The sequence below is a fragment of the Talpa occidentalis genome, unplaced genomic scaffold (assembly GCF_014898055.3).
Source record: "Talpa occidentalis isolate TD23 unplaced genomic scaffold, MPIMG_talOcc4v2.1 talOcc4.8, whole genome shotgun sequence".
Lineage (NCBI taxonomy): Eukaryota > Metazoa > Chordata > Mammalia > Eulipotyphla > Talpidae > Talpa > Talpa occidentalis.
Window position 1 is genome coordinate 4,575,280 of NW_023605194.1, and position 70,588 is coordinate 4,645,867.

At 54.1% G+C, this 70,588-nt stretch overlaps 1 protein-coding gene across 1 annotated transcript; it reads right to left on the bottom strand.

Moving 5' to 3' along the window:
• Window positions 1-20,719: 20,719 nt before the first annotated feature.
• GPR26 (G protein-coupled receptor 26) lies at window positions 20,720-39,763 on the bottom strand. The gene is made up of 3 exons (XM_037497324.1): window positions 39,066-39,763; window positions 29,784-29,897; window positions 20,720-20,990 (listed from the first exon to the last, which is right to left on the bottom strand). The coding sequence occupies exons 1-3, from the start codon at window positions 39,731-39,733 to the stop codon at window positions 20,762-20,764; spliced, it is 1,011 nt and encodes a 336-aa protein (XP_037353221.1). The 5' UTR covers window positions 39,734-39,763; the 3' UTR covers window positions 20,720-20,761.
• Between the last annotated feature and the right edge of the window lie 30,825 nt (window positions 39,764-70,588).

Genomic DNA, 70,588 nt, shown 5'->3' on the forward strand with positions numbered 1-70,588 from the left:
GAAATCAGTGAAAAGCTGCTATACCTGGAGGTGGTAGGAGAAGCCTCCAGGATGGCTGACCACATCCTCCCATTGAAAGGGCTTCATGGCTGGGTTATTTGGCAACTGACCTCTAGTCAGAGGTTAGACTGCTTCCCTGGGTATTTGAACTTGAATGGCTGGGGTGAAATGTACTTGGCTTGCTGTGTATGTGCAGGTTGGAACTATGACCTTGGAGCCTGGGATTTGTGCTGTCCCAGCTGAAGGGTAACACCCTTGGTCTGGAATCCCTCTTACATGTGGTTTGAGAGAAGAGATGCAAAGCCCCTTGGCTTCTACAAATATGAATGGGGGTTGGGGGGAGAAATCCTTCTTTGTTTCACTGTCTTTCAAATTGTCATCCCCTCAGTTACAGATGTAGTTGACACCTCACACCTGTGGCTTTGTCACCAGCATAGCCACAGATATTGCACAGCACATTACAGTTGTTACAGAAGTCTCAAAATAGCAGGTGTGCTCATCACCACTTCAAAATTACAGCCAAGATGAGTTGGCTGTCAGCTGTAGCATTTCATGTTCATAAGGAAACCCATATAACTATGTCACACATTGGGTTCTTTTATAAATCTAGTTCACATAAAATATTGTGTAACTTCAAAGTTAACAATGGGCTGCGTATTGTAATGCAATCGTCTTTGTAGCTCTAATTACAGGCCAACAGTCTGTGTCATTACAGTGTGCAGTAGATCTCTATGATTTATTTCCAACTGTTGGCAAGGTTGTATCCTCAAACCATCCAGAATATCCACCTTCCATCCCTGGTCATGGACATTTTACTATTTTTATGAATTTGACTTTTGGGGGGTTCCACATGTAAGTGATATTATATAGTTCTTGTCTTTATCTCACTTGGTATAATGTGATCAGGGTGTTGCACATGAAGGCTTTCTTCCTTTCTCATGGCTGAGTAATGGTCCTCAGTTTACATCAACCACAGATTTTTTGTAGCCATTTTTCTCCATTGATGGATGTTTTGTTTGTTTCCATATCTTGGCTATTGAGAATAAAACTGCAATAAACATGGGAGTGCATATATCTCTTCAAAATACAGTTTCCACTTCCTTTGGATATGCGCCCAGTAGTGGAATTGCTGGACTGTTTGGTGGATCTATTTTTGGTTTTCTGAGGATCAGACATTTTGATTTTTAAAATATGTTTCTAATTGCATTTCAACCTAATAAATGTTCATTGTAGCCATATTCATTGTTTTGTGCCTTAAAACACATGATTTTTAGGAAATCTGGGCATAGTAAAGATGTAGAAATCTGCAATAGATTAATGATTTTCAAAACACAGGCATGATCCAGACAGTTATGGGATATAAAATCCACTTAGTGGATTGCAACTGATATTTTTTTCTCTAAGACAAAAAAGAAGATAAAATAGAAAATATCATATGTTGTGAAGATACATCACACTTCTATTATTGTATGGGGACTAGTTCAACAGAGTAAAATATACTGCCAAGTAGGCTTGTGCTCAAGATGTTTGAAAGCCATGGCCTTAGAGAGCGAGGCTGGCCAGGACGGGCGTGTCTGCAGAGTGCTCAGCATTGCTAGCTCTCCAGCACTTAGGAAAATGTGTGCAGATAATAGATGCTCATCAAGTGTTTATAAAGTAGAGAAATGAAAATTCTAAAGAGTGAGAACCATGCAGTCTACAGCGCCATCAACAACGATCATAAAACCATTCAAGCTAAGTTTTTCCAGTACTTACTATATGTTGGGCTTTTCAAAGGGCTAGGACTCAGTGGTGAACAATCAGTTTACTCTTCAGTCTAGCAGGATGAACATCTCTACTAAGTGTTGGCCAAAAAAAAAATGAGCACATGTAAGATGTTTAACATGTATTTTCTGGTACATGCTATTCATGAAGACCCTAAGGAAGACTTGAAGATGAGGCTCATGTGGCTCTTCCATGGAGAACCTACTGCACTCTGGTGGGAGAGCCAGGAGGCTGGGACATAAGGCAGAGGGTGCCAAGAACCAGGGTTCTTGGTGACACATAGGTGCTCTGTGGTTATCAGAGAAATTCCAAGAAACACATGTGTTGGGTTATCATATCTCCTTGAGCAACACAAGCATCTCTGCTTTAACAGTAACCTCCTCCAGCCAAACCTCAGGTTCTGCTGTCATCTGATTGTCTAGCTCCATATTTTTTTATGCCCACATAGCACACAGAATCTAGATACTTTCAACTTCATTTACTTATCATTTTTTACACTCAGGTCTTCCGTACTGGCATTGTTTTCCTTCTTCTTGAAATACATCCATTATAAATTCCCCAGTGAGCATCTTTTGGAGGTAATAGGTCAGCACTAGACTGAGTCACCTAGGGCATAATTTTAAGGGAGCACTAACCCTCAGATGCTAAGAACACAGGACATGACCCAAAAGCAGACAGGGAGAAACTACAATAACAGGATTTTTTAATGCCCATTCAAGTTTGTAGAATCCAAGGAGCCTCTGGGACCCCTGGAGGTGAATCCCTGGCCTAGCAGATCAATACTTTATCTCAATAATCTCAAATGTTTGATGGCAGTAGAGTCAATGGCACTACTCACTTACCTTGACATTGAGACGAGAGTATCGAAAGGGAAGGAGAAGCAGGTAAATTATGTTTGCTTAGCAACTGTCAGAACCAGCCAAGGGGCTGCTGACTGGGGATCTTTTTCCCCCATGTTCTGTGGTGTCTTGTGGGTCAGAGAGAAGTGGTGATTCTGATAAAGCCACACCTTGGAGGATGCCTATCACCATGGCTGTGGATAGAAAAGTCGGGGGAAGAAGGGAGAGCAGAGAGTTGAAGACAGCAAGCACACTACTGGGCAGGCAGGACCCCGAAGGACCCCTCCACTGCCCACCCCCTTGTCCTGATCTGGAACATGCCCGTCCCCTGATCTAGTTCACTCCTGGCGAGTTCTACTGCGCGGGGATGAAGCATCGTTCAGAGGTGGCCATGTGGGTGACTCAGGAGCCTCTTGTTTCCATGTGATGACAGGAGTGACAGCCTCAAGGAAGCCTGCCTGCATGGCTAGCAGGTTGACATTTTAGAGAAAAGCCAAGCTCGCTGGACCAGTTTAGTCTCACTAGCTAGACCTCACCAACACAGTGTGATGGAGCAGCTCTCGGCTCCCTGATTCTTTGCCATGGGAAATGTGCCTGCTGGCTAGCGCATCCTGGAGAAAGTGACTGTGAGACCACACTGTTGGACAAATAATAAACTGCTTCCTGTACCTTATAGGCCATGTGGAGGAAATTCTGAAGGAGTGAAACTCTTTTGAGAAATTGCATCTTCTGCTTTCTCATAATATATTGAGAGGCCAGAGGTGGACCCATCTCACAAGTCTTTCTTCCAGTTTTCAGTTTTTATTAAATGAATATCACCCCATCGGCGGTCTATCTGGAGTGGGAGTCTGGCAGTTTGTGTGGTTGAGATGGTTTAGCTTTCTACTCTGGCTAGGCTAGATGATCACTGCTGCCTGTTCTGTCAAACACTCATCTAAGTGTTGCTAGGAAGGTATGCTGTAGATGTAGTTAACAACTACAACCAATGGACTGTAAAAAAAAAGAGAGAGAGATTAGGGTCCTCAATCATTATGTGTGTGTGTGAATGTGTGTTGGCAGGTGTGACAGGAACGCTCACCCAATTAATTGAAGGTCTTAAGAGCAAAAATGGAAGTTCCCCAAAGAAGAAATTGTCTCAAGGGTGAAACACATACTCTGGTGTGAGTTTCCAGCCCTACACACTTCAGACTTGCTAGCCCCGCTAATCACATGAGCTGAGTCCTTAAAATAAATTTCTTAATATATTTGGTTGTTTTCCTGGAAAACCCTGACTGATGCTGAAGGCATTACTTTTTTTTTTTTTGGTATTGTTTTAAATGCTTTTCAGTTTAAGAATCTGAAAGCAAAGTCACTTAAACCAAGAGTGCCTGTACACACACACGCACACACACACACACACACACACACACCCTGTAATTTATAAGGTTGGAAGAAGAGACCTGTGAGTCAGGGACTGGGAGTTATAGGGAGATTCATCTTCCTCCCTCCTTCCCCCATCCATCCATCCATCCTCCATCATCCATCCGCCATCATCCATCCATCCATCCATCCATCCATCCATCCATCCATCCATCCAATCTTCCTTCTCCCCCTCCCTCTTCCTTCCCATTTATTCAGTGCGCAGAGGGGGCAGCCACTTCTCTTCAGTCTGGAGCTTTCCCCACCACTTCTGACTCCGTGGATTTCTGCCTTCATCCCGCTGTCCAAACCCTCCATGACACGGGCTGCAGACTCTGCCTCCTTCCAGCCAAGGTTGTTTAGATGACCTCATCTCACCTTTCCTTTCTGTCACATTTTCTCTGGGATCTTTTCACTCCTGAGTTTCTGTGTCTGCACTTCTATCAGCCTCTTCTCTCAGCCCCCGTCTTTCTCTGCCCCCACCTGCCCCATATACGTTGGGGCCCTCGGGTCTCTCTCCCTACACTCACAGTTGCTGAACGATCTCTTCACCCCTATGGTTTCAACTCCTAAATCTTAATGATTCCCAAATCCCTGTCTCCATGGTAGAACTTTCTCTTCATCTTCAAAACCATCTAATCAGGGCCTCCCTGGTGGCACAGGCAGTTGAGCGCAGTGCTGTGTAGCTGTCTGCAGCCTCTGCAGTGCAGGTTCAATCCTGGCTGGCCGGTGAGATACCCACATGGCGCAGCAGACCTCCCCTGTCTCGCCTGCTGCTCCCCTCAGCAGTGTGTTTCAGTCAGTTTCCCTGTTTTGTTCCCCACTCTGGTAAATTGTCTCACCCCCTGCACATCTGGCCTGTACGCTGGTTCTTGTATAAATAAATAAATCTATAAAAAATTAAAAAAAAGAAAACAAAAACCATCTAATCATGCACCCTGGACTCCCCCACTGGAGACCCCACCAACGCCTCAGATTCAACAGATCCCCAAGAGGACCATCATCTCACCCCCTGGGAATCTTGATTTTGACCACTTTCGCAGAGTCCCTGCCCCTAGGGGTCTGAGCCAGTACCTCTCCTAATAACAAGGCAGCCATTTTTACTCACACCTGACTTCCTTAAGAGCACTATAAATGTTTTCACTTTGTTCAGATGGATGAAACTGCATTACCCTGTGGTATACTTGTTATTCCAGGTACGTGATTTCTATAATGGGATAATTGGCTGCCTCTGCCCCTAGATAACACCAGAAATATATAATATCTGTGTTTGAGCCAAGAAAAAAAACCAGCGCAGTTAGAGGCCAGCGGTGTGTTAGTGGTACTTCTGGTGAGTTCCCAGCCATGAGCAATGCAAAACAATTCACCCTTTGCTCGGTGTGCAGAGTAAGAGGGCTGCGACAGATTGGGGGAGATGGGGGCAGCAGAACTCAGGGCAACCGCAGACCCTGATGAGGACATGACTTTTGTCTTAAGTATAATGAGAAATTATTGGAAGGTTCTGAGGGGTGGCAAGATGGTGAGAGAGTGTTTTAGATGATCCCTCTGAGCTGCAGGTGGGGCGGGATTGCACGGGGCGGGATTGCATGGGGCGGGATTGCATGGGGTGGGATTGGGTGGTGTGGAATTGGATGGGGCGTGAACGGAGTTCAAATTCCTCTCTCTGACTCTGTTGGTCTGGGTTTGGCTCAGGCATCAAGGGTTTCAAAAGCGCCCTCACGTGATCTAATATGGAGCCAGAGCAAAACTTGCTGCGTCATCCTCGAGACTCCGCTGTGGTTCTCCAAGAAAGATTCGCCGCAGCTCAGCAGCCCAGCAGGCCTGGACACTCACAGCCTCTTGGCGGCCTGTCTCTCCCTCAGCTCAGGTGGTTGGAAACCCCTTCCTGATGTCAAGTTCAAATCTTCTCCGTTGATTTAGCTTCGCCCTCTGCACACAATAAACATTCCAGTCCTTCTAACAGCTCCCCCACCTGCCATTCCCGCCAAGCTGGTTCTAGGATGTTTCTTTCTTCTTTATCTCCTCGTCCTTTAATATGTGATGCAGGCAATGGAAGGAGAATCATAAAAGATCAGGTGGAGGGCAAATCAGACCTCGCATGCCAGCGCCCAGCCTTTGAATGCGCCTCTCAAAGTCAAACTAGGACACTCTCTCTGTCTTCTAGAAATTCTGTGCATTAAAGAAGTCTACACATTTTTCAGACAAAAGTACCATGTACACTTATCTGCACCTTGTTTTTTTTTAAATCTAAAATTAAAGTTTGTAGATTATTCCTCATCAGTACATAAAACTTTACCTGATTCTTTACAAATCTTCCCTTGTCGTTTCATAAACTGCAGTTTATCAACCCAGTCTGCAGTTTCTCAAAGCAAAGGAGGGAGCTGAGGTTGTTTCCAGTCTTTCACTGCTGCAAACAACTGTCATTCTCACGTGGCTCTCTTTGGACAGTTTGTCTGGTGATACACTTAGAGCAGTGCAGTTGCTTCATGGAAATAGGTGTGTATTTAAATTTTAATAAGGGTCGACAATTTACCATCCAGGCAGGTGTTACTGGTTTGCTTTCCACAAGCAGATGGGAGGCTCCCTCATGGCCTTGGGGGTGCTGTTTCAGAGGACAGGATGGCCTCAGGGGATGTGGCCACCGCTTCCTTACTCCAGTCCTGTGTGTCCCGTGAGAAACGCAGCCCTGGACTGGCCGCGGAACACGGCCCGGCACCCACAGCCATCGGTTTTGTTCCCAAGCGCGGCCGCTGCCCCGGGCTTCTCCGGCCTGGTCTGGGCGCTTGGATTTTGTACATGAGTCATAGAAGTTTCCATTTGCTGTTGCTTCCTTTTGCTGCTGTCACTAATTATACTCATTTGGCGCCTTGAGTAACAGCTCTATTATCTTACAGATCTGCCGTCCACAGTCCAAAATGAGTCTCACTGAGCAAAATCCCAGGAATCGCCAGGGTTGGGGCCCTCCCGAGGCCTTGGTGACTGGCCTTCCCTGGCTCTTCCCTGCCTGCAGAGGCACCCGTGCTCCCCCTCACAGTGGGCAGCACCACACCTTCAAACCCCTGTTTCCATCACCCATCTCCTCTGACTGTCCCTCCATTTTGTGTCTTTAAAGGGTCCTGCAGCTACATCAAGCCCACCTGCGCCCCCAGGGAGGCCCTGACTGCCATCTTGTCGAGGCTCCATCTTGTTGAGGCTCCATCAAGTGTGGCTGGGACATCAATGGACTTTCAGGGAGCCCAAGCAGCCTCCCTTCTGTGCCCACCCTTGCAGAAAGCCAATCTGCACCTCCTCAGCGCTAGCATGAAGAGCAGTGGACACGTGGGCCTGTGCTCTCGCTTATAAAGAACATTTCCATCCACGCTATATCACGCACAGTGCGGGGCCGTCTCACTGCTACCTGCACACATCTCAGCGCAGGTGCTGGAGAGCCTGGCTCCGGGGGCTAGCGGAACTGCCAACCGCAGATGCTGCCCCATCAGCTGCTGATTAGGGGTGAAGAAGAACCCCCGTAGGCTTGTCCTCATGCTCAGCCACACAGAGTTGATGGCCACCTCTTTAGCTGACCAGCTCAGGCCTGGGGCAGTGTCTCCATATCCTCGACAGCCCCTGAGGGACTGGAGTCAAGGCCAAGATCACAGGAAATTCAAACCCTAGGGCTCATCTTACAGGGCCACACTGTTGAGAAATGCTGCCCTGGAAGGTTCGGCATTAAGAACCCTGAAGAGTCAGCCCTTCACTCCAGAGACTGTTACAGGTTCTGGAAGTTGGAGGCTAAGTTGGGAGCTAGCAGGAATGGAGGACCTACTGTGTGCTGGCACTTCCCAAGGGAGCTCACGGAGCCGTTCTAACAGGCCACGCACACAATCACTGCCTTGCTGATGGCTCCTAGAGGTGACATCTCCCAGGTGGCAGTGAATGGACTCTGCTGGGTCACCCTGTTCTCAGAGCCTGCGGCTGACTCACCGGTGCTAGAGGGAGCTGAGCAGGGATCCAGGGCTCCCCAGTGAGGCCCTGCTGGTGAGGGTTCTGTGTCGGGGCCCTCATGTGCCCGGGTAGGTGAATGCAGCGGACGGGGGAGACTGAAGGGGAGAGCCGTGGGGGAGCAAGAGGCTTCTGGGGAAGGTTCTGGGCTTGCTTGGCTTCCCATTGTCTGCGTGGAGCTGCATTTCCATTTTCAATTTAGACCGCATCTGCTCCTCTGTGTGCCTGAGCCCACCACTAGAGACACAGGCGTGCAATTATCCCACGCCTCCGCCTTTCTCTTGTTCCCTTTCTCTTTGGGTTTAATTTCCATCAGAGGTTCTGCCTTGAGCTTGCTTCAAAACCTGCAATTATGAGGAGGCACCTAATGAGACCGGGAGCAAACGTCTGCGCTGTGCAACTCTTTTAATGAGCAAAATGGGGGGAAATGTTAAACTGAAGGGCCCCAGCATTGCAAATGCACACGCCACGTTGGCTGAGGGTTCCGAGGGGCCCCACCTGGGAGCCAGGGGTGTCTTCACCTTCCCCAAGACGGGTGACCGGAACTCCTCCGGCCGAAGACCCACTGGGCAGGGCTCACAGACCTGGGGTCCCGCTGGGTCGTGGTCGACAGAGGTGTGTCCCCCAAAAGGCTGCCGAGTGTGGAGGCAGAGCCCCGAGCTCAGGGGCTGCGTGGTTGTCTCTGCAGAGAGGTTTGTTTTCCTCCCCAAGCGGATTCCGGGGTGGTGACTGGGATTGTGGAAATTGCAAACAGCATGTGTCATAATGAATGTTTTGACTTGGAACGCCGCATTCCCAGCATCTCCTAATGTCTGTGGAAACGCAAGAGGCGGCAGGGCCATCGATCACGAAAGCCTCACTCATACAAAGGAGGGAATTAAGCCTCACTCATACGAAGGAGAATAAAAAGGGGGATTTGATTACAAAAGCCTTTATTTAGTGCCTGCTGTGTACCTGGCTGAGCATTCAGGATACAGGAGGGAGTGAGATGCAGCCTCTGGCCTCCTTCAGTGCCAGAGAGCAGATGGGGAACTTCAAATAGTCGTGCAGGTCGTGCTGCTCAGGTGTGGACCCTGCCACCAAAGGCAGAAGTACATGAGGGGCCTCCCTGGTGGGCTCCGGGCCTGCCCTGCCATTGCCATCCAGCCAGCCTGGGGGCCAGGGGCTGTTGCGGGACTAGAGGGGAGTCTTCCCTGTGTTCGCCTGACCCCAGGAACTGGACTGCTCAAAGGTGGGTGACAGCCTGCAATCCGGGCACCAGCTCCTACCTGCTAACTCCAAACAGTCCTTCCTCCAGCAACTCAGTCGGTGCCTGAGGGAGCTGACCAGTCCAGCTGGGGGGATCTATGACATGCCTCTCTTTGTGCCTATTTCTGAAAGGCTATTCAAAGGAGGAGAGAGGCCAAACCAGCCATCCTAGAAGCCTCCAGGGAGACCCTGCCTGTCCTGGGGTGTCCCTGTCTTTTCTGTGTCCATTTCCCAGCTCTGCAATCTCTTAGTCCCCTCCCGGCCTTGGATGCCCACTGCCAAGCTTCCTTCCCGACTTCCCACAGTCAGGGGACAATCTCAGGGTGAACTAGAAGAGATCTGATTAAAAATTTCACACGTTAAACTAAGGATTCTCAACTAGAATTCAGCCTCTGGAATTGGGTGGAGAGGCATCACCGTTTCCAGTAATCTCTAGCTGAAATTTAGCACCACCTTCAATTGTGAGAGACAGACTGTAGGGGATTAGGTTTTCACCCATAAAATACAGGTATCTCCCAGCTGTGCAACTGTTGCTGATACAGGAAGTATTGCTTAGGCCCCTCTTTTGAGATAATGCTAATTCTGAGAGTCACTGGATCTGGTGACCTCATGTGTTAATCACGAAGCCCATATATTACCATGTCGCGAACGTATTTGTACAAACATATGGCAAACGCATCTTCATCGAATGGGGCTAATTTGAAATTTTATGCGTTTTACTTCATCCATTGACAAACGTAATTTGGAGGGAGGTCTAGAGGATCTCAGTGAGTCCCTGCATCATGGGAGGTGGAAGATGCTTCCACTACAGGAAGACTGGCGAGTAGAGATGATTTGCATTGTAGGAGGGGCAGGGCAGGAAAGTGAAGAAGTTTTGATACTGATAAGAGAAGATAACTTTGTGTCCTTATCAGGATTCCTAGGAACTAGAAGGGACGTTAGAAATAGACAGCTTTATTTGCTGTTAGATGAACTTTTCTCCAGCTTTAATTCATATACAGTAAAATAGACCCAGTTTTTGTTTAAAAACTGTCAAAACACTTGACATAAACTTCACTGTCTTCACAGCAAAGTTGAGTGTGGCGTTCAGCCATGTTAGGGATATTCACATTGTTACATAAAAGGCGCCATCTTACGGGTCAGTGGGTTGAGTCCCGAGTAAGCACCAAGCCCATTACACACGCCATATTCCTGTTACTCCCCAAGTTTCCCTGGGCCTCCTGGTCATCTCTACCCCAAACCCAAGTAATCACTTGTCCACTTTTTACCAGTAAAAACTGTCTTCTTCCTTTCGTTCCCCTGCCATCTGATGTAAGTGGAACCCCACAGACTAGCTCACACTGGTTTATTCATGGACGGGGGTGGTGGGGGGGCGGCTAGATTTTAAGTCACTTCCATTACAGAGTTACTGCCAATTACTCAAACACTGGTCTTTCTGGAGACCCACGATTTTTCTCCTCGGGTAAGAACAGAATCGCTGGGTCACGTGGTGAGTGTATGTTTGAATTCCCGCCCACAAGCTGTGGGAGTTCCAGTGTCTACACCCTTGCCGGCCTTGGTGCGGTGGATGTGTCATGCCAACCATTTTCTGAACGTGGAGTTACCGCACGGTGACTTGGCTTTGCACTTCCCTGTGGCCAACAGCGAGGACTCCCTTTTCATGGGCCCGCAGGCCATTTGCTCGTCTGCCTTTGGAGGCAAATGTCTCAGTCTTTTGCCCCCTTTATTGGGTTATTTGTCCCTGTGCATTTGGGAAACAATCCTTCTGCCAGTCACATCTTGCAAATATTTTTCCCGTTCTGTGGCTCGTCTTTTCTTCCTCTTAATGGTGTTTTGAGAGCAGTAGTTTTAAATTTTGATGAGGTCCAATTCATCAATTTTTTATTTTATGGTCATGCTTTTTGCATTTATCAAAACCATCTTCGCCTGCCCCAAAGTTGCAAAGACTTCTATGCTTTCTTCTGGAAGTTTTATATTTCAAGTCTTTACAGTTGGGTCTACGATACATTTCAAGTAAAGTTTAGTGCAGGTGCCGAGGTAGGGGTCAAGGTTTATTATTTCTCTTTGCATGTGAATACCCAGATATCTCATCACTGTGTGATGAAAAGACTCTTTTCTGCCCCACTGAATTGCCTCAGCACCTCTGTTGCAATCGATGGGCCATACGTGTGTGCGTCTGTTTCCAGACTCTATGCTTTTCCATTAATTTATATATCAAAACTGACACAATAGTTTTAATTCTGAAGATGAGAGAGCCAGGACTGAGAGAGTGAAGGGCCTTGGTGTAGGGGCAGTGTAAAGGGCAGGAATAGACACAGTGCAAGTTTTCTAGGATCCAGCAGACCGGGTAAAGGAGGAGTCAGAGTCCTCAGTGGTTTTTTGCAGGTCTTTTATTGGGATTTACCCGGCAAGTCTTCACTCTTTCTGGTCTCTCCAGCATTCTCTCTGCTTCTCTGCTCTTGGCTTGTCTTACAGCTTCTGCTGGCGTCCCCGTGATGCCGCCCTTAAAAAGCTCAGTCTTAGCCCAGGTGAATCCCATCTACCTAGGCCCACACCCTACTCCAGATGTCTGCCATCAGGCATGCATTCAGGACAAGGATCCATCATCTATCCTGATGGCGGAAAAGCCTGACATTTTCTTTACCCACAGGCAGGAATGACACAGGGCAGGTTTTCTGACCCAGCAGACCAAGTAAAGGAGGAGTCAGAGCCCTCAGTGGCTTTTGCAGGTCTTTATTTAGATTTACCAGGCACGTGGCAGGCAGGGGTGCTGGGGGGTCGGGGGGCTGGCAGTCCTCCCAGCCCCCAGCACATCCTCACTCTATCTGGCATTCTCTTCTTCTTCTCTAGACTTCTCTTTCTCTCGGCTTCTGCTGGCGTCCCCGTGACGCCGCCTTAAAAACCCAGTCTCAGCCCAGGTGAATCCCATCTACCTATGCCCACACCCTACTCCAGGTGCCCACCATCAGGCATGCATTCAGGATTGCAGGGTTCCGTCATCTATCCTGATGGTGGGAGGGCAGAAAACCTGATGCATTTTCCTTGCCCTACACTTGGAGAAGGTCAAACAAACCAAGGTCAAACCACATAACTTAGACCAAGGACGGAAAGGGTAGGAGAAGTCCTGTTGGAAGTCAGTGAAGAGATAAATAGTAAGGAGTCGTGTGCATGTTGATTTGGGGCCATGCTTCTGGACCTCCTCCCTACTGGGGTCCTGCAGGAGGGAGAGGCAAGGGTGTTGAGGTGGCACTGCTGTGCCCTTGTCACAGCTGCTCCGTCCTGCCAGCTCCTGCGTTAGCCAGGGTTTTCTAGAGAAAGAATCACACACACGCATGCATCTTTACTGTAAGAAATTGTCTCAGGCAATTATAAAGGCTGAAAAGTCCAGAACCCGCTGCCTGCAAGCCAGAGGGCCGGGAGAACGGGTGTGATTCAGTCCAGATCTGAAGGTCTGAGAACCAGGGGGCCGAGGGCAGGAGCAAACACGGGGGTGGGCGAATGTTTGCTCTTCACTGAGCCCCCCACCACCACTGAAGTGCTAATTTCACCTGGAAACATGCTCACAGACACCCCCAGAAATCAAGCTGAGCCGCACACCGGGCACCTGCCATCCAGCTGGATTGGCCCAGGAGACTGCCCATCAGGTGCCCCAACGGTGGGGTGAGGGCCAGAGTAATACCCACCGCACAGGAGTGCTGGGGTTCACGGGGTTCCTCCAGGGGGGCATCTGAAGACGGGAAAATGAGAGGTTTGCTGAGTCATTCCAGGTTTGGGAGGCATCTTCATGGGTTAGTGAAAATAGGCCGTTCGTCTCAGACACGCTTGGTTTAAATCTCATGCCCCACTTACCAGCTGCGCGATTCTGGGCCATTTACCTCTGAGTTCAGCCTCTGCAGTGAGACCTCCACCTCCACACATCTCCAGTGAGAAGCTGTGGCTCTCTGCACACGGAATGATATGATAAAATACCACAGACTGGGTGGCTGATAAACAGAGAAATTTGTCTCTCACAGTTCTGGAGTCTGGGAAGTCCAAGATCAAGTTACTGGCAGAGTCAGTGTCTGGGGAGAGCCCACTTCCAAGTCAGTGGTCTGTCACCTTGCTGTGTCCTCACCTAGCAGAAGGGACGGGGCTTCCTGGGACGTCTTATATGAGGGCACTCATCCCATTCATCCCCTTTGACATAATGACCTTCCAAATGCCCCAGCTGTTAACACCAGCATGCGAATACCAGGTTTCAACATGGATTTTGGAGGGTCGGGGGACACGTGCATTCAATCAAGCAGGCCTCAGCACACAGCAGGGAATCAACAGATTCGGGACATCTCCCCTTCTGAGTAACCCTGCTCTCTTCTTTGAATCTGAGCAACCATTCGTCATCTAGCAAAACCTAAGGAATCTGGTCAAAACCGGCAAGTTGTGTGGCATGCGGCCTTGCCTCCCAGCACAGGCAGTACCTGGGCCGGTGTCTTTGGGAGGGTTAGGATAAATAGCTACCTCTAGAAGGCCAGGAGCATGTGGGGCAAAAGTGGGAGACAACATGGGGTAGAAGATGGGAAGATAGGAGAGAAAGAAATAGCAACTTACATCCCACCATGCAGTTACAGAAAACCAGCTTTTCTGCCAATAACTCGTGTGTAATAAAAATATGCTCACAGCAGGTCATCAGAGTGTGGGTGAGATTTTATAACAGGAGGTTTTATTGAACAGAATCACAATATATACTTTTTTCTCGTATTAACCATTGATTCTATCATAAAAATATATTACAACATTTGCTATGTATTCACGAAACACAAGCCATTGTAAACAGAGCAGGCAGCACTGGCCTTGGATTCAAAAATCTTGAGCCCCAGTGCAAGAACCAAAAAATAGCTATTGGCAAGTATATTACATGAAAGGTAATACTGCCACATCAGAGGGGGCTTCTGGTAATTTCTTTTTAACGAAGCTATACTGCTGTTTAATAAATTAGGAGAAAATTCAGTTAAAGCTACAAGTTAATAAACATTACATGATGCAAAACTTTTGCTTCATTTGTTTTCTACTCAGTGTGCAGCTCTTTGTATTTGTGAACATTCACCCATGTACATACACTCAAGGGCACACAGGGTCATGGGTACACATGTTTATGGGCGCACAGCATCATGGGCACACATGCTTACAGGCACATTTGCTCTGACATAAATACACAGATGGCGCATTCATTTCCCTGTGGGTCTGAGGTTAGGGACAGAAGGTTATACAACAGGAATCAGTGCTTTACAGATTACTTTGTTCCCAGGAATGAAGTATCTTATATTTTTTAAATTCTAGTTTTCAAAAGTATTTTCAAAGTGTCCAAATATAAATTATACACCCATGTGGAATGCTAAAAAGTTGGCACATACCCTAGGTTTCCTTGACGTGGGCTCTATTCTGTCATCTACTGGCCCATTCTCCGAAAACCCCAAGCTGTAGGTGCTGAAAATCCTCCCTTCCCACTTTGCACAGATGCCAAAAAATAATGGCATCTATGAAAACTGGAGGAGTGTAAAATATTGGACTTCAGTGCCTCATTCCTTGGAGTTTCCAGGAGCCCCATGGGTAGCATATAACCAGGCTCCTCTAAACTAAGGAATAGTGACAGCTCTGCTCTTGGGTGCTGGGCTGGGAGCAGGCTCTGTGTGGGAGACAGGCATGCTGGACTGAGGTGGTGGAACTTTCTGCTGGCCTCCACCCCAAGGACACAGCAGCAGAGGGACAGATTTGTGTCCTGCTAGGAGCTGCCTTACCGAAACAGATAAGGGGTGTCCATGTGGCAAGGGTTTGAATCCCTACTTTCAAATGAGCCTAAGAAAACAAGACTGGCCTATTCCAGTGTTTAGGAAAGCGTCAAGACAAGACACCTTTCTGTTTTGTCACTGTGTCCAAGGCGGTCTGTGATCAGAGCTAGTCAGGTTTCCCCTGGGGAAGCCCTGGTGGGGTAGGCCAGACACCGTACTCCTAAAATGTCCTGTAAATGTTCCAGAAGAGGTTATATCTACATGCTGGCTGTGAAACAGGTGGATTAGGTTTGGAAGGATTTAAGTTTACAAGGGAACTTGGAATTTGGAGGTTTGTAGAGCAGGGGCTTGATTACCAGTAATAATTCCAACAAAGATTGGCTGGACTTCTGGGGGCTGGTGCTTACCTCTGGAGCCAGGCATGAGCAATCACTCTGGAGACCACAGGGAAGTTGTCATTAGGGGCTCAGATCAACCAATCGATCGTGTGCTGTTGTGATGTCCCCCAACATTTTCCCTATAGATAGTATGGGGCTTTGCTGAGGCCTGAGTCTTGGAGGTGAATATCAGACCGTCACGATTCACAGTGGGTTTCCTGTCTCCAAATGCAGATTTTAGGCTCTTTGGAAACATGGAAACAAGGACACTAGGTTCTCTCACGAAGGCAACAACTTTTCTGGGAATAAGTAAGAGAGTAATTACAGAGTCACTGGGCCTGCAAGAGAAAGGACGGGGAAAATGGCCTGTGGGCTCAGGTATTCTCCACGGTGCTGCTGAAGGACCAGCTTTTGGGTCAACGATCTAAATTATTTTGAAAGCCCTTAAATGTGGGCCTACGACCAACAACCGTGTGGCTAAGATGGACCAGATTCACAATGTTTGCCTTTTAAATGCTAGGTCCGTACCCACAAGCCTCACTGAGAGCAAGCGGCCAAGGCAGGAGCTGGCTGTGGGGGTAGGGCCCAGGGATTGCTATGCGGTGTGAGCATAACGGGATGAACATGGGGCATTCCTCCATCTGTGCCAGGGGAGTGGGGTGTTGCCGTGAGGACCCTGCGTGGCCCCTGAACGTGCCCACTCCCTACTGGACAGACCCTGGCTCCCACTCTGAGGCGCCCCAGGGGATGCTTGCTGGTGCACTCTACTTGGTTCCTTAATGATGTGCTAAGAGTCCCCCCCACATCTCCGGTTCCGGTTCCTCCAAATAAGTACAATACTTCCTCCCTCACTCCCTCCCTTCAGCCATGTTGCTAAGACTCAGCCCTGCTCCTGCGCAACCCAGTCCTTCCTGGAAGTCCTCCTGGTGCAGGGCAGGCCAGGGAAGGACCACGCTCTACGGATGCTCGTGAGTGTGTGACGCTGAAATTCCACAACTTTTGGGTTGTCAAAGGAGTCCGATAGACTGCCCGGGTGGGGAAAGGCTTGGGAACCATAAGTTATGGGTACAGGGGCTGCTGCTCAGTGTCTCCCCCAGAGTCCCCCTAGAAACATATCATAGAAAGAGAAGTCCAGAGGAGTCCTTTCCCACCAGTGGAGGGAACCCAAGGCCCCACTGGGGTGTGGTGTTACTGGGACCCAAGGCCCTGGGGCTCCACAGATGATGAAGAGACCCCCGCTGTGCCCGAACGGCCTAGAGTTGGGTGAAGGTGATGGCTTTCCCCGTTGGTACCAGCGCCCCAGCTTGAGACCACCGCCAGGTTTCCTGTTGCCTCTTGAGCTTCTCTGTCTGCTGCTTCGGACCTGCCGATCGTCCCGGCTCCGCCAAGTGGAGACAACAGACATGCCATCATCACTGGGTCACTCGGAGGATTTATGGAAACACCCCCCCCGCCCTCCAGGGCACCCAAGCCGGGCCTCCACTCGCACCCCAGCTGTGAGGACTCATGATCATGAGCTGCTCCTGGGGCCCAACGGGAGACCACAGCCAGGCTCTGGCATCCAGACCAACTTCCTCAGCCCGGCCTTCCCTGTGTCTGCAGCTGGGAGGTTAGTGGCAGAGGGGCCGGACCCCATCACCTCCCACAGCCAGGCTGCCCCGGAGAGTCGAGGGGCCCTCTGAGCACCAAGCCTGTGGTTCTCGAACTAAGTCCAGGCGCCACCTCTGCCAGCACCCAACACATCTCAAGCAGCTGAGAGGGAGCTGGCCTTGCACAGATGCCTTCAGAGGAGGCTGGGCAGCTCCTGTTGTTCCACCGGATTCTTCTGAAAACAGAAGGTTGTAGAGTCTCATGCAGGCTTCAGCTCTGTCCCTCCGAGAGCAAAATGACTCAGCCCTTGGCTGAGCTGGAGACTGAATTATGTGGAGAATTAGGCAGGCAGTGGAAACCCTGCTATCTTGAAAGTTTTGTCAGGTTTTCCAGGCCTCTGCCTCCCTGTGTCCTCAGGGAGTCCCTTGAAGACCACCCACAACAGCCCAGGGCACGAATGTTTGAAATGCAGCATCCCTGCCCCACCTCTAAGGAGGGTGCGCGGGAATCTGCGTTTTAAACACCCTCCCCAGTGATTCTTGGCGACAGGTGAGTTCAAGGGCCAGTGGCTCCATCCCAGAGGCTTCAGACTACCCAGAAAGTAGTGAGAGCCCCAAAATACATCCAGGACCCCTCACTTCCCCCCAGGGCTTGCAGTTCAAAGGTCCTGGCCGAGCTGAGGCATTTCTGATCAAATGTCCTCATAATAAAATCACAGGCAGATCCACTTATCCTGCGCTGGGCTCAGCTCTAAAGCTGCACAGCTGAGGCTCCGGACGCCACAGGCAGCCAGGCGTTGCCTCCCTGCACCCGCGCTGGAGAGGGTGGCCAGGACATGGACGCGGCCTGCTCTTCCATCTTCTCCCAGAAAGAAAGGCACCATGAAAAAGAAAAGTAATTTCACAAGCAGGAGGAGAGGGGTTTATTGCTCACGGTCACAGAGGCTGAACCGAGTCCTCCAAGGAGGAGCAGTTGGTACGAGATGACTCATCAGCCTCCACCTTCCCCCACCGGCTTCTAAGTGAAAACAGGCAGCAGGGGAGTGAAATCCTCGCCATACAAACCCCAGGTGCAGCGACACTCACCCAAGAGGACCGTCCCTTAGTGGGTCCCGGGGCTCAGAACCCCCTCCTTTAAGAAGCAGAAGTGAACAAAAAGGCAGCACAGGCTGGGCCGAAATGTCCATCACAGAGGGCTCGAAACTGCCTGTGTGTGGGTTTGAGAACTCAATGCCTCTCCTTTCCTGGCTTAATGTTCAAGCCTCTAAAAGTGCTTTGCCTAATCCAGCTGTGCACCCGGGCTTGGCCCCCAACAGCCAGCCTGTGCCAGACTGAAGCCAAACAAGCAAGCCAGGCCCTGACCGCGTGTGAGCTGCGGCTCCTACGTCGTTACCTGAGAAAACCATGTTACACTTGATAGATGACCACATGAGGTAGATAATTCGCTGGGGGGAAGCTTTAGAGGCCGTAGCCATAAATACAGGCATGCATTAGCGGTAATTAGGAAGAGTCGATGGGTGCTAATCACTAATGAGGAGGTTCTCGCTGGCCCCGGGTGTGGCCGCCCAAACCCTAGTGAGCCCACCCGCTCCCGCAGCCGGGGTCGAGTCCACGCCGTGTCCACACAACTGGTTTATTGGCATTTTTGCAGTAATACAGATTGAGTGAAATGACGAAATGCATCTTTTCAAGATACACGGCGTGGTGGGTGACAGATCACGTGGCTTCGCTAGAGAAGAGGCAAAAGGGGATCTAGTTGTTTCTGGGAGTATCATCTGCTGCCGGTAAACAGGGCAGGAGTGGGATTTGACAGTCCTTCATCAACCTGAAGATGCATTTGCTACTGAATGTGACTGTCCACTGACCACCACCCCCCGGCCGGGCCCCTGCTCCCCTTCCGCCCAGGTTCGAGGGAGGCGCCCTCCCAGATCCCACGGCACACGTCCTCTTGGCTCCAGGCTTATTTTCAGCCTCTGGTACTTGGGGTTTGGGAAAACAAAGGTGGAGCAGCTGCTTGTCACCAGGAAAGCACCACAAAAATGAGGGTCTGCTGTTCAGACTTGAGTGGCAAGTGCAACTCAACTGAGTCAAGCCATTTCATTTCTAGAAACACACAAGACCTGCCAGGTAGGGTCTGCTGGCCGTCTAGTGCAGAAAGGCCCGATTTGTAGCATTTGCTCATTTTCTTGGTACTAATATGCCCACCATGGCTGACTTCAGGCTGCCAACGTGATGTCCCTGCACACGGAAATGGGAGGGAAAGCACCCCCTCTAGCTTCTCCAAGCAGGTGCGAGCCTCCACCCGCAGCGGGAAGGTGTTGAGACCTTAGAAGCTCCATCTGTCCCTGTTCTGGTCTCCATGGAAACCTTGAAGCGACAGAAGCCCAATCCAGGCCCAGGTCCTTGCTTTCTAGACGAGGGGCTGAGGCTAGTGCAAGGACGTCTTTTCACACACGCTCAGCACTTCCCGCCTTCCTACACCGGCAACATGGCGGTGAGGACCGACCGGCTCTCCAACGGGTCCCTGTGGGGCTGTGGCCACTCTTCTGTGCCCCAAAATTCGGGTGCATGGAGCTGGGAGGGATGAGCTATCTGAATCTGTTGCTCTTTCCTTAGCGGCTTGAGAAGAACCTGCTCTGAGAGTTATACCATTTGAAATGGCAAACAGAGGCGGGAAGGGCAGAAAGCTCGGTCCCCGCACCTTGGGTTTTAGTCGATCATGAGGCCCCTGGCGGGTGGGCATGGATATGCGCGTGCAGCTTCCCACAGGCGCCATCTCATCCCCGGACAGCCTCCACGAACTGCCGACAGACCTGCGGAAACTAGGATATGGCGCACTCCAGCGCCCTAAAATCAAAGCTAACCCCTGCAAAGCTCAGTTCTCATCCAGTCACCTCAGAGGAGGTGCCGGACAAGATGTGCAGTGAAGGCAGGACACTTCCTGCCAATGCAGGCCACAGGTGTGTGTGTGGGGGGGGGGGTGTGCAGCCAGGCACCTTCTCCTGCCTCTCCTTGGCTCCAGCCCTGATGGTGTGTAAACCAGAAGGTGACTTCAAGGTCAGACTTCCAAGAACGCTTGTACATTCGCACATGGACCTGCCTGTCCAAACCATTTTCATGCTAAGCTTGTCCATACACACGATGTCAGCTTTGGGAGGGGTGGGGAACAGGACAAAAGTAGAATCCAATATAACCATTTCTAAGACAACGGGTCGGCAACAACTGGGCAGCTGCTAGTCGTTAAACATTCTGCCCGAGGATGCTGGCCCGGGAGTCCCCGCTGCGCGGTCTCCTTAGTGCCAGCTTAATGTTGGGGTTCGAGCAGCCACTGTGACCACGTGGAACAGACCAGCCAGGCCAGGTGTGACGGGACACACGGCCTCGCCAGCCTCCCTGGCAGCTGAGTGACGTCCCTGGAAGAAAGGCCACCGCTCTCTTCAGTATGGTGCCCGAAGTCCAGGGTCCAGGGGGGAGCAGCCAGGAGGCCCCCATGCTCCCCAACCTGCCACCAGCACTGCGTCCCTGATCAAGACAGCACAGAGTGTCATCCCGGGAGCCTCTGGTGGGTCAAGGACCTCATCGGAGCTTCTCAGGAGGAATAGCCAGAGCGTGCCCCGCGATGGTTCACAGGGACAGTCCAGCCTCTGCCTGGAGGGGCCGGGAAGCAGGCTTCACAGTTCACCAGCCGGGGGCCCACCTCTGGGCGTGCCAGGTGGGCGGCGTACCCGGGAGCCCCCAGCCCGCCCTCCCCTCTTCTCACCAGCTGTCTCTCTCCAAACCCTCCAGCAGGAGCGGGGGCTTCACTCAGACACCGGCAGAATGTTCTGGCTGTGGGAGTCCCCTGTGAGGCCTGAGGAGTGGAGGGAGCGCCGGTGCAGGATCCGGTTCAGAATCTCTTTGCAGCTTTTGCGGTACTGGTGTCGCAGCAGGGAGTACACGAAGGGGTCGGAGGCGGCCTTGCTGTAGGCCAAACACTTGGACAGCACCCCCCAGTGGGAGCTGATGGGCACTGAGGACAGCTCCACCAGCCTGCGGAGAGAGGAAGGTCTTGACAGGAGCACGGCCCCATCCCCACCCCCACCCGGCTTCCGGGCCAAGCCTGTTTCCCCAGAGGCCTTCAGTAACCATGACAACCACCACCATCTACCACCACAGCAATCCTGACAATGGACATTTCACCAGGCACTTGTATTCTGGGTCCTGTGCTAAGTACTTTGCACCAGGGATTTCCTGGAGAGCTCCGTGGGCGGTGGTCTCATCACCTTACCTGTCAGGAAGTGGATGTCCAAGGACGATAAGTAATCTGCCCAAGGTCGCTCCGCCAGTCAACTATAGAGGCAGGATTTGAACCCAGATCTGTCTGACTCTGGAAACCACCCGTCTAAGAAATGGGCTCACAGCTAGTTGTCCTGGCCTGAGGCTCCCCCTCTGCTGCTGACCTGCGTGTGACCCAGGACAAGACGGCCCCCGACCATGGGCCTGCACATTGTACGTGAGAAACGAGGCGTTGAGCAGGTCGTGACTACGGTCGCTGCAACTACGAGGGCCCGGTCCTGTGCTTCAAGCCCTGGCTCTGCCCTCTGCGGGGTGCCTGCGAGGAAGGGCTGACTGTGGTGTGGTGAGCATGCTGCAAACTCGAAGTATGACTTCCATCGGGAAGAGTCTGCTGCCGAGGAAGGCCTCCTCCCAGAGCTGGATTCGGGTGACCCTGGACAATAGCAATAGGTGGGGACCCTCCAGGTGACCTTTGGTCTTTGGGAGGGGGTGGGGGCAAGTGCTGACTTTGGGTCAAAGGGGCATGATTCTCGGCATCCTTCTGGTACCAGACACAGCCCCATTCAATGGTGCCAGTGCCAAGCCATGGTAGTCAAAGCCCCACGCTGTGTGATTGGCATCCACCCCAAGTCAAGCCACGTATTCAGGTCTCCAGCACCCCTGGCCATACCGGGCCATATTCACATTAACCTGAGTAGGAATGACACACAGAGCTGGGAGACAGCTTAGAGGTCATAAGCCACGTTCTCCTTGTCTGCTGTCACATAAGGAAACCGAGGCCCGGCAGGGGGTTGGGGGTGGTTCCCAGCACCACACAGCAAGTCAGCAGGGAGAGAAAGTCCAGCTTCCCTGTGCCCTGACCGGGCACTGGCCCCTGTATTCTCCCTGCAGGAGAGGCACATGGCCCCATGGTGGGTGGGCTATCCCAGAGGAGCCTGGTACAGAGAGGATGGAGCCTCCCTGGATCTCACTCAGCTCGGGCAGAGCCTCGGCCAGCGCTCATGTGTCCCTTGAAGGCTTCCTTGGGCTGAGGTTTGAGAGCATAAGCCCAGGGAGAAGAGGAGGGGCTTGGGGTCTCCACGGCAGGCCCCTCTTCCAGGAGGTCCTTCATGAAACCCTGCTGGGGCCCCGGACACGGCTTCCCACTGCCAGCACCCACCGGCCCCTGCCCTCTGCCCTGTGCTTGCCCTGGGGAGCCTGAGTGGAGGCCCAGAAGGGGTCACACCCGAGAAGTCTCTGCTATTAAATCTATTCTGGGACGTGATGAATTTAAGGGGACAACTCCTCCTCCCAAATTTAGCTTTCACACCTAATAATAACAATGACTCGCTGAATGCCAACACGTCGCTGTTATGTGAAGCCAAATTGCTTTTCCAAAACGTCTCGCCGCCCGTGCGCTGCTAAGCTCTGTCTTCACATGTGCGCTTCCCTGAGAGGATTTATGGAAAGAGCCAAATATCTTCAAGCCATTAAGCGAGATCAAAATGATTGTTTTGCAGTTTCTGTAGATTTCACAAAATAAAATTTCACTACTTAGATAATTAAGAGGTGAAGTCTATCGCATCTCTAGCCCAGAGATTTCATGGACAGTCTGGACTCCCCTGGCTCAGGGTCAATGAGCCCAGCTGTGTCTCCTTCGCCGACTACCCCACACGCACGCTCTCTGACCCTGCAGCACGCGCAGGGGGATGCCGTTACTCCCATTTTACAGATGAGGAGTTGGAGGGGCTTCTCCGCAGCAACGCAGTGCCACCCAGGTCCTGACCAGGGCTGCCAGGGTGCCCTGGTCCCTGCCAGTCCCTGCCAGTGCCCAGACCTTTGTCACTCGCCCTTGTCCATGGTACAATAGGCTTCTGTTTTGAGAAGCGCCTTGGGAGAGAGATGCCTCGAGGGGGAACCTGCCTGACACTGCTTCAGACGGGCTGCCAGGCCAGGCGGCAGCTGGGGTGCCCCTTCATGTTTAGATGCGGCCAGCTGAGCCCTGCCCACCTTTCCCAGGTGCACAGGCCCTCAGCCCTCTTGCGTCCGCTGTGGCCAGCAATGCCCCGTCCCAGCTCTGGCAGTGCCAAGTCCCCACACGTTGAAGGGGACTCAGAGGGGGCCAGGATTCCCAGAATGCCGCAACTGCTACCTTGTGCTTCCAGGCCTGGGCAGCGTTTGGATGGCCACATTCCCTTCCAGAGGACCACGGAGGGAGAGGCTCCAGCCCACCTGTCCTGCTGAGTCTAGCTCTGCTCCCCCAGGCCCTCCCTGCTCGCATGGGGCACTGGTGTGACCAGCCCCGGGCAGGCATTCTGTCTAATGGGGCGCCACACTGGTGGTGTGGTTTGCTGGGCTCCGCTGCCCTGCCCCAGCCCAGCTCTGAGCCAGGAGCCCTGCACTTAGGGGTTGGGGTTCATGAGGCGGGACTCTATTTCCTTTCGCCAGAGCCCTGTTGTGGCTGCATTGCAGCCCCTGGATTCATATGCTGGACTCCTACCTCCCCATCTCAGAGCAGGACTTACTGGGAATAGGCTCTCTGCACAGTAAAGACAAGGTCTGCGTGAATGGGGCCACAGCGTGCTGCTGTCGTGAAAGGGGAAGCGCGGAGCAGATGTGCTCTGGGGCGGCCAGCTGTGTACCTTTCTGACTCAGGCTGAGACAGAGCAGGCTACCCCCGCATCTCCGCTGGCCTGGCCCCACCTCTGCACCCCTTTGCTCTGAGGTTTGTTACGGGGAGTGCCCTGGAAGGCCCTTCCTTTCTGGTGGCAGGGAGCCCTCTGACCTGGGGCCCTGGCAGGCCCCTGCTTCGTTCGGCTTCTCAGCAGAGGCCTGAGGAGGCCAAGAAGCTGGGCCCCTTGCCACCCCTCACCCTCAGGGACCTCTCGCCCCCACCCAGCAGCCTGCACTCCGAGTCTCTGGAGGGAGGAAGCAGCGCACTCCTAGAGCTCGAGGCATTCTCTGAACCTCTGAAGAAAATGATGTCTCGCCCTGCTGGCAGTGAGCCCCCGAGGAAACAGTCCTGGGGTGAACACAGGATGGGCCATACCAGCCGTCCTACACCCCGTGTCTCCCCTGGTCCCACGGGGGCGTGGGCCTGACAACCGCTTCACACACACCTCAAGCGCCCGCGCCGAGCTCTCCGATGTACCGGCGCCTCCGGCGTGAGCTGTCCCGAGGCCACGCGGGCCGGAGGTGGAAGAAGCAGGAGTTGAGCCCTGGGCTGCGGACACCAGCATCCAAGTCCCTTCCCAGTGCGGGCTGCCGTCCCCCTCCTGGACCCGGCTCCCAGGCACAGGCCAGGTCCTGGCCCAGCTCCGAAGTGAAAGTGGGGCCTTCTGCTTCCAACTCCTGTGCCAGCACCAGCTCTCTCCCCTCTCCAGCTCCCTCCCCCTCACACACACACACACACACACACACACCGTGCATCAAATATCACCTGGGCCACCCAACATTCTTTGGGAAGCCTGCCCGATGTGTCCCAAGACTTCCAGAGAACTCAGTCTCCGTATTTGAAAACCTGCGGGTGGTAAGCTGGCTCTTCACAGGTCCGTGAACGATAGAATGGAAAAGACACTTTTATTAATAGACGATGAACACGGAGAGCCACCTGCCCATTAAGCTCCTCTGCCATCCCCATCATTCCATGACTTCAAAGTCACCATAATGATGCTGCCAGGTCCCCCAGACGCCTCAGAGCCTTGCTCCGATGATCTGGGACAACCACAGTCACTTGTAAGCTGCGGCGGAGATGACAGCCTCACACATGCTTGTAGATGTGTGAATTTTAATTCAGAAAATGCTTAATGAGAGTTTTGGAGGAGAAGCTGAGGCTGGTCTCATCAGACCCTGCTCTGAAACACTCTGGAATTCACCAGATGTGCCCCAGGGCCTGGGGACAGGGGAGCCCGCGGTTGTGTGAACAGAAGGCAGCGGCTTCTCTTGAGTGAGGGGGAGGCTTCCAAACACGGCTCCCGCAGCCGCCAGGTGACCGCGCCAGCTGCAGGTGAGGCCCTCCGTGATGGTGCCTCTGGGGGGCTGTCTCTCTCAGGGGACTTGTCCAGAGCCAGCGCTGTGCCCCTCCTGCTCTCACAGTTGCCGGCGGCAGTGGGGAGCGAGCCCAATGCCAAGCTGGCACGCCTGGAGAGAAGGACCCCCGCCCCTACCCCAGGCATCTGGACCCATGTCTGGGCTGACGCTAAGATGCTTGCGTGAGAAGCCGTATCAAAGCCCGGCAGATGGCATCTTCGCATTCCCGGGGCTGCCCCGCCCTGCTTTGGGGGTGTGACGGGACCCTGAGGTTGCACCACCCACAGCAAGCTCGACGCCACTCTCCACCCATGACTGCGCCCGGCACTGCTCACCTGCCCTTGGGCACCCCATCTCCCCTCTCTGCACCTCTGGGGGATGAGGACCCCAGCACCTACCTGGCAGGAGAGCTGAGCAGGTCTCCAGCCCCTTCCCAGGTGTGCCCAGGTGTCCACGAGGGACAGGGTAGGTGGAAAGATTCCATGCCCTCCGACAAGAGAAGCCAGAACAGCTATCGCGAGCTTTGGGTGGCTCGTGACCCAGGAATGAGGCTTCACTGTCTGAGAAGGTGGCCAGGCAGAGGCCAGCAGAGGGGGACAGGGGAGGGGCCCATACAGCCAGCGGGATCTGCAGCAGCTGTGACCGTGGAGCCTTCCTCTTCCCCGGTTTGCTGAAGCTGCAGCTCCCCATGTTCCCAGGGGCCCTGAGGCTCCCCCACACTCCTGACATGCCTCCACTCCTGAGGCTCAAACCAGGGGGGTAGCTGCAGGGCGGGCTGCCTGCTAGACGCAGGATGGGGGTGTAGGATGTTGGTTTCTGCGCTGACAGCTCGATGAGAGGTTTAAATGACACTCCAGCAACTTGGGCTCAATCATCCTGGAAGCTGTCACCTTCCGTGCTGAGTGGGCACCAAGTGCCACCCCGCATCCTCCTGGGGGAAGCAGGAGGCTTCCTGCTCTCAGCTCAGGGGACCTGCAGAGCCGCACGGTGTACACGGGGCACCCTCAGCCCATGGGGCCAGGCAGTCCGGCCTGGCTGAGTCAGTAGCTGGCCCAGGGGAGGCTGGACCCTGGCCCTGCCTCAGCTTCCTCATCCTGAAGGTGAGGAGATCACCCCGGTGCAGAGGGTGTACAGCGTCAGGCACAGAGTAGGGCCTTAGAGGGTTAAAGAAGAAAGGAGATTCCTGAACAAAAGGGCCAGAGCGTGTCCTTTCTCTGAACCCGTAAGATCAGCCTGGGGTCGCCCCGGGGGCTTTGCCTCTCCTTTCCACGGGCAGGAAGCGGGCAGTGAGCTGCCTCCGCAGAGGCTGTCAAGGGGCTCAGGCTGCCGGCCCCCTGTGCCTTACTAGCCGGATGACCCTGTGCAAACCCTGCCCCGCTGAGCCTCAGTTTCCCCATCTGCAAGTGCAGTTCACACACTTGCCTGGCCCACCTCTTGGGGGCGCCGTAAGGTCCAGAAGACAATGTGAGCAAGTTAATGTGTCCTGGGAGGCAGGACCACGGCAGTTTAATTCTATATTTAATTTTATATTTTATTCTATATTTTATTTAATCTACTATATCCAAGATAGCACCATTCCACACCAGAACTGCCAAGATTATTCATTACAATTATATATAATTAGTAACTTTTAATAATATATGTACTTTTTGTCATGCGAAGTCTTAGAAATCCAGTTATATTTCAACTCTGCAACACAGCTCGAGGTGCACGGGTGATGTTCAAGTGCCCCAAAGCCACCGGGGCGAGGCCTCCATGGGGCAGGGGCTCTAGGCCTCCTGGGGTCCCTCCTGCTTGGATTGTCCCCCTGCTTAGCCAGACCACTTCACAAGCCTGGACCATGAGCTCAGCGGGGGGGGGGGGAGCTCGCTCCTGCTTGGCACCCTCATGCCCCCGTCCCTATTGGCTCATGTGGCTGCTCCTTCCAGGTCCGAGGGCAGTGACTGCCTAGCCCCCCTCAGCAGGGAGGTCCTGGACCACCTCACGGGCCCGCACCTCCTCTGCAGTGTCTCTTTTATGCTCTGCCTAGAACAGGTGCTAGAGAGATGTGTGCTGAAGTGAGGGTGTGTGTGTTCCATGACGTTTGCTAAGGATGGCGCCTTCCTGTCTCTGAGAAAGCCGGATAGGAGCTGGCGGCCTCTGTTGGGGGGGGCAGCCCCCCAGATCCGTGCTCCGGATTTAAGGGCTTTACTGGGTATAGCTCTTTCTCCTCAGTAAGTTGCCATCCGTCCCCATAAATGCCAAATGTTTTTAAAAACTCAAAATACATCAACTCCATTTGGAGGGAACATAATTGAGTTATGAATTGACCATCAATTTTACTGAAACATTATTTTCTGGGTACCATGAGCGGGAACCAAGCTAGCATCAGAAAAAAAGGAAAATTTTGCCGGGAAATGAGATTAAGCCAGAGAAAAAATCCAATAGCTTAAAGGTGGAGCCTATTACCTATTCTCCTCTGAGGATTCAGTTCTCATTCGCCCACAGGTCCCCTTTTCTGTGCCTCTGAGGGGGGTGTGGCTGTGTGCCTCCCTTCCAGGGTATTCACCTCAAGCACCAGCCGGACCTGGGTCAGGCACTGCGGGGGGATGCTGATCACAGACGTCACCTGCACCCGCATGTCCTACAGACTCAAGACCCTTCAGCCTCACACCGCCCTGACAGGCAGGCTCTGCTGGCTTCTGGCCTACAGATAAGAGGCTGGGGACCCGGAGAAGGTGAAGCCACTGGCCCGAGGTCACACAGCAGGAGGAGGAGAGCTGGTCAGACCCCAGGGCACACTCCACAGCCCCTGCTGATAACCACGCTGCTGTGTGCCCTCAGACAGCAGTGGGGGTTCCCGCCTCTGTCCCTGCACCTGGGCTTAGTGACCCTTGGAAACCCTGATCACACAGGGTGGCTGGGTGTGGTGTATCTGGACCAGGGATTTCCAGCCAGAGGAAACTCCAGTCCCCAGGGAATATTTAGCAAAGTCTGGAGACATTTTCAATTGTCCGAAACGGGGATCGGGTGGAGGGGGTGCTACTGTGGGTACTGGGTAGAAGACGGGGGATCTGCTACCATCCTACAATGCAGAGCAGCCCCTCCAGGGAGAAAGATCCCACACAAAATGTCAAGGTCTGGTGGAAAGTTCTAGAAGGAAGACTTGATGATTGTACACTTTCCTATGTTTAAAGCAGGCCCACTGGATCTCTCCAGAGGAAACGGGGTGCCACAGAAAAGAGAGGAAGATTCTCCAGGTGGAACATCTGGAAAGGAGAAGATGGAGTTGTGGGGAAGCTAAGCTGAAGCTCAGTGTAGAGACGGACATGGAGATGTCCACGGGGGCTCCTCCGGGGGGGGGGCTGCAAGCCCACTCCAGGGGGCAGTGAGGTGGGGTCCCTGCCAGCTGAGGATGCTGGGGGTGCTGGGGTGATGGGCGGTGCCCTTCCCCATCTCTCTCTCTCTCTCTCTCTCTTTCTCTCTCTCTCTCACACACACACACACACACACACACTCACCCCTGCACAGATCCTTCTTTCTAGGCTCGACATCTGCTCCCAGCAAGACATCCAAGTCCCTTTTTATTATCCACTGCCCAGCTAAGGCATTCTGGACACAGACTCTGGGGTTTTTTTCTTCTCCCTCCAGTCCACCTCGCTGACCGAGAGGTATCCTTTTCTGGCTAACACGTGGGTGAGATGCTGTCGCTCGAGGAAGCTGGCTTTTGGAAGGCACAGCCCTGAGCCAGCACGGGATCTTGATGGATGGGAGAGGTGATGGGGATCCGGAGGGGCGGGTCAAGCCCACACTGCCTGCTCTAGCGGTGGAAGTCCCCAGGCCCTGGGGCAGGACACAGAGCGTGCTCCCTGCTCCCTGTGCAGATGGCCTGTGGCCCTTGTAGCTGACCAGTGTCCAGGCAGGGGCTGCCCCACCAGGGGGCTGGCCTCCACCAGCATTAGGACACATGCCACAGCAGATGCTTTTCTGTCTTTTCTCCCTTTTTCTTTTCTTTGGGGCCTTCTGAGGGGTGGGGCCCAGGATAAAGGGTTAAATGATATGATTGGGAATTCAAGCAGGAGTTTTTTTGCAAGGAATTCTCAGTCTAACCCCAAAGCTTTCCAGGTTAAAGAGATAAAGCATGAGCCCTCCTTCTCACCAAATGGCCAAGTCCACCTGAGAACAGGTGAGGCTGGGCCTCCCTAGTGGCACAGGGGTTGCGTCTCAGCACTATCAAGCTATCGCCAGCCACTGTGACAGGAGTTCAAACCCCGGCCAGGGAGCTGACCCACATGAAGCGCAGACCTCTCCTGCCTCCCCGCTGCTCCCCTCAACAGTGTATTTCAGTCAATCTGCCTGTTCTACTCCCCACTCTGTCTCTGGTGAATCCTCTCACCCTCCACATCTCTGGCCTATACCCCACTCTGAACTACACCCCAGTTCTTGTATGCATTAATGCACAAAAATAAATCTTAAAAAAAATGGTGAGGCTGGCACTACCCAAGATCACATGGGCCCTGCTTTGAGCCCTCACCCCCGCGCGCACCGCGGTCAGCTCACCTGGTGATCACGTATGGGGCGAAGCACACGAGGAAGGTGCCTATGAAGGTGCTGATCTTCTTGGTGGCGCGCTGCCTCCTCCTCTTCTGCTCCTCCAGACAGCGCTCCCGCACGCTGCAGGAAGGGGAGAGGGTGACGCTCATCCCAGGTCACAGCAAGCTGCCGCTTGTGGTCACAGCAGAGACCTCAAGTCTAGGAACTGGGCCAGAGAGGCCCTAGGGCAGGTCCTGGCTGCATGTGTGACCTTGGGCCCTGGTGACATCGCTAAGCCTCAGGGTCCTCGACTATAAAATGGAGATAGTAATATAATAAAAGGCAGTGGAGTGCTGGTTTGAGAATTAAATGCCTAACACATAGAGGCACAAAACGCGCTTGATGCCCAGAGCACACAAAGCAGTTAGCACAGCGCCCGAGAGCAACTGCACGGGACTCGCCATTAGTAACTGCAGTCTTCACAGATGCCCCCCAAGCGCAGCCCCGAGCCCACACTCCCTAACTTGTCTAAGTCTGATCTCCACAGTTGATCCTTCTGGGTGCATTTAACCGGCTGGGTGGGCTTTCCCCGCCAGGTAAGTTTCTACCTGCCCTGCTTTACAATGAAAACCACAAGCTCGATGGAGCCACAATGATTTGCCCAGTGGGTAAGTGGAGGCAAGATTTGAACCCAGTCCAGGGGATTCAGCGCTGGCCCATCTGCCCCGGGACGGCCTGGTCTCTGCAGGAGCAGGGTGGCCTGGGCCTGCTCTCCCCCACACTCCCAGCCTGCTTCATCCATCGCAGCCTCGGCCTACCGGGGCCAGAGACACCACATTCTGAGGTGGCTGCAGAAGCCACTTGATTCCTTCAGAGACCAAGCTGGGCAAAGCCAACTGGTGCCAAGTCCCTGGGGGATGCACGTTCTAGGAGGGACTTGGGAGCTTGAGCCTGTGCCTCTCCCCACACCCCATTCCTGACCCCGCTGTGCTCTGGGGCTTTTCAAGAACAGACATCTCCTGCCAGCTGAGTCAGCTTCTTGCCGCCCATTTCCCGCCACCTTGGGGTCAGACGTGGTCTGTCGTGGTCCTTTGGACAAGGAAGGGCGCTGGCCAGAAGCTTCCCCTGCTCCACGCAGAGGCCGGCGTGGATGCCGTTCCCGCTGTCCACTTGCACGATACATCATTTCGAAAATGAATAGGAAGGAAGATTAAGGACAGAGTAGCTCAGGAAGTGGCAGAACCAGGCCTGGGCGAAGGTGCCTGGCTCCAAGCATCAGCCGGTTGGTTGAGTGAAGACCAGGAGTGGCCACTGCTCGTGGGCAGACACGCAGCCTGCCATGCCGGGGCGCCCCCGCTCCCTTCCGCCAGAACCACCATCTTAACACTCAACCGAAGCGCCTCCTCATCAGATTTTCCATTGCAGACGGACAATTCCATGCTCGCGTGGGCTGAAGCCCCTGCATTTTGTGCGGCATCCCCCCTGGGCTTGAGCCTTCCCGCCTCGGGGAGAGCTGGGCACCGTGGCGCGAGCTGGGCACAAACACGTCGTGCTGCAGAAGTGCTCGTGACTAGTATTGCTAACTCCTAACAACAACTAATCCTAACAAGAGCCATTTTTCTTGGGTCTTTACTATGGACCGTCTAGATACTGTGGTGGGAGTCACAAACCCGACTTTATTTAATACTCACTACATCGCTACAAGCTGAAAACTGACTCACTGGCCGGGTGACCCCAGCTCCTCGTCCTGGCCCTGCTCCTCCTGGCTCTGCTCCTGCTCATCTTTTCTTGCTGACAAAACCAGAAAACCAGGCAAAACCAGCTGAGACCAAGACGGAGGAGAAGTAAGACAAGGCCAAGCCGCAGCCTCGTTGCCACGGTGAGAAGATGCCCCCAGCGCAGGACGGACCCGCCAGGACCGCGCTGGGAAGACAATGGACATGATTGCAGGTCCCGGAATCCCTGCCCGTTTCTCTGGAATCCCGCAGGCCCTTCCTTGGTCCTCCCCACAGCGGCGCCTGCCCCTCCCCAGTTTGGGAGAGGCCCTTGGGACAGGTTTGCCGACTCCTGATTAAACCTGATTTCCTTCCACCAGCCACTGTCTCTTGAGTTTGGGTTTATGAGGAGCAACCAGCAAGGCCCAAACTCCAGCAACAGTGTCATGAAGCTCTTTGTTTATTTCAGATGAGACCGAAGCACAAAGGAGTAACTTGCTCGAGATCACACAGCTGCTGAGTGACGGCGGCAGGGTAACCAGTGTGTCCCTGGGTGGAGTGCCGGGGACTGTCCCAGTTTTAAAATGGAAAGTCCAGGGGCCTCCCTGGTGGCGCAGTGGGTTGAGCGCAGCGCTGTGAAGCTGTCAGCAGCCTCTGCAGCGCGGGTTCAATTCCCAGCCTGTCAGGGAGATTCCCACATGGAGTGGCAGACCTTTCCTGTTGCGCCCGCTGCTCCCCTCAGCAGTGTATTTTGGTCATCTGCCTGTTCTGTTCCCCGCTCTGTCTCTGGTGAATCCTCTCACTCTCCTGTGCCTCTGGCCTGTACCCCAGCTCTTGTATAAAAATAAATAAATCTTTAAAAAAATAATAAAATGGAAAGTCCAGCATTTGGGAACCTCTCATCACTCCCACCTCGGGCAAGCTGGGGCAGCCGGTCACTAGGTGATGACGGGCCCAAACTCCAGGACTTTGGATGACTCCAAAGGCCAGAGAGCCCTGACTCGCCACATCATCACATGCTCCTAGAAGGGCACCAGGCACCATCACCCCAGCCGGGGCAGGCGCTGGAGGGCAGCTGCCAAAGTCCTCACAGCAAAAGAAGTCTTCAGTCTGCTCACTTTGCACGGGCACCTGCTCTGCTGCAGAGTTTTCTATCCACATCCCCTGGCTCTGTGCTCAGGGCACGAGTAGGCATAGGGAGAAAGCTTGTCCCTGCCCTGTGGTCTGGGAGCCCTGAGGACTCAATCATCTTGGTTTAGAGATAGTCTTGATTTTAGAACTGCAAGTCTCGCATCCTAGGAGCCCTTTCCATTCCTGGCACCCCAGGGCACCCCGGGCATAGCATGCTTGTATGTTCCTTACAGCACAGGACTGTTTTAATATTAAAGATTCTCAGCACAGTTGATATGTGACATGCTGGAGACTTGGGGCATGAGCCAGGTGTCCCCGCCATCATGGGACACCCCCCAGGAGAGGAGAAGAATATCTGGGCACCCCCTTAAAAATGAGCCCCAAATTCATATGAATGACTCATGCAGGTGGCACCAGAAGCTGGTGGCTGGTCCCTCCTCCAACCTTGACCCTGACAATGTCTACTCCTCAGATCCTGTTGGACAACCTGGTGAGTAAGTGAGCTCTGCCTTAGGTGTCCATCCCAGCTCTGTCCTCACAGCTGTGTGGCCTCGGGGAAGTCACTCAACCTCTCTGAATTGGCTCCTCATCTACCCAAGGGGGATTTCATAACAGCTGTCACTGGAGCTACCACTACTGCAGAGGCAGAAATGACTCAGCTACCAAGCTCTCAAGGAGGGAGGTGCTGCCTCAGCCCCCCTCCCTCCAGGAAGAACCTGGGTCCCTGCAGAGGGGCTGCGAGGCCAGCCATTTCCCCCGGAGCAACAGCCCCCTCACCCCGCCCCCCAGATGGTCTTTCCCCAAACACATGGGCCCTGCGGAGTATTGAAAGCAGATGCCGGTGAAAGCGTTAGCGGCCTTCCACAGGATGAGCAGGGGCATGTCCTGTCTCTAAAGAACGAAATGGACACTGTGGAAGCCAGAATGGTCAAGGTCACTCCCCTTCTCTCTAAAAACCTATGGGGAATTAATTTCATTTGTTCCTGCGAAGCTCTGTGCAGTAAGGAAAATTAAACAGCAAGCGCTCTGCAGAGACATTTCTTTGGGAGCTCGCAGAAGCTCGTCTCACACCCAGAAAACACCTAATATGTGGTATAAATTAATAAGCCACCATTTACGAAATCTTAGGAAAATTAAAACTCAATCATTATGTTAAAGCGAATGCCTTAAAAGGGATGATAGCAGAAATCTGTTCTAAATTACATTTCCTAAGCGAGCCTTACAAACCTGGAAGCTCAGACCAAAAAAGCCTCTCCAGGTGTTGGGCAGGAAGCCTCCCACCGGCCTGGAGCTCAGCGCGTGGCACCAGAGCCAGACCTCCGGGTTCAAATCCAGGCTGCCCCACGTCATTGCTGTGTGGCCTTACGCAAGTTACATAACCACTCTGTGCATCGTGTGCTCATTTCAAAGTGAGGGCAATAAGAATACTGTGCCATGGGGTTCTATGGGAATGATGAACATCTGAACATCTGACAAGCAGCAGGCCAGCGCCTGACTCAGAAGCGCTCAGTGCCGCGCAGGATTATTCACCACGTGCTGCCCAACAACTGGCCTCTTTCAGCATTACCCCAAACCACAGGGCTCCTGCCCTGCAAGAGTTCCCTGTCTGTCCTGTGCATTTATGGGAAGGAGAGGGGAGGGGTGGGCGAGGAGCAGGGAGGGAGGGAGGGATAGGGAAGGGAGAGGCGCAACCAAGGGCAGTGCCAGGGCAAGTCTGAGCTTGAGTCTGGGTCCTTAGCTGGCTCTGGGATCCTCTCTGGGCCTACGGGCACCTGGTGGAGGCATTTCCTGGTTTTAATGGCATCTGGCATGGGTGGGTGTCGGGGTGGGTGTATGCCCAGGGCCTGGTCATGTGTCTGCCCTGGGCCAGGCTGGCCGGACTCTGTATCATGTGTAATACAGCCACAGGCCAGAGGGTGGCGCCCCAGCCATGCTCTGGATCTAGTTCATACACCGGGAAACCGAGGCTCGAGACGGGGAGAGTGGGGTGCAGGTGGAGCTGGCACTGGGTAACTCTGGTGCTCTGACTCAGGGACCAGCTGGTTCCTTCCCTGCTCTCCTCCAAAAGCAAAGACTGGATCCTTCTCTCTGCCCTCCCAGTGGTGTGAGGGCTCAGCCTCTGGATCTGGCAGGTGAAAGAGGATTCGGCCCGAATGAGGAAGGCAGGGGAGGCCCCGGCCCCGGGGGCAGCGCCACCCTTCCGCTGCTATTGGCTTCATGTGGGAACAGGACAGGAGCAGTGCACCTGCTCCCGGGGTGACATAATGAGCAACACAACCATGTCACACTCGCTGCTACTTCCCCTTCATAGCTGTGCCAAAAGGAGCCCCTTGCTTAGGCTACTTATTTGCAGGCGAGGGTCAGAGATTGATGCCATGCCCGAGCTCCCCCAGGGGGGTCAGAACAGAGCCACAAGTCCTCACTTTTCATGTCTCCCAGCTCGATGATCTGGGGTGTTTCCCCCTGGCCCTGCTGCCTCCCAGGGATTCTCTGACGGAGGGCCAGCTGGGTTCAGCTACAGAAACACATTCTCCAGCTATTTCTGGGCCCGGCAGTGGAGACTGGCATCCTCGGGCTCCTCACAGAGCCCACAGTGTACAGGCCAGAGGCTCAAAGTCCCCCCAAGGTGACCCGGCCAGAGTGGAAGCAAGTGGGGGAGCAGAGAGGCTCCCAGAACTGTGACCCGGTGAGGAGCCTCCTGGAGCCCAAGGAAGAGGCTGCCCACCACTGACACGAGGAGGGAGAGATGGCCCCAGTGGGCTTCAGTAAGGGCAGAGGCATGGAGAGTGTGGAAACAGCCGAGACGTCACCAGCCCAGGCAGCCCCAGCCCTCTCCATGCCCGACACGTGTGGTTTGGGTCTCCAAGGATCCCGAGGACTGGTCAGCCTGGAGCCGGAGGGGCCATTTGTTCTCTCACATGTGGAGGCATGAAACAAAACACAAGGGAGCAAGTGGACAGTGCTTGAGAAGAGCTGGGATCTGGGGGTCAGGACATGGGCCCAGGGGTCCTGCTCCTGGGCCCTGGACATTGAGGGGCACACCCTTCGCTTCCTAGAATAAAAAGTACACAGGGCTAAGAGGTGGCCTCCCAGAGCCCCCGCCTCCAGTCTGGAGCACGTTCTAGGGCCTGGACTGGGGATTCCTGACCTCTTTCGGGGCCAGGTGAGGGGTCTCCCCAGGTACAGCCTGCGGACGGTGCCACCTGCATGCAGGGCAGGAGGCCTGAGGGTGCCTCCTGTGCACGAGCTGTGGGTGCACAACCTGCAGGTGCTGTGGCATGCAGGGGAGGCCCCTCGCATGCAGGGACAGCCTGGGGGGTGGCGGGTAGGGCCGTGTGTCTGGGACCCACTCACCGCATATATGCCCGGCCCGGTCCATGCAGCCTGAGGAGTCTAAATTGCAATCTGGCCTCATGCAGTGCCCCAAATGCTTGCTTCTCAAGGTAGGAGGGGAGGCCACATTTCACCTGACACGTAACAGCGAGCAAGCTGGGTTTGGAGCTTGCAGGTATTCGTGGCGCCCTCTGTGACCCCCATCTGCACACTGTCCCAGCCGCAAATCTTCGGGCAGGCAAGGGCGTGAGTCATGGCTGGAGCCACACTAGAGATCTGCCACGCTGGGCAAGTGCGCCCCCTTCCCTGAGCCTCCCGAGAGCCTCATCTGTAAGATCAAGGGCACAGTGAGGTCATCTCTGCAGGTCGTCCGTCCGCTGTGCCACCACGCTGACCCCTCCAGGCCGGCGCTGGCCTGCCTCTGGGCCGCGGCCGCAGGATGACGATGCCCCACAACACCTGCCCTGCTGATGTTAACTGTGGTGCAGGTGGTGGCCCTCCGAGAGACTGGGAGCCAGGCCGCCCCATCAATGATGGAGCTCCCCACAGCTGTCCACATCATGGGAGAGCCGAAGGGGTCGGTGGGCACGGGATCTGCCTAGAACTGGCCGTGAGAGGGGCTTGGGGAACAGAACCCAGCAGCTGGAGGACCAGGTGGGTAGTGAAGAGTAGGCTTTCCAAATTGCTTTCCAAATATAGGGCTCAAGAAAGCCCCACAGAAAGGCAGGAGGGGGGACTGACTCTCAGGATTCCTGATTTCATTAGCATGGGGTCCCCGCCCTTGGGGTGGCGCTAGGACTCTGCAGAAAGAGCAGCAGCAGTGGGAAACTCCTGACACACGCCTGGGCCCAGGAGCTCCAAGCAGCTCCCTCTGGACAAGGAGCCAAGAGGCCGTGAGGACACCCAGGGGAAGTCCCTGGGCAGGCTCCCTGGGCTAGATCAAGAAGCCTGGCTTCTGCTGACTCAGGACTGGCACCCCCATGTACCCCGAATCTCAGCAACAAACAGGCTCAGGAGACTTGACTGATCTTCCTGGAGCCTCAGTGCCTAAGGCTTGAGAGCCCTTGGGGGAGCCCCCTGAGAGGGCGCTGATCGGCTGTCAGGAAGCAGGTGCCCTCCTGTGTGGGGCACCCCATCAAGAAAGTGCACTCAGGACAGGTTGTCGCGGGCACCCCTGCTGAGCACCTCCAGTCAGCTCTAGGCCAGAGGGGCAGGTCTGACCTGGCTGGGGCGACCCTGGCCCAGGTGCCCCCCCTCTCCCCAGAGCAGAATGATGCTACTCCTCCGCCCTGCAGGCCCTGTGGCCCTGGGAGCAGGCCCACCCCAAGGCACCCAGACCTGGAGGAGGCCAAGGTCTCCCCTGAGGGGCCTGGAGGCAGGCCAGTTGCCTCACCCCAAGACTCCCGGGGGCTTTCTGTGGGCCTGGGCCGGGGTGGGTGGGAGGCGGCCGGAGTGGAGACGCCCTCCATCCTGAGTGGGCTGAAAAGTGGCCACCGTCCTCCTCCGCGGGGGTTGGAGGAGAGGATGGGTGTGTCCAGGTCTAAATAGGAACTGGTCACTTTCCCGACTCCACTCCTCCGCCGCTGCTAGAGCCACAGCCGAGGAGGCAGGCCAGGGCTCCTGAGTCCCAAAGTCTCGCCCTGCAACCTCTGGGGCCGTCCCAGCCCCAGGGCCGGGGATGCACCTTCTCAGGAGTGGGCCCCCCACACCTGGGATGGGCGGGGCAGCGCTGCTCTGTGGCTGCGGAGCAGGTCCTCAAACGACACCGGAGCAGCCGGGGCACACGGTGAGTCAGCCGTGTCTGCACCAGCGCCAACCATGCCACCCGGGACGTGTGCACACGGAGACCGCGCACGTGGTTTATGGGGAACACATGGGGTCATACTTACGAAGCCCACCCCTGTATACGCCTGCGTGTGCACACTGGGCACTGACGGGCTGCAGTCACTCACGCACATGTGTTGTCATGATTCCAGGAGGAAGATTCTGGACTGGAAGCCTGGGTCCAGCATGAATTCCAGGGACAGAGCACCCACGCTCGCCCGCCCTTCCGCGTGCTCACGCAGTCAAGTTCATGGCTTTGCTTTTCATTGCTCTCAGGCAGGAAGAACTCAGGTTGCTCAGACTGACACCTCGGTCCGTGCTGAGGTGCTTCTCCCGGGGAAGGGGGACATTCACCCCCAGGGACCAAACTAGCTCCCTGTCCCTGGCCTCCCCAAATCCCTGCTCTCTGCCTCACTTTCTGCGTCACCTGGAAGCCGATGGCCCTTGGTCCAGGGTCCCGGGCAGCAGAGGGGCCTGCCTTTCCCTGGGACGATAAAGCAGCGGACCACAGAGACGCCAGCACCGCTTCCCTCCCCACTCTCCTGCTCTCGCACGGAAAGCTGAGGTGAGCTCAGGGCACGCAGCTAGGAATTCCCCTTCTCTCTGAGAACTCCCGGGACGGCAGGTGTCCCTAGGCACCCGCGTCCAGGGGCTGTCCCGGGGAGGGGGCTGCCTTCTTGAGACGCAGCAGCCAAGGGTGGGGAGACGGCCGGCAGGCTGTCCCGGGAGCCTCTGGGGTGACTCCCCTCGGCAGGAGCCTCCGGGCTCCGAGTCTGGGAGGAAAGGGCAGAGACAAGGGACGGGCAGGGAGACGCTTGCAGGAAAGCCTCTGGAGGCAGATGCAGAGAGGACTCCGGGCCCCCAACCCACCCCCAGGCTGGGAGGACAAGAGGCGCCGGTGCAGGCAGCAGAGCACGGGGGAGCCCTGCAGGACCCTGCTGTCTCCACCTGGCGCCGGGACTCATGGGGACACCCTCCAAGCCTTCAGCTGCGAGATCACTCTCTTCCCACATGTGTCAAAGTGAAACTGCAGACAAATAAGTGCAAGACCACCGGAGCGCCCCTCTGAGTTCTACCCGGGTGCTCCACAAAGCATTGACGTTGTTCCACCCACGGCTTTGTGGGGTGGCCTGGCCTGGCCCACGCTGAGCACCTGCTCCCCCCACCCCCAGCTCTCCGAAGGGAAAGGGAGACTCGCAGGAGGGGCCCGGCCGGGCCGCGCGGGCTGCAGCGCGCGGTGGGGACCGGCCCCGCGCGCGCCCTCCCGCGCCCCCCGCGCCCCCGCGCCCCCCGCGCGCGCGCTCACCTGGGGTGGATGTCCACGAGCAGCACGAGCGTCTGCATGGTGATCACGTCGATGCGCTTGCAGTGGAAGCGGGCCACCTTGAGCACCTTGAGGTACGTGCAGCAGAGCACGACGAAGGACAGCAGGAAGCTGAGCGCGTGGAAGGCGCCGGTGAAGACGGCGAAGCGCAGGCGCTCGTCGGGCCGCCGGCTGCACAGCGTGCAGGACGCGTAGAGCTGGTGGAAGCCGAGCCACGACAGGGCGAGCGCGGCGGCCGGGAAGGCGAGCGCGTGCAGCCACGTGTAGGCCACCATGAGCGCCGCGTCGCGGAGGCGCATCTTGGCGCGGTAGCTCAGCGGGAAGACCACGGCCACCCAGCGGTCGATGCTGAGCGCCGCCATGCTGAGCATGGAGTTGGTGGCCAGGAAGGTGTCGAGGAAGGCGGCCAGGCGGCACAGGCGCTCCCCGGCGGGCGGCCGCTGCGCCACGACGCCGGCCAGCGTGAGCGGCATGTTGAGCACGGTGCACAGCAGGTTGCCGCACGTGAGGTTGAGGGTGAAGAGCGCCGGCGCCTGGCGGCGGATGTCGGCGCTGTGCAGGAGGCAGAGCAGCACCAGCGCGTTGGACAGCAGCGAGACGCCCATCGTGCCCACCAGCAGCCCCGCCAGGCCCGCGTCCCACGAGTTCATGGTGCGCGCCCGCCCCGGCGCTCAGGGCGCCCCAGCCGGCGCCGCCATGGCGCAGCCCGCCGCGCGCTCAGCCCCTCGGCGGCGCCGCCGCCCGGAGCGCCCCGGCCCCCGCCGCCATGGCTCCCGGAGGGCGCGCGGCCGCGCCGGTGCCCCGCGCCGCCGTCCGAGCCGGCACCTGGGCGCGCGGCCGCCCCGAGCCCGCGCCACCTCCCGGGCAGGTGCCGCCGGGAGCAGCTCCGAGCGCGCCCAGAGCCCGGTGTGCAGGCGCCCGCGGCCCCCGCGCGGTCCCGGCCGCCCGCCTCACCCCATCCCTCAGCGCCGGCTGGTGCGCCGCGCCCCTGCCGCGCGCTCTGCCTCGCCGCTCTCCCTCTGCTCCGAGCTCTCCCTCCACCTCGCCCTCGCTGCCTCTCTCCCCCTCTCCCCGCTCCCCTCGCGGCCTCGCTCTCCTGCGCTTCTCTCCCACTGCTGTTCTCGTCTCTCCGTCTGTCTCTCCCACCCCCAATTTTCTCCTCCCTCTTGTTCCCCCTCCTCTTCTCTCCGGAATCTGGCTGCTGCTATCACAGAAATCCCTGCTGATGCACACACACGCGCACACACACACACACACACGCACGCACACACGCACACACACGCACAGGAGAGCCAGCCCTGAAGGCTCCGGTGCAGGGTGATTGGCTCCTTGCAGCTCCCCACCCACCCCCCCTCCAAGTGTGTGGAAGCCGCGGGGCTGAGCCCAGGAATTCTTTGAGGGCAGGGAGGGATGCCCAGGCCCTCCGGCCTCGCACCACCTGTCCAGCCTGAGTGCCGGCCTGCCTGGACTTTGACACAAGGCGACCTCCGCTCCCCAGGGAGCTCCCCGGGGCTGCTGCTCCTCCCTCTTTGGGGTGGGGGGCGGCTCCTTTTCTCCCAGGGAAGGAACCTGCATCTCCTCCTCCTGCAGGAGCTGTGTCCACCCCCCGCCTGCAGCGGGGCAGCTGCAGAGCCCAGGAGGCACTTGGTGCATGGTGCCCCCTCCCTCACCCATCCACCTGCGCGCAGACAGCCCCCCAGTCCTGCCGGGCGGGAGCCTGAGACTCCCTGTGAGCCCCGGACATTGTGGGTCGAGGACTCACAGCCCGGAGCCTGTCCACAGCCAGCCTCACCCACACACACTGGCCCCCACCCCTGCCCCCTGGGGTCCTCTCAGCCTGCACACCCTCTGCCCTGGGGCTGGAGGCGGCAAGCTGCCATCTAGGAGAGACCTGAGTGAAACAACGGGCCAGAGAGCTCTTCAGAGAAGGGGAAGATGGTGGCTTGGTGGAGACCCCGGGCTCTCAGCCTAGGGGGTCTCAGCTTCCCCTCAGGAAAGTGTGAAGGGCCTTGGCTCTCCCCAAGACCCCTTGGGGCAGGGGTGTGGACTGGCCACAGGCCAGGGCTCTCAGCCCCTGCACCCCCTCACCCTGAGAAGTCTCCTCCTGTTGCGACCGCATGCCCCAAGCCAGCAGTCCCAGGCCCCTGGGCTGAGCACACACCCACCCCCCACCCCACCCCAGCCTCATGGTGTGGCCAGTGTTGGGCACTGCGCGCCTCCACCCCACAAGCTAAGCCAAAGCAGACGCTCCCTCGTCTCCCTTAACCATCTCCCTTCTCGGTGAAGCAGGTGCGTAGCAGGTGCCGGTGAAGCGAGGCCTCTGAGGGCCGGGGAGGCTTTCCCGCCTGCTCGGGCTCCGCCCCCCTTGGGCAGGCCTCCCAGGCCTCTGTCAGAACTGTTTGCGGAAGAGTCAGCCTCCCACAGAGCTCTGGGGCTCCCTGGGGAAGGCAGCGGCTTGGCCGGCCCTGTGGCCTAGAGTAGGCCCACCCACAGCTCCCTGAGGGGCCCGTGTGCACGGTGGGGCCAGAGCTCAGGCCTCGTCCCCAGCTCAGCTCCAGCGACAGCATGTGGGCAGCTGGACTGAGGTTCCGAAGTTACGTGGCAGCACTGGAGAGGGATGAAGCCACCTTAGATTGACCCCTGGGGCATGCCCTGGACATGCTGGTCCCCCAAGTCCGTGTGCTTGGTCGGGAACATGACAGCACCTCAAGGATCTCGACTTGGCCACATCAAATGATGTTGGAGACCAGATAACGGGATCCAACAGCCAATGACCCGTCAGCAAGCGTACGCGTGCACACACCCACAGGCCCACACGCTCACGCCATTTTGAAGATCATTTGCCTTCCGGATTTTGAAAGGCAATGTCGAAAGGTTAAAGGTTAAGATGCCAGAACAATGCTCGTCATATTTTCAGTGAGTTTCCTAGAGAACAGATGCTGTTTGCTGGTGGCTGGGTGCTATGTCCTGCTCCCGGAGGCTGGCGGAGGGCTGGCCTCCTGGTGACAGGCCCTCAGGCCCCGAGGCTTGAGCCAGGCTGGGCCTCCCAGGAGTCAGGCTCCATCACCTTCCCAAACACCAGTGATGAGGTCACAAAGGAAAGGTGATGTCTTGATCCAGGTCCCCACTGTTCCTCATGAACAGACTCCAGAATCCCACCCACTCCAGCTGGGATGTTGAGGCGCTGGGGCCTGGATTGCCCAGCAGGGGGCAGCGCTGGGCCGCCTCCGCACACAGGCTTCTCTGAGGGAGGCAGGGATGGCCAGTTCAGGGCACCGTTTGCATGAGTCACTAAGTGCTGTAGCCCAGGCCCTGGGGAGAGCTCAAAAGCAGAACTGAGCCTCATCCCTGCGGGTGGCTGAATGCAGCTGCACGTAGAGGCAGGCGTGCTCGCGTCATTGGGAATCCTTGCTGCACCCCTCAGGGGCTGATTCTCTTCCGCTTTGGCGGATGAAGAGCTCAGACCCAGAAAAGTCCATACTTTTCTCAAGGTCAGTCCTGGCAGGCATCAGTCGCTAGGGTAGAGTGGACTAAGAAGGCGGAGTCCTCAGGAATTGGGATCCACATCCACTGGACATTGAAACCGTGTTCTTTCTATTGCGTTTATCACATATATGTGCTTGAACACACATGCATACACATGTTCCCAGTGAGCTTGATGGAAAATAGACAGATGGACAGACAGATGATGGATGGGTGGACGGACAGACATAGATAAGATAATATGCAGAACAAAACCCAGAATATCACCACTGCCCCCAAAAGAACGCTCTGGGTGGCACAGAAAGCCCATGTCTTAGAGGATCTGGAGGATTCTGGATTTCTGCCAGTGGAGGGCTGAGGAGCTGCTGTTCCAGGAGGAGGAACCTGAACAAGTGCCGAGAGGTAAGCTTGGCGCACATCTGCGGTTCTGGAGAGGAGACGGGCCTCCTGCAGACCGGCCGGCAGAAAGGTGATGGCAGAGGTGGAGGCCCGCCCCTTACAGGTGGCAATGGCTCACCCCACCTGGAGCACCCAGCCATCCTGGGACACAGCCTCGCCAGGGTCTCCACCCAAGCTCCCAGGGGCCTCTACTTTCAAAGCCCTTCACGCCTGTCTGTTGTCACCCTCTGGAGCCCAGGGATGCCAGGATGGCATGGAGTGCCCAGGTAAGGAAGTAGGTGCTGGGGTTGTTTCTCTCCTAGGAATGTCAGTGGTGCACAGGAGTAGGCCCTGCTGGCCGCCCAGTGCGCACCCTGCTGTGCGCTAATGCCCTCTCCGGACACAGGCTGTGCACGCAGACCCTCCAGCCCAGTCCTCGAGCTGGGCCAGCAGACTCAAGAGCCTGCCATCCAGTAGAGCGCAGCTCACCCGCCATCCCGAGGGAGGGAGGACGCGCTCCCCGGACAGGGCCTGTACCACTCCCGAATCTCCGTGCTTGTCTCAGGCCCAGCGGTGCGACGCGGGAGGAAGCGGGTCCAGCGGGGAAGAGGAAGCCCGCGGCCCACCCTCTCCGCTGGGGACCTGGGACCAGCTGACACACCTCTGATGGGACGCAGGTGCCGGGAACATCTATCCAAGGTGACCTCCTGCCACCCAGCCTCCCCAGCAGCTCTGGGAGGGAGACCACAGTCCCTCCCAGCAGACAGAGGAGACAGCCCAGGAGGGTCGCCCAGCAGCGTGCCCGGGGAGCCAGCGCTGACGGCGGCCGCGCGGACCAGGCCGGTCTGACTCAGGGGCGCGTGAGATTGGCTGTGACTGTTCTGATGCCCGTGTCGGGTCTCCCCAGTCTCTCCTGATGCCAACCAGCCATGTCTCCGGCTCCTCCCCCTCTGCCTCCCTTCCAGCTGGGTGGCATGGGGAGCGACTGTGTGATTCGTGTGAAGTGGCTGGAGCGCTCCCTGGGGTCAGGCCCGCTGCCCAACACTTGACAGTCATGTCCCAGCTCACAGTTGATGGGAGAGAGGTCGCCGGGCCCCTGTGGGTGGGGTGGCGGGGGTTGACAGCAGGCAGCATGTCCAGGGGCTCTCTCGCAGGTACCCCATGGCAGAGCTGAGGTGGGAATGCCCACCCGCCCCCACCTCCGGACTCCAGCCCCGCGCTCGCCCCCAGCCAGACCGCGGCCCAGCCGGTCGCCCGGCCCAGACCCAGAGCTGTCCTCGCTCAGCTCGCTGTGCCCACAGCCAGCTGCGGGGCTGCTCTTTGCCTTGAAAATCCATCCAACCTGCCTGTGGCCGCGGCTGCATCTGAACGCGGCCCAGAGCGGCTCCGGGACGGAGTGGGCTCCAGCTTCCCGAGGGTCAGGCCGGGAGCCGTTGAGCCGGCCGGGAGCGATGGCCGCCCCGGGGCTGGCCTGACCTCTGAGGACGTCTGGCCTCGGTTCATGTCTTGTCTCCGAGCTGGCACAGGGCAGCGGAGCTTGTCGGGTGTTCCTGGGACGAGCATGCCCAGGAACCTAACCCTATCCCTCCTGACCCTTGCCCGGCCCCATCCCTGCTCGCCGCTGCTCTCCGGGGGACAGCTGGGAAGCACCCCGACGCCAAGGCTGGCCTGGCTTGCCCTCCAGCAGCTCAGGGCTGAGACCCGGCGGACAGCGCCTCCTCCTCAGCTTCTCACCACTGTCAAGAAAACGGCCTCAGAGGCCGAGCCCGCCTCTGGACGCTGAGTCCGCTGAGTTCTGACCCAGGGGCTTGAGGCCAAGCGGCGCCAGCTGCACGTCTCGAGCACGTGCTGGCTTAACTGTTCCCTCTCCTTTAGCTGGACCCTGAGGCTGGTGCCTGCTCTTCTACTGAGGGGAGCCTCTTGGACTCTGACGCCCATGCTTTCCATCACTCAACGACACCGCTCAGCCCTGTGAAAGGCGAAACTTGCCTGGTCATTCCTCTCCCACCGCAGCCCTGAGCACGCGCTGGCGGCCCTGTCCTGTGCGTGGCCTGGCTCCATCTGACCCCCTGAGCTCCCTGAGGGCTGTTCCCAGGATCTGTGCCTTGGTGGCCATGTTCCTAGTGGCCTGGAGGGGAGACCCCCTTCAACGATGATTCTCACTGCCTCTATTATATCGCACTCCACAACCACAACTGGGGCGGCACTCACGCGATGCCCGCAGTAGGACACTGGAGGAGGCTTGCCCTGAATATCACTCTCCAGTACCTTCCAAGGGGACCGAGCCCACTCTGCTGGTGGGAGAGACCCGAGGTACCTTGGGCTGGACGTCGGCTCAGGATGCTGCTCTAGCACCGCCCCTGACTGGTCACAAGCCTTTGGGCCAATTTCCCCATCAGCTTCAGGGGGGTACCTCACACGTGAGCTCAGCCTGCGCGAGGATGTCATAGGATGTCATACCAGGGACTTGATAAAGGGAGAGGGAGCAGGAAAAGGGCAGAGACAGGTACTGAGGGGCCTTCCTTCCCATGTGACTGCAATCCAATGCCTTCCGCTGCAGTGGCCACTGCCACCCAGACGCCACCTCAGCCTCCGAGGGCTGCGTGGGTGGGCGTGGGGCGAAGCTGCTCTCTGACCTCACTGGCTGGAACAGTCACAGCTTCTGACCCTCCCACACCTCCGGGCCCTGTGTGTGAGTGTCAGACCCTGCTCTGTGTGGGCTTTCAGGCCCTGGCCCGCGAGTCTGCTGGGGACAGTGTGTGTGTGTGTGTGTGTGTGTGTGTGTGTGTGTGTGTGTGCAAGAGAGAGTCTCAGAGACAGAAAGTTCAACTGGATAAAGACATCAAAGTGGTATTTTCCTAAGGAGATAGATTTGGAAAATGGAAACTGAGGCAGGCACAGATCTCTGTTCCTAAATCACTCAGGTGTTTAGGGGTGGAGGGGGGAGTGAATTAGCAAGGTTGCAAGAGCAGGAAACTTATTTATTTTGTATGACTACTGAGGGACCCTTTATGGAAAACCAGATTGCTCGTGGCAGAGCTAAGGGGGAGTGTTACAGGAAGGAGGCTCAGCTGGTGCTTCATGGTCTCAAACACAATGTCACATACTTTCTGTCAGCATCACAAGTCACTGGCCCCAGCCAGATGTTGCATTGTGGCTTTGGCACCTGGGGACCCCATGAGGGGTGTCCTACTGCCTGGTCTAGCCAAATGGAAATGGGAGATTTGGCCCTGCCCCTCCCCCACACTGCCGCATCCCCACTGGTGGGGCAACCTACCCCCCACAAAGCCCCCCCACCCTCTGTCCTTGCACTGTGCTCCGAGCACCAAAAGCTCTCTTCCTGGGCAGAACCACATCTTCCCATTTCATTAAAAGAATTTTTTCTTACTGAGATTTGATTTTCCTAATGACAAGTACAAATTATAAGTCTGCTCGTCATAAGTATGATAAGTTTTGATAAATACATCATCCCTATAATCCACACACTTATTAAGATACAGAGCGTTTCTATCATTCCAGAAAGTTCCTTCATGCTCCTTTCCACCCCCCAGAAAACTACTGTTTTGCTTCCTGTCATCACTGACTAGTTTTGCAAGGTCTAGAATTTTGTGCAAATGTGCTCTTTCATATGGAACTTCCTTCACTTGGGATAATCTTTTTTAGGTTTCTCCATGTCGTGGTGTATTTCAATCAGCCATTCCTTTCTGTTGTTGAGTGGAAATCTATTGTACGTTTAGTTTGTTTTAGCCTTCCTCCTGTTGGTGGACATCTGTCTTGGATTCAGTTTGGGGATATTCTGAATAAAGCTGCTATGGGCATCTTTATTATTCACATATCACTGCGTGTGTGTGTGTGTGTGTGTGTGTGTGTGTTTTAGTTCTCTTTAGTAAATACCTACATATATTTAACTTTACGAGGAACTGCCAAGGAGTTTTCCAAAGTGTACAATTTTATAATGCAACTTGTATTAAAATAGACTGTCTCTTATTGAGTGGTAGGAGTTTAAAATACATTTTATATATATATGACATTTATTAGATTTCTATGTCATAACTACCCTCCTAATCTGCAGTTTGTCTATTCCTTTTCTTAATGCTTCCTTGAGATGACATGAATTTTAGGATTCTCATGCCTATTTATTTTATTAAAATATTTTATTTATTTATTTACATTTACATTAAGAACTGGGGTACAGGCCAGAGGTGGGGGGTGTGAGAGGATTCACCAGAGACAGAGTGGGGAGCAGAACATGTGAATCCACTGAAACACACTGCTGAGGGGAGCAAGCAGGGAGACAGGAGAGGCCTGCTGAGCCATGTGTGGGTCAGCTCCCTGGAGGAAAATTGAACTCAGACTTTCTCAGTGCTAGCGCTGAGACTTAACCCTTAGGCTACCAGGGAGGCCCCCTCTTGCCCATTTATTTTTAATAAATGTGCTAGAGACGTGGAAGCAACCTCTTTGCTCATCCACAGACGACTGAGTCTCGAGTCTGTGGTCTGCCCACGCCACGGAATACTGTTCAGTCATAAGGGAAGATGAAACACGGCCATTACACAAAATGGAGAGCCTTCAAGGGAATTATTTATAGTAAAGCAAATCACAATGATAAAAATATTTACATAGGGGATGATTGAACAAAACTAGTGGATGTTAATAAATGCAGTGAGGGCTCTGAGACGAACAGGTACGGGGGTGGGGAGAAAGGGACAGGGGACATAAGGGATAATGGAGAAAAAAATAGAAGGAGATTGAGTCTAATTTCCACTTAACTATTTCTCAAATGGCATAAAATCTCCCCACGTCGCCCAACAAAAACATGCTGGACTTTTGACTGGGATGACAATGAGGTCATAAATTAATTTGGAGGGAGGATGTCATCTTTTATATTTCCTTAATGTTAATTTAGTAAAATACATTAATTCCCTTTCTAATGCTAAGCGGACTCTACACTCCTAGTTTGCCATTCTTTTCCCAAAGATTTAAGGTTTGCTTAAAGTTTAAGGTTTGTTGACTCTGTTTTTGAGAAATATCAGTCTGTGGTTTTGTCTTTCCTACCCACTTTGGTTTTGCGATCAGAGTTAGGTGCTTCATGGAAACATTTGTGGAAAGAATGTTATCTTTATAAAAAAGAAGAAAAAAACACGCTCTTTCAAGGGGTGGTGACAGTTGACATTTATTACTAGAAATCTTTGAGAGTTCTCTGCATGCATGATAATGTCAATTAAAAAAATACATCTAATAGAATGTAGAAGTGTCTCAGTTTGGTTTTAACTTGCATTTCTCTATTAAACACTCACATTGATCATCTTTTCATACTCTCATTTACCTACCAGACATCTCTACTTGGGTAACGGGTGTTACTGACCTGCTGTATTCTCTTGAAAAAGTCCAAGAAAGACACTCCAATCAAGATGCAAGCAGTATTCTTTGCCCAGAGAATAGAGAGGGGAGCTCAGGCCTGAAGGCCGTGCCCCCACAGTGGGGAGGGGCAGGCACCTTTGATGGGGAGTATCGAGGAGGAGGGAAGATAAAGGGTCTGCTTCTGCGTATTTCCCAGAAATGGGCAGGATCTCCCGGGCCTGCATTCACGCCCCTTTTCTTCCCATCTTTGTCCTGAAGGATCTGTCTTGAAGGAGGTGGGGGTGCTTCTTAGCGTGGTGAGGAGGCGGTGGCTTCACCTTTGTCTTACTTCTCCTCCATCTTGGCCTCAGCCAGTCTCTCCTGATTTTCTGTGGTTTTGTCTGCAGAAAGATAAACAGGAGCAGAGCCAGGACAAGCAGGGCCAGGACAAGAGGCTCCTGGTGCCCGGCCCTGTTCCAGTGTCTGTTCAGATCTTCCACTCTCTCTAAATAGGATGTTTTGTTTCTTATTGTTGAGTTTTGAAACTATTTATAAATTCCAGATAGAAATCCTATATTTAAATATGTGACTTACAAGTATTTTCTCCTGATCTCCAGCTTGTGTCTAAGCAATGTGTCTCACAGAGCAAGCATATTTACATTTGATAAAGTTCAGTTGCCCATGTTTCCTTGTCTGATGGTGAATTTGTTGTTACATCTAAGAAGATTTTGTCTAATTCAAAGTCACGGAGATGTTCACATATGTTTTCTTCTGAAAGCCATAAAATTTTCTGTTTCACATCAGGTGTGTAATTTGTGGTCTTTTATAGAAGGTATGAGGGGCAAGCCAAGGTTCATTCTTTCAGCTCCCATTGCTGCAAAGACCAGGCCCTTGCAATTCCACATATTCTGATGTAGTTTTTGTTCTTGCTTTGAACACTCTGTTCTACTTCGTTGATTTCTGTGTCATCAGGTCTATCACTAATATCACAATGTCTTGATTCCTGGTTTTTTTGTGTTTTTTTTTTAAATATTTTATTTATTTATTTACACAAGCACTGGGTACAGTCAGAAGCGCAGGAGGGTGAGAGAATTCACCAGAGCCAGAGCGGGGAGCAGAGCAGGCAGAAGGACCGAAGTACACTGCTGAGGGGAGCAGCGGGCGGCAGGAGAGGTCTGCCCGCCATGTGGGACCTTGCCCGGAGGCCGGGGATTGAACCAGTGCTGCAGAGGCTGCGGGCATCTTCGCGGCCCAGCGCTCAACCGCTGCGCACCAGGGGAGGCCCTCCTGTTGTTTGTAAGTCTTTAGATAAACTACCGTGACTCACCCTTCGTAGTTCATGCTTTTCAAAATTGGGCTATTCTCCCCATACTAATTTTGATATCAGCTTGTCAACTACAAAATAATCCTACTCAGATTTTGATTAAAAACGTGTCGAATCTAATAATGTGAGATTAATCTTAGCAATGCTGAGTCTTCTGATTCATGAGCCTGATGCTCTGATTTCCTGCATTAATGTTTTGGCTTTTAAATCCTATCGGTACTGAAAATAATTTTTAGATTTATACCTGAATAATTGTCATATCTTCATGCTCTTATAATTTGCAAGTATCCTGGAGGCCCCTGCAAGTCCTGCTTTCAAGCCAACAACCTCTCACAAGAAGACAGTTGCCATTATTATGCCCGTTCTGCATGGTTTGAGAGTTTCCATGAAAATGGAGCAAATAGCAGAGTTGAGATTGGAGTCTCCCTCTGCTCTTCCCAATGCCATTGTGGCTTCCTGAGCCAGTGATAATGGGCCCTGATTGAGGGGTACGTAGCTCTGCCTCCAGGCTGGGGTGGGGTGTCAAGAGAAAGGACAGGGACGTGGGCCCCAGAGCAAGCTGGAATCCTGTCAAAGTCCTTCCAGGCTTCGAGGGAAGACTCACACATTTGCCAACAGCGAGTCTTCTGGCCAAGCGGCACATAGCCCCAGCTGAAGATTTCTATTTTGTCAATAAAACCTTTCTTTGTTTGCTTTTCAGCAGAGCACTTTTGTTGGGATTCTATGTAACCAGAGCCTTCTGGTTATTGTTGGCAGTTCGCTCTGTTTCCTCGAGCGTGTGATCTCTTAATTTCATGCCCAAATTGCTGGAGAGACATGAGTCTGGATTTTGACCGTGTCTGATGCCCCTGGGGCTTCTCTTGTCTTTTCTCTCCAGATGGCCCACAGCTACGTCTGTGATGAGGCGGCCGGAACATCGGTCACAGGCACCAAAGAGTGAGAAGACGAGACAACCATCTACAGCATCCTGCCCACCTCACAGATGGCAGCCAGAGCCCTGGGCAGGGGTGGGCTAGCAAAGGTCACCCTGGCTCGGGAGCTAGAATCAAGAATCTCCTGCCCTCAGCGTCCAACCAGGGCTGGGAAATGCCAGGGCACCTCCGGAGGGCAGCTCACTGCTGCCGACCGCTTCCTCCCACCACTGCTGGGACTTTTCCACTCATTTTGCCCAGAGTCAGAACAGTTGACTTGAAGGTGGTTTCAGTCATCACATCCTTGCCATCTGTAGGCACAGTGCCACAATAGGAAAGCTGGCAGAGGGCCAATACACTTCAACCTGATGATCCTAAAATCCCGCAGAACAACCCCGAGCTGGCCCACCCCGTCACCGCAGCTGCCAGCATAGGAAACCAGAAGGGTGCAAGCCCCCCACATTGATCACACAATGCTGGAGCCAAGACCCAGGGTCCTGGTTCCCCTGGACTGGGCTGTTTTGGGAAAGCTCAGGTATACATTCACGGGGGAGTCAAGAGGCCTGTTTCTCAGGGGAGGAGCTGAGCTCCTATAGGAAGGCCCTAGAGGCCAGGGCTGGGTTCTTTGGTGCCTGAGTAGTTCAAGATAACAGAGGAGAACCTGTGAAATATTTGCCCTTTACAGGAGTGCTTGTCACGGGAGAAGCTCAACTTAGTGCTTCATTAATTATTTGTGACATCGATTCTGGGTCCATAAGCCAATTCTAAGAAGTCATCATAAAACAATTATGTTTACTTTTCTAGTGGCATCCGTCTCTCCATCCATCGCTCCATCCATCACCCACCCATCATCTCTCCATCCATCACCCACTCATGCATCCATCCATCATCCATCCAACCATCCACTCATCCGTCTGTCTGTCCATCCAACCATCCGTCCTTCATTCCACTCATTCATTCAACAAAGCTCTGGGTCTCGAGACTGTGCTGAGGGCACAAGGAAAAGACACTTCAAGGTCAGCAGCTGTGAAGAGCAGGTGCTTGCTAAGGCTGTGCTGCAGGACTGAGGGGCAGGTAACATCTGTGGGAAGCCCTGACTTTGGACTATGCCGACCGCATCTTTGGGAGGAGGAAGGGCTCCCACAAACACACGGAGTGCGTAAGCACCGTGGCCTCTGGGGACCGAGTGCTCTGGGGGAATGGAGCCGAACTCGGTCCTCTGCCTGGCTTCAGGTTGGGGTGGTGGGTGCCACCAACACCAGCAAATGGCACAGGCACTCCCTGCTCCTCGGGGAATGGAGACAGTCTGTGGGGACACAGGTCAGCTGTGTGGGCCACGCACTCCAGGGCACAAGACCCCTCTGATCAGGTGACACCCTCGGCTCTCCGCCATGTCTGGCTGACCCTGAGGGGAGGTCTCAGTTTCATGCAGCAGCCATCTTTTTCTCTGGGAAATATAGTTAGAAGCACCCTGAGAGCTGACAAGGGAGCTGGATTTAGAGAACACCTGTCACCCACCAACACCTGAGAAATGAAACCTCGGGTGACTTCACACGTCGTTGTTTTGGAAGATTGTTTGTCTATTTCTGAATATTCAGCAGGGGCGGGCAGGATGCTGTCTTTGTTTGTGTTTAAATACACACACACACACACGCACACACACACACACACACACACACACACACACGCTTTTTTCATTTTCTTTTCCTTAGGAACAAGGGAGCATCTCAAACCCAAGGTGGTAGCCTTAGGTCTTCCTGCCCTTCCCCCTAGCTCTGGTCACAGAATTATTCAGTCCATTTCCTACTTTACCCCCCAAAACTGTCCCAGAGAACAGGAACTGTACCCCAATTCTCAAGCACATGTGTTTGCAATGGGCAGACCTGGTTTGAACTAACTCAGGGGAAAGAGGAGGTGCATAGCAAGGAGGTGGGTGTTCTGCAAAGCAAAACCCAGAGTTGGGGAGCATGGGGGCCTGGCAGGTGTCTTCAAGCTGCCCCGGCACCCGCCCTTCCCCTCACCTGCTCTCCGCCCCCTCCATCAGCATCTTCTCGGTGCCCCTTGTGCCGTCTGGGTAACGGTGCGGTAACTGAAGGCCAGTGGACCTCCATGTTATCAGGTTACCTCCAAAGGGGGCCAGTCCCCTTCTGCTAGTTAGACATGAGCTAACTGCAGGGCAGGGTGTGCACAAGGGGGCCCCATCACGACAGCTGAATGTCGGGATTGGCTGCTAGAGAAGAAAGATCAGTTGTAAGTCAGAAGACGGCCCCGACTTGCTGTCATCCACCAGAAGCGGGGATGAAATAAAACAAGAGCTCCCAGGGTGGCTACAGAATTCTCCAAACTGAGCTGCCGGCAGACGGGTCCTTGCAGCGGTCTCCCCAGCCCTCAGGCGTGGCAATGACGCACATGAAGAAGGCACGTGGCTGACCTTCCTGGGCACCTGGACAGCCCTTGCTTTTGTGTGGGCACCTGGTGCAGTGGAGCCCTCGGTGACGTGGCACCCCTGGGCTGCAGGGGTGATGCCAACAGGCAGTGAGGGCATTTCAAAAAGCAAAGAGGGCGGCCTGTGCAGTGTCCCCCATAGAGGTGAGGGTGGTCAGGGGCAGACCCCAGTCCTAGAGGCACCCCAGCAGCCTTTGCACTCCTGCCCCATCCTGCTCCCTGCCTCCTGTCCTCTGGCTTCCCACCCAGGGTATGAGGAGCCGCCCAAACAAAAGCAAACATGGGGTGCCTGAGGATGACACCCAATAAACGTCATGTTTATACCTGCACTGTTTGTTCCATACCTTTGATTATCTGCCTTGATGAGAGGAAAGTTCCAGAAGACCGCAGACTCTAGCTGAAGAAAAATAAGTCATGACTTGGATGATGCTTCACTATGTCAGGCATTATTCTAGGCTTTACAGAAATGGACTCATTGAAAACTCAGACCACTGCATAGGGAGCTGTGGTTAGTGTCCCCCAATACCACCCAGACCCTCAGAATGAAATTTTATTTGGAAACAGGGCCTCTGCAGCTGTCCTTAGTCAAGACGAGGTCATTCCACACTGTGTATGTGAGGGGAATCCGATCTTGGTGTCCTCACCACAAGAGGAAAATTTGGGCACAGAGACAGAGACAGAAGGAAGAGGCCACATGTGGACAGAAGCCAAGATTGGGGTGCTGCTCAGAGCACCGAGGAGTACTCCTGGCAACCCCCAGAAGCTGGCAAGAGGCAAGGGAGGATCCTCCCAGAATCTTCAGAGGCAGCACCCTCTGCTTGAATAGGAACGCCTGGCCTCCAGGATGGAAGGAATACATTTCTGATGCTTCAAGCCACTTCCTTTGTGGCAATTTGTCGCAGCAGTCCCAGTAACAGGAGTAGGCCACAGCCCGGAGAGGTTTAAACACCTTGCCAAAACCCCACAGCCGAAAGCGGCAGAAGCAGGAAGGTGTTGCGGCGGGGGGGGGGGGGGGGGGGGGCGTTGTTGGCAGCTGCAGGGCCTACAAACTTCGGGTCCGTCTGCATCCCATGCTGCCCCACAGCCTCCTGCAGGCCAGGCCCAGTCTCCCAGGGCGGCTTTGCCTCGGGCCTGGGGCTGACTACAGTGAACGGGGCTGGTGCCTTCCCCACTCGAGGTCGCTCTGCTGGAGTCCACCGTCCAGCCTGGGTCTCCAGGGGCCACTTCCTTTCCCTCCTTGGCTCCTGCCTGGCCCAGGGCTTCAGGAAGGACCAACGGCTGCCACTCCTGGCCCTGGTTGGCCTGATTCCCCTACACTCAGTCCTTCCACAGGCTTCCTGTCTGCATTGTTTTACACTTTCCCCCAGGCCCTCACTGTGAGAGTAACAGGCATTCCTGGACGTTTGAAAACACGGAGCTATAGGAGCCCCCGAGTCCAGCCCCCCGGCCCCTACCTCAGCGGTGTCTCACCTCGTGTTCCTTTATTGCCCTCTTCCAGGCGTCCCTTAGTCCTTCTGCTTTCCTCAGCTGCAATAACATTACTTTGTTTTAACTCGAAATGCATTGATTTACCATTTGTTCACAAAACTTACATAATTCTGGAAATACCGCCTCACACTTGGATGTAAGTGTGAAGTTGTGAAGCACAGAGAAGAAAACAGAGGCGACAGGTTTCTGGACCTCGACCCCAGTGGCACCGGGGGCTCCGCTCCAGCGGCACAGGGGGCCAAAGTAAAATGAAGCAAACAGGCCCATAGGCAGCCCCAAGGCGTCGGGACGGGAAAGACACCGCCACAAAACATGACAGCAATCTACAGAGGGTGAGGCCCCGCACAGCGCTCGCCCGGCAAGGGGTTACTTTCCAAGAGATGTCAAAACTCATACAACTCAACAACCAAAAAGCAAACAACGCAGGCCCAAAATGGGCAGAAGACCTGCATGGACGCTTCCCCAAGGAGGACGCTTCCCCTTCTGGAACCTGGAGGGGCATCGCCGAGCCGTGCACCCAGGACAGGCCTGCTGCCCTGACACCACAAGAAAAATGTTCTCGCCCAGGCACGGGAGAAAAGTGTTCAGCACCACTTATCGCGGGGAAACTGCAAGTCACCACGAGGCCCCTCACCCCGTGACAACGGCCATATCAGAAAGGGCGAGGGTCGGCGAGGCTGTGGGGCCAGGCGCCGCCATCCCTGTCTCCGGGTGTAAATCGGTCTGGCCTCCAGGGAGAAGGGCAGGCCTGGGAAGTCAACTGCCTTTGTAAAGCTCCAGTCCCCACCAGCTGGCATCCCCTTCACCTCAGGGAGGGCTCATGTGAACGGGGCCTCATCGCCGCACGGGCCTTCTCCACCAGCTTCTGGAAGCCTGGAGGAGGCAGGATTTTTCAGAATCATGAGTAATGTCAGGCCAGCACCCCATTTTTCATAAAGCAGCTTCTTTTTCTAAGAAAAGCATCACCGACGGGGAATTGCTGCGTGAGGACATCTCTGAGGCCTGGAGGCTCATCGCCAAGCTCCTGTCCCCACAGAGACCCCGTGGGCCCCCCTCACTGCTCTGCAGAGTAACCTGCTCTTTCAGGGCTAATTAACTGGACCGGCAGAACTTTGGTTCCTTGTTCTAATTTGCATTTCCTTGATTACTAATGAGGCTGAACACTTTCAAATGTACTAGGCATTTACATCTCCTGTTTGTGGATTTTCTATTTGTGTCCTGGGCCTGTCTGTTCCTCTGGGTGCTTTCTGGTTGAGGCAGGAACCATAGGAACTCCAAGCTTTCCTCGGCGCTGTTAACCCTCGGTCTGCCACACTTCCTTAGTCCTGGCGCCCACGTTTGAGTTTTTTCCAAAATGCTTTCCCATCATTTCAGAAGCAAGACCACGGGGGCCCAGGGGCATGTCCCTAGGTCCCTGCTAATGTGGCCAGTGACCCACACGTGTCACAGAGAGCAGACCAGGCCCCGCCTGGCCACTGTAGAAGATGGGACATCCCAGCAAGCAAAGTGAAAAATGACAGTTTTCACATCCCTGCAGCCCCGAGCTCTCTGCTGTTAGCACCTCAGTACCAGGCTTCCTTTTCCACCTCACCCAAATGAGATCATCTGTGCATAATGTTTCCTAATCTGATTTTTTTCGGTAAACAATCTCCACTTTGCTGGTGGTTCTGGAGTGCTTGATGCCACTAAAAGCACAGACCGCATTCTTATTTCCCTGAAGGGCCCAGCAGGGCACACCGGAGAGGCCGTGCCCAAAGCAGCGTCCACGAAGGAACGCTCAAGCCTGTTGCCTGCTCCCGGGTCCCTGTTAACTCAGCGGTCAAGCACACGGCTTGTTCCAGACACCGGGCCGGTCTCCCTGTGGACAAGCCCGCAGCGGGATGGGTCTGGCCGCTTCCTCAAGAGGCTGATCACTTATGGCTGCTCCCCTGACCCTGGTGTCACTGAATCTCTTTCCTTTCATTTTGATCATTGTTTCCTGACGGCCGTTTTCTTCTCTGATTTCAGCCCTCGCCTTTGAGCTGGGGGGCTCTCCCCTCTGAGAGGGGGTGTCTTTCTCTCTGTCCTCCGGTTCCTTCCTCTATGAGCTGGAGGCTGCCGTCCAGTCCCTTCTGGAACCTGGAGGGGCATCGCCATGTCGTGCACCCAGGACAGGCCTGCTGCCCTGACACCGGGAATACCCCAGGGCATGGGGCAGCGCACAGTGGTGCTGCAGGCCCCAGGGCTCTGCTGCCGTCTCAGCAGGAAGTCTTCCTCCAAAGAGAGGCTAGTGCATGCATTTTACACATTTCTCTAATTTTAGAGATTATCCTGCCGCCACCACCTGCCTCGAAATAAAAAAATACCCTAGGCCCCGAGCGCTCAGTCTGCTCTCCGTGCAGACCTTCCGCGAGGGCAGCGGGTTTCCCAGGACCGCGTGTTCCCAGGAACAGCGACTCGCGCTCTGCTCCGAAGCAGCAGCTTGGCAGGGAATGTGAGAGGAGGAGGCGAAGGGGAGAGGTAGAGGGAAACAGAGCTGGCACCCCCCGCTCTGTCTACACCCACGAGCGCACCGAAAATCAAGTCGCAAGGCCAAGAAGCAGGATGGCCAGCGGAGCCGTCCTGGGCCTGTGGCGCGTGGCCGGCCTGCCAAGATCCGCTGTCGGCTGCGCAGGGCGAGGAGAGCCACCTCGTCTCAGCATCCCTTAGCTGAGAGGTGATGCCAGCACGTGCCAAGGGTTTTGTTTTCTTCACTTTCCTGACAAAGCGGGGCTGGGCGCCTCCCTGCAGCCAGGGAGCGGGTGACCGAGTGGGCGCACAGTGTCCTCTCGGCGCCCATGACGGGGGTCCAACACCGTGCGCAGGCTGAAGGGTGAGGGTGCCGGGTTCCAGGGTGCTGGTGGCTCCGGCTGGGGCCTCCCCAAGTGGAACTTCAGTGAGGGGTCCCCGCATCCTGAAGGCACACCTGTCCTCTCCCTCTGCCTCCCAGGGGCTGAGCCAGCTGTTGGGTGCAGACAGCTGACCCAATGGGAACACCATCCCCTAAAAACCTCTCTCCACTGCCTTCTGCTCCCCACTTTCCAGACCCCAATTCTACCCCCCCCACCCGAGCTTTGCACCCTGTAGCATCTACAGGCAGCACCTTTAACAGCAAAACCTGCTCTCCCAGGAAGCGCACGCAAAGATGCGGCCCTCGGGGTCTGGGCAGGGCGCTCAGCAAAGGGGAGCTGTGTTTACAGCGGCAAGGCAGGGGTGCAAGAGGGGCCTGTGCACTGGAACTTGGTTACCCCGAGAGGAACACACACTAGTTTCTCCCCAGCATGTTAGCTGGGTAGGAGAGGGAGCGACTTCTCTGTCCTTGTTCATCCAGGATGCTAAGGAATGAGTGGCCTAGCGTCGGTTAATTGAGTTAGTTTTTCTCTCTTCCACCCCCAGGAACCAAAGAAGCTTGAAAAAGCAGCAGGCCTGAGGCCTTGGCTGCAGGCCAGCCGGGCCGACTGTTCTTTGGATAATTCAGCCGCTGGGCCGTGGGCTGCCCTTCCAGGGCTTCTAGCAGCTGCGGTTTCTGCTTTCACCTGAAAATGGCTGGCGGTCTCTGCGGGGGAGGATAGAAAGGCCCAGGAGCTGCTCCCCGGGTCGGTCAGGAGAAAATTTATGGGAGCAGAAGGAGGTTTAAATATTTAAATATTTAAGCTCCTTTCTTCAACTACTGCTGGTCTTCAAAGACAGACCCCTCCGGCCTGCAGCGTCTCTGCCCCGCCACCCCCATCCCAAAGCTGACCTCGTGGGCCGCTCTTCCCGACCCCACCCCCTCACAAAAGCTCACGCCGCTTTCCTGCCACGCAGCTCTGCCTACGTTCCTGGTCTCTCTTCCACCAAAGTGACGGAAAACCCCACAACGCCTCTTCCTCCTGATGGTCCCGGCAGCAATGTGGCTGTCACTCGGCTGGGCCGTCTGCAAGTTTCCCTAGAGCTAGTCCGAGCCGGGAGCTGGTCACAAGGCCTGTCACAATGAGCTGCTTCTGCTCATTGAAGAGTTGACTCTCCAGTAACGACTGAGAGGGCCTGGGGTCTCTGCAAGGCCCACGGCCGGGCGGCCAGTGTCCAGCTGCACTGGCTCGGCAGACACGCGGGCAGTCTCCCCATGCTCTTGTTGCCCTCTCTGCCCTGAGGCTCACACTGAGTCACGATGCACCTTCTCGCCTTGGTTTCAGAAGGTTCTAGACTGCCACAGACTCACCTCAAGTGCCCTGGCCACGCCACATCTCCCAAGAGAGCTTTGCCCATCCTGGCAGGCATCTGGTCCTGCCGCACTTAAGGAAGCCCCTGTCAGATGAAGTCAGGGGAATCCAGGGAGCATCTCCCACGGGTCCTGCTGGTCCAGGGGTCCCGGCACCTCAGGGCATGAGTGGAGGGGCTGCGTGGGCTCCAGTTAAGTGGGTGGAAGCTGGCTGTTAGGACAACCGAAACTTCCCTCATTAGAGATAAGACGTTCAACCGCCAGCTCCTGTGTTTTGCATGGGCCCGAGCCTCCTGAGAGAGCAGGACTCGGCCGTCACTTCGGAGAGGGCCTGTCAGGAGCCATGAGGGACACGGCCACTGTCACTCTCTCCCCTCTCTCCTGACAGGCAAAGCCACTGCGTTCTCCGCTGCACAGCCTCATGCACGGACGCTGCCTCCCCCCAGCTGGCAGCGGCGGCCTGACTCGCGGGAGGAGAGCTTGCGGGAGACGTAGGTGCTCAGACTCTCGTCAGTACTGGGCCATCCAGGGAGCCCACTGTGGAGTGAGCCCTGGTCCCGGGGGAGGTGCACCCATGGGTGCATCTCTCCTTCCCAGGGGAGAGGACCTCCGGTCTGTAGCCAGAGCCCCTAAGGGAGGCACAGCGAGTGTCCTTATTCCTCCGTCCCCAGCACGCAGCCGGCTCCCCTTCTCCGTCCAGCACGGGCACATGCTGTTTTCTCTCTGCTTCTCCATCACTTTCCGTTCTTAATGCCAGGGGAAAAAATACCAACTTCATGTGCATTTGGACTCATCAGATGTTCTGTTTGATGTGGGCCCAATATTGCCACAGCTTTTGGGGCAGGAAATCATTTGTGCAGGCCAGTAAAAACTTAGCCAGTTGTATTTTCAAATGCTTAGATAATTCTCAACGTGCAGACGATGGACAGAGTATTTCCATTTTCATCGGGCTGTTTGCTTTTGTCATTAGAGGCAAAAAGCCTGGAGCACGTGGACTGAAATCCACGCAGACCTGCTCCCACTCAAGCGTTCGAGGGGGCCTTGCTGCTGCTTATTTCCCTGAAGCCCGTGTCATCTTTCAATGGATTTTTCATAATATGGAAGGAAAAATGAAATTTTCGTAAACTGGAAGGACACGTATCGGTAGTATTTGTAAAGGAATGTTTAGAGCCCACGCCTGTCTATAAATAACGCGGTCTGCGGGAGCTGCCCCAAGTAATAAGGCTCCTGCGTAGATGATGCCGGCCTCTGGGGCATCTGAAGCCGGCCTGTGTGGTGGGGGTTCGGGGGCCATGACACCCTTTTCTCTAATCTTTGATGAATCATGTGCTATACCCTGGTCACCAGGCTCCGAGCTGAGCCATCCACTCGGATAAGATGCCCCCAGCCCCGAGGAGCTTGGGGCACAGATGCAGGCCACAAACGGGGTCACCGCAAGAGGGACAGAGGCTCACCGTGTTATAGGAATCACATGTTCTAAGAGACGCGGAGAAAGTTTCATTTCAAGCCGGGATTAGGGGACGTTTCCATGGGGGAGGCGGGGTCCATGGGTCCTCAGGATGGGCGCCAGTGTGAAATGGGGCATGAACTAGGCTCAGCAGGAGGGAAAAGCATGGTCGGGGCAAGTCATGGCGAGGGAGAAGCGTGATCCATGGAACAATTTGTGGGAAATTGACAAATCCAGGATGACGTGTGGGAGGTGGGGGTGGGAGGTGCTGGGTGGGAGGGGAGCGGAGCTCCCTGCTCCCTGCGAGGAATAGCGGGGGGCAGACGGAGCAGGCAACAGAGCAATGTGAAGGAAGGTCCCTGGGGGGCTGAAGGATCCCCACTGACTCCGCTGCTGTCATGAGCCTGGGGATAAATGCCAAGTTTTCTGGGGCCCCAGGGGTCAGCGAGAGCTGTCCTGGCATCGCCCAGCACCGTAGAGAGCTGGGGAGTCCCCGAGCCGATCAAGACTGGTCTGCTCTATCTCTGTTCACTCATGGAGGCCAGAAAGCCGGAGCCCAGGCAGGTCCAGCAGGAAGATGCTCTGGGGAGCCCCCACTTCGCTTCTCAGTGGCTTTCTTCTCAAGTGGCCCACAGCCCCTCCTACGCGGAGAGGCAGCCCCCTGCGGGGACAGTGCTGTGGCGCCCTGAGCTGGTGGTGCTGCAGACTGCGCAGGCCCGTGGTGTAGGGAGCAGACACGCAGGGACGCTGGCAAAGGCTAAACTGTCCCCAGCGGCACGGAGGAGAGTGAGGCTGCCTCGAGGACGCTCCCTCCTGGGGCGTGACTGTGTCTCATTTTTGGGGGGCTTGAAGAGCGGCTTCAGGAAGACGAGCCGCGCGGGGTGGGGGGGTTTCCACGGAGAAACTTTCCTTGGGTGGCCTGATCACACAGATAAAATTTGATTTAGAAGCTCAACTCCACCCCACCGCCCCGAGCTGGGCGCTGGATCGGGAGCCTGTGACGGGCAGGCTTTTCCACTGATCTCTCTCTGGACATTGGAAAACTCGAGGCCCCAGAGCTCTGGCGCTCGCCCAGGAGTGTCATCCAGCGAGAAAGCTCTCGTGTTCCTCCAACCACTTGTCATCATCTTTGCTCAAACACTTGCAGCCATGAGGAACTTGCCGAGTGAGTCACCCTCTGGGGAGTCGACCTGGTGTCAAGTCACCCCACAATCTGGTGTGTGCATTTCCCAACTCCCCAGCCATCCAAGTAAACAATTGACTTTGACCTTTTATCTGAATAAAAGGCTGAGCTGACCCGGCCATGGTCACAGGGGAGGAGGCCAAGCGTCAGAGAAACGGCTGATTCCCCGCCGAGGCTCCCAGGGGCTGCAGCCTGCGGGGTCCCCTTCCCCGCCCGCCCAGTCTGTGCTTCTGGCTCGTTGCTGGATGTGCGGGCAGCTCTGCTAGTTCACCCACTTCGTGCGGCTCCCCCTGTTGCTGACTGCCACCCCCAGCACCCTCCTCTTCTAGTAACATCCATCCTTACTGCACCCCAAGGTCCATGCTCTGGGCCCAAACACCTTAACATGGTATCTGCAGCCCCAGCCCCAGCTCCTCACCACATCCGGTGAGCAGGGCTGGGGGGGTACAGAGATGCCCGGGACCGCCCTCTCCAGGGAGATCCCTCCCCCACCATGTCGCAGGGTTATGTGGTGGCTGGACTACCCAGAGCTGTGGGGTTAAAGAATGGGCAAAGGGGGGGGCGCCGGGTTACTGGTGTCTCTGCCCCTCCCCATCTCTGAGGAAAGCAGAGACACCCCAGGTACCTCTCGACCAATTGATTTGATGCAGGTTCAGAGATGGGCCCCTAAAGGCCTTGCTCTGAGACTTCCCTCTGTGCTCCCTCTGCCCTCCTGGCTGCCAAGGTGGGTGTGCAAACAGGCTCGCGCTCACTTCTCTGCCCCGGGATGCTGCTCCCTCACCTTCCTGTCTGCCTTCCTCGCCTGGAGCTCCTGTGGCCAGGGGACCTGGCTTCTGGATTCTCTCCGAACACTCCAGTCCTGGGGCTGGGGGCAGTCAGCCTCCTCCTGGCCTGAGAGACACCTGCCACCTTCCAGCAGGTTTCAGGATTGGGCTCCCTGCTCTCGGCCACATGCAGAGGTGGGGGGGGTGGTCTCTGCGGTGACCCCACTTGGGGCGTGTGAGGGGAAGGCTGCCTTCATCAGCCTCATTAAATGACACCAAGTTGTTTTCCAAAGGTTCTGCAACTTACACTCCCTTCATTCACACTCCACATAGGGAAAAAAATGAAAATTTTTGCCAAGCTAATGGTTAGTTTCTTATTCTTTCAGTTTTTGTTTTATTATACAAGTTGAGGCTTTATGAATGGATACTGACTAATTCAGAATTGCTATGTCTTCTCAGGGAACTTTTGATTTTACCTTTGTGCATTTATTTCTGTGTCCTTTATGTTTCTTCTTGTCCTAAGGTGAATTTTTAAAAAAAAAAACTACATTTAAATAATGTAGCTATTCAGCATTTTTTTTCTTTTTGGTGAGTTTGGCTGACATATAGATATTTCACGTCTTTTTTTGGTAGCCTTATGTTTTATTTCCCATGGACAAAGTTTAAAAATAACCTTTGGAAATCTCATTAAGTCACTCCACTCAGTCACAGCACTCAGCTGACATGTAAGAAAAGCATTATGTATTCTTTTTCCACTTAGCTTATAGAACTAGTTTGGCTACACAATGTTTTCCTACGGTAATTTTTCAATACCCAGGAAAAACAGTCTCATAAAAAGTCTGTCTTTCTAAAATTGAGATGATTCCAAAGAGAAAGAAAGAAAACACCCAGAAAGAAATAGATGTAAATAGGGAGAAAATTAAGATTTAATTACTGTGAATACAAAAGCTCCACAATTATAGAACATTTAAATAGAAAAAGTATAAAATTCTAAGTATCAATCACAAAAGCATCTCTTACTTTGCAACTAATTTTTGTGAGATTAAAAAAATCTAAGTTGAGCATTTCTACACATTTCAGATTTATATTTATTAAAAACAAAATATAAATTCTATTTATGTTTTCATATAGTGCAAAATTAGCATTTAGAACTATGGATACAGCATGAGTGAGCAGACTCAAATTCCTTAGAATTTTTCAGATTTAACTAATTTACCCTTTACCAGACCATTTCTAGAAAAATATACTGTGTTAAAAATTTAGATCAGTGTGTTAATTTTTCTCATTTGTTCAAAAGACAGAACATCACAAAACACAAGGTCAATATTTTCAAAATCACTTCTATTTCTCTGTACTAGCAAAAAAAGTAGTAATCTACACACCAACAAGAAACAACTGAAAATTTGATTTTTTAAATAACACTATCATGGTATTAGCCCCCCCAAACACAAAATACTTGGATACAGTTATGAAAATAAGTACACAATCTATACACTAAAAAATATAAAATATACACCATCACTGAGGTAAATTAATTAAACTAAAATAATGGAGAAGCATATTACATACGTAGTTCCGATGACTCAATTTTGTTAAGATGCCAATTCCCAAAAATTAATCTTTGAATTTACCATAATCCCAACCAAAATCTGAGAATCAGTTTTCTATAAATAGGCAACGTAGACCAAAACTAAAGAAGTTTTTAATCAGTAAAAATCCACCACAAAAGGAACTCCAGTTCCAGATGTCGTCACTGATAATATTTTAAACATTTAAGGAATCCCCATTTATTTGGAAAAGGAAGAACCCAAAATAGTCAAAATGATTTTTGGAAAGTAGAAAGGTAGAGAACTGGCAATACCTGATTTCAAGTCTCACTGTAAGCTACAGTAATCAGATAATCAAGATACTGTGCCATTGACATACAGAGAGATAAGTAGAAGAGAGATTCCAGAAATAAATCTACATTTGTGTGATCAATTGAAATTGATGAAATTTCCAAGGCTGTTCAATGAAGACAAGACAGTCTTTTCAACATATTGTGTAGACAAAATGAAATATACATAATGAGAAAAATGAACTTTAACTTTCACCTCATGCCATGCACAAAGGCTGAACTTTCAATAGACCACTGACCAAGTTTACACTGCAGTGTAAGGTAAAGTATTCAACTCCTTACAATAGGGAGAAGTTTCTTAAACAGAAATACACAAAAAAGCAGAAATCAATAAAAGGTAGTTTTATCAAAATTAGAAACTCATCTTCTGAAGACATGATTAAGAAGAATGAAGAAACAAGCCCCAGATTGAGAGAAAATGTTTACCGTACTTCTGACAAGATCCTTATATACAAAACTCTTACAACTTAACAATAAGATGCAAGCCCACATTTTAAAAATGGGCATAAGATTTAAAGACACATCTCGCAAGAGAGAAGAAATGTGGATCCTATTAACCAAAAAGGAACAGCCAATAACATTTGTTATCAGGGAAACACAAATTAAGCTCCACTGAAATGTAGCTTTACGCTTGTCAGAATAACAAACATTTAAGACTGTCCATATCAAGTGTTGATAAGGAAATGGATCAATTGGAATTCTTATCAATTGCTGTTGGAAATGTAAAATGATACATGTACTGTACTTTGAAATCCAAGCTAACTGTTTCCCTAAAAAGTTAAAAATGCATTTATCATATGAGTCAGTCATCTGTAGATATTTATCAAAAATAAATGAAAGTCTAAATCCACACAGATTTCCACACAGTATTCTCAACAGCCTTAGTCATGATATCCCTGAACCAGAAACATCACAAATGTCCACCGACAGGAGGAAGGAGACACAAATCATGACCTATTCCTTCAAAGGAATATTACTAAAGAATGAAAAGGAACGAACTGTTGATATACCACAACATGAATGATTCGCAAAAATGTTATGCTGAGTAAAAGAAGCCAACAAGCACATCCTAAGTGATTCTCTTTACAGAATGCTCTGAACAAACAGTCTGTGTGACAAAAGGACAGGCGTGGTTGACTAGGGTTGGGGTTTGGAATAAAATTAATTGGAAAGTGTCCCAAGGAAACTTTGAGGTGATGGAAATATTCTGTACGTTGTTCATGATGGTGATTACATGGAATACACATTTGAGGAAAATCATTGAACTTTACACCTAATATGGATGCATTTGTTGTATGTAAATTCTATGACAGTAAAGTTGATTTTAAAATTTGCAGGATAAATCCCAGGCTATTAAAAATAAAATTGTTCAATTTAGCCAATAAAAACCTGAGGTACAGAGAGGTTGCTGAGATGCTGAGATGCTGAGGTCACACTGGAGTAGGAAGGGACTAACTTCAACACCAAGGGCAGCTACCCCAAGTGTTCGGCAGGGCGGGAGACCCAGGGTGGGGGGGCGTCTAGGTGTTGTTGACACTGTGGGATGCACAGGAGTTTAAGGGGCTCAGGAGTTAGAGAATGAGAGGTTGCTGCAGGCAGGGAACAGCAGGTGTAAAGGCCCCGAGGCAGAGGATCGGGAGAAGTGTGGAGGCACAAGGAGCTCAGCACAGCTGGGTAGACTGCATGGACTGAACCCCCTGGCTTTTCCCTGGGTGGGTGAGCGACTCCTCTGAGATCTCAGCACATGGGGAACCTGGCAGGCCCAAGTCTCAGCAGCTATGCGAGCTCCTGCAAGCTCGTCTCACCCTCTAGCAGACAAGGAGTGACCCAGTGGAAGGTTCTGTGTCTCCTGCCATCAGAGGTTGGCCCAGGTGAGTATACCTGGACAGGGGTGATGTGCTGCTGCTGCCTGAAAGGACAGAGTGGACCAACCTAGAAGCCATCTTCACTCTCTCTCTGAGGTGGGACAACCACCCTGGCCATCCTGCTCTCCATCAGCCCTTCCCAGGCCCTCTGAGCCCTCACCCCTCACCTGCTCTGTTCCACCACGGTGAGCTCCTCGCCTGACCTGGCAGGTCATAGGCTTCTCCTTCTGACCTTTTCTAAGAATTCTCTTCCCCCTCCTGTCATGTCCTCCATGATTTATCTTTGTCCCTTACCCTTAAAACCAGCACAGATAATTCCCAGTGATAGCTCACATCACAACATTCGAGAAACCAGCAGTGTGTGCCTTCTGGTGGAAGAAAACAGTTCTCTCGGTGAACAGTCTTGCCAAAAATAATCGAATCAAATCATCTCAATCATCTGGTATTTGTCTTTCTCCCTCTGACTTATTTTGCTTAGTATCATCCCCTCTAGATCCATCCCTGCTATCACAAAAGACCAGATTCCATCTTTTTTTTAAGTATGTGGAATATAGAGAAACAAAACAAAGAGTCAGTCAAAACTAGAACAAAGCCTTAGACTCTGACTGCAGAACAGAGATTATTGTGGGGAGGAAAGGGCAGAGGGGGAGGGGCCCAGTGGGCCATGGTGGGGGATGTGATGCGGGAACATAACATGGGAAGAGGTGTGCCTCTGTACCCCTAAATCACACACAGTGCTACAAATCAACATTACCTCAATAAAAAAATAATACATTAAAGAAAAAATCCAATAGAATCAAATCAGAACCTGGCAGCAGATCTAGTTCCAACCACCAATTTAACAGAAAAACAAGTTTCTGAATCCACAGGTGTTCAATGCACAAAATCGAGATCATAGGAGACTCCAGAGGACAGATGACTTGGATGGGCTCATCAGCGAATTAATTGTAAGGGGACAAGTTGAATGGAGGGACCTCCACAGGTCTTCCTGTGGGCCTGTATTTGGATGTCAAATTGAACTGTAAAAATGTTGAAAATGTCTGCCAGCCAAGGACATACAAACACTGGACACCGACTTACGTGTGGGATTATTGTACGTTCCTGTTCATGAGACGGCCCCCAGATTGGAAAGCCCCTGAAGACCCCTGAAATCCAGCTCTGACAAGCATCCCTCTGACTCTGGGTGAGCTCGGGACCGTGGTGAGAGTGCGGGGTGTGCAGACATTATCTTTATGGTGATCTGGGGGGATAAAGCGTTCCCAACTTTGGAGGCACACGCTGAAATATTTACAGAAGAAATGACAAGTTGTCTCCAACCAGGAGAAGTGACTGAGAGCCAAGCAGACAGAATCTTCTAGAATGGGCTTCCTGCTGATCTCCAGAGGCTGCCAGCTGAGAACACCCCCACATCCTGCATGGTGGGGAGTCAGGAAGCCCATTCGACTCCTCATCGCTGCCACCCGAGGGCCAGCAGCACGGTGGGCAAAATGTGCTTCTGCCATCTGCCGCTGACCACACTTGGATTCCCATTGCTGAACACACTCTCTTCTCCACTGGATTTTGATGACGCAGACACAATTCAAACAACCAAACTCTTCTTGGTTGCATCAATAAGTAATGCAGAGCAGCCTCCAGACTCTCGGCCACGAGTGGAAAATGGAAGGGCTGACACCAACCCGCTTTTAAAACCATTTGGTGTTCTGGGGCCTCGTAAGTCTCCCCCACCCTGGGCTTCCAGCTGGGACTACACCATTCGCCTGACTCTTCCAGTTCCTTCTCCTCCAAATGCTCCTCCTCCACACTCCCCGCCTACTTGTCGCCATGGCCTTGCGAACAAACTACTGGGTGGTTCCAAGGCTTCTTTCTGGCCAGCCCAGGCTACAGGCCAGGGTTTCCTGGGTGGCTGAAAGGGCTTTTCACTTCAGGCTAACTTCTCGGTCCAGGTGGCAGTTACATTCCTCTCAGAGGAGCAGACACGAGACTAGCTAGACCCTGACTGGATGTTACAGAAGGAAGAGCTGGGGGCGTCATGCAGGGTGGTAGAGGGGAGCTGAGCTGAGCTGAGATCTCCTTCTGGGGCAGAGAAGAGCCCACCTCACCTTGCGTGGCACGTCATTGCTGTCATCAGGCAGGCTGTGGCTGTAGTCCTGGCTTCTCGCAGGCAAGATGGTGAATATAGAAGGTAAGGTGTCTTGCCGGGGGTGGCCAAGAGTTCGCTCCCTCTTGGCTCTCTTGTTTAGCTGCAGTGCCGCGAGGATGGCCTTCCTGCCATCTGCATGGTTATAACAGAACTTCTGTCAGCTCAAGAAGACACTCTGGGGCCTCCCTGCTGGCGCAAGGAGTTAAGACACAACATGTGAAGCTGTCTGAAGCCTCTGCAGCACAAGTTCGATCCCCCCGGCCGGCCAGGGAGAAACCCCCATGGCATAGCAGACCCCTCCTGACTCGCCCCTGCTCCCCTCAGCAGTGTATTTCAGTCAATCTGCCTGTTCTGCTCCCCGCTCTGTCTCTGGTGAATCCTCTCACCCCCCTCATCTCTGGCCTGGACCCCAGCTCTTGTATGAATAAATAAATCTTTTAAAAAAAGAAGACACTGTGCTATGGTATTATGAGAGGGTTCTTATTCTTCGTTAATAACCGGCAGAAGGCAAGTAGCAAAAGACTCAAACGACCGCAGGACCTGGGGTCAGAAAACATCCAAGATCTCATTTCTTCCCTGACGAGCCCTGAACGACTCAACCTGGTCTCAGTGTCACCACCTGCAAAATGAGATGGCGCCGCTAATTTGTCAGGTTGTTGAGAAGCTCAACGATGTAAACGTTAGTATCCTGGAAACTCCACGGTCTTCACTGTCACCCCCACGCCAGTCCTGTGGCCTCACCCACATCCCCCTCCTCCTCCCCCTGCTGCTGGCCCAGCCACTGTCCTCAGCACCACAATCATCGCTGACTGTCCGGGCCAGCCGGGCAGATCAGCGGGGTACCCGGGGGAGGAAGCAGGGGCTTGGTATGGGACAGGGGTACGCGAGGAGTGGAGACAAAGCCAGGATCATCGCCAGTCTCATTTATTCAGGAACGTGTACAAGGTTATATAGGGTTCAGGGGGGGGGGTCTCTCGTTATCTTGAACAAGGAGAGACCACCAATGCCAACAAGCCACAAGGAGCAAGCAGGGGGAAGGGGTCAGTAGTCACAATAGGAAACTTGAAACCTTCCCTGGAGCTAACATTCAGTGCCTGCTTCAGGCAAGAACCCGGATGTTCAGGTCTGGGCCCCAGGTCTGGGCCCCGACAGCCGACCATCGCCCGGTCTCCATCGTGCCAACGCCCCATCCTCGCCCGCCCCCCACTGCCACGCGGTTACCGGCAGCGGCATCACAGTGTCCCAGCTGTCACGGCCCGCGCCCCCAGCGTAGCTGGCACTGCCGCGACCCTCCCGCGACCCTCGCTAGGGCCATCGCTGCACTTTCAGCAGCTGCGGGGCATGTGCACCCTCGTCATCTTTATCAAGCGCCGCGTTCTTGGTTGCCATGCCCTGTGCCCCGCGTCACTGGGGTCACTACCCTCCTTGTCTCTCTTTACCACCCGCCCCCGTCCAGCCAGCGGTGGGCTGGGCCGCAGGGGGCCACCCCCTTTCTGAAGGCTCCCCATGAACCAAGCAGCCACTCAGCAAGGCTCAAGGGGTCCTATTTGCGTTCAGCCCTGAGCTGCGTGGCCCAGGGCCGAGACTCCAAGCCGCAAGACTCCTCCCCGGCTCCGGCTGGACGTTGGCTCTGGCGTGACAGGCCGCGGCAGGCAGCGGGCGCTGGCCTCTCTGCACGCTTGTGCGCGGTTCCCACCACGTGCCTTCCCAGTCAACACAAATGACCTTTCCCTGCAGCACCCACCTCCAGGCAGAAGTGGGTGGGGGGACCCTGTGAGCTCCCGCTGCATCTTACCTTTGGGCCCAAATAATATAAAAATGCCCCGGACATCTCCACTGACATTTTACAAAGGCTCAGCGTCTAGTTCATTCGGATTTGGTAATTTGACATTTGCATTTTCTTATGCTGCTTCATCTTAAATTGATCAGCCGGATGAAACTCAAGATCGCCGGTCCTGTTTCAATATTTAATCACTCCGCTCAGCCTGGAATGTCATTAAGCTAAAATAGGAAACTTACTTTCAAAGAGCACTTTGAAGAGGACCTGTTACTTGACTGAAGCTGTCTGCCTGGAGGCACAAAAATAGACAGCGCTCCCTGTCTCTGTCATAACCTTTGTAGCTACAGGTTAGCCAGGAGGTATGGGTTCCGGGGTGTGATTCTTCACATCACCAAGCTGTCCACTTCAGTAAAACTGTCTTGGAGCTGCCGTGAGGGGGCTTTCTGATGTCTGCCTCTGCTGGAGAGACTGGGCAAGCCCGATAAACGGAACTGCTAACAACAGCACAGTAATTGTAACCACCGCAGCAGCAGCAGAAGGACCAGGTCCTGCGACACTCAGATGCGAGACTAAGTCATCAGATTTAATGCCGGGCATTTACTGATAAGGAGGCACAGGTGGATTAACTCGCTAAGATTTGCATAGTGAGGACGAGGAGCGTCCAGGGGCTGGTTGAGCAGGAGTGATATTATCTAGGGGATACAGTGAATATACTCCTGCGTCTGGGAGGTGGCACTGGTGGCAGACAGCACTTGGGGTGCAGGTGGTAGAGCAAATGAGCATCGCGCTGAGGCTGCGGAAGTGGATGCAGGCAAGAGAACAAAGCCAGCCAGACCCACGA

Excerpts from the sequence above, each read along its gene's own strand:
- GPR26 (XM_037497324.1), bottom strand. The coding sequence starts at position 39,733 with ATGAACTCGTGGGACGCGGGCCTGGCGGGGCTGCTGGTGGGCACGATG. Across the intron at positions 29,898-39,065 it reads CTCGTGGACATCCACCCCAG|CGTGCGGGAGCGCTGTCTGG; the intron begins GTGAGCGCGCGC and ends CCCTTCCTGCAG. Across the intron at positions 20,991-29,783 it reads GCCCCATACGTGATCACCAG|GCTGGTGGAGCTGTCCTCAG; the intron begins GTGAGCTGACCG and ends CTCTCTCCGCAG.